Source organism: Acomys minous (assembly GCF_964271855.1).
Source record: "Acomys minous genome assembly, chromosome: 5".
NCBI classification, from domain to species: domain Eukaryota; kingdom Metazoa; phylum Chordata; class Mammalia; order Rodentia; family Muridae; genus Acomys; species Acomys minous.
In genome coordinates, this window is record NC_140494.1 from 24,007,130 (window position 1) to 24,079,218 (window position 72,089).

General features: G+C 41.4%; 1 long non-coding RNA gene and 1 pseudogene across 2 annotated transcripts; one reads left to right on the forward strand and one right to left on the reverse strand.

Moving 5' to 3' along the window:
• Nucleotides 1–2,216: 2,216 nt before the first annotated feature.
• LOC311597624 (proteasome maturation protein-like) lies at nucleotides 2,217–2,915 on the reverse strand (annotated as a pseudogene). Its single transcript has one exon. The product of its transcript is annotated as a proteasome maturation protein-like (transcript).
• Nucleotides 2,916–22,959: 20,044 nt separating this feature from the next.
• Nucleotides 22,960–54,573, forward strand: LOC311597647. The gene is made up of 4 exons (XR_014779300.1): nucleotides 22,960–23,093; nucleotides 24,725–24,845; nucleotides 54,259–54,360; nucleotides 54,443–54,573. It is a non-coding gene; the product is annotated as an uncharacterized lncRNA (long non-coding RNA).
• The last annotated feature ends 17,516 nt before the right edge of the window (nucleotides 54,574–72,089 follow it).

The following is a 72,089-nucleotide window of genomic DNA, read 5'->3' on the forward strand; positions in this document are numbered from 1 at the left end:
TGTAAAAAAAACCATCTTGTTAAACTCAATGACTCTCACTTGAAGATAGACACATTTAAAAAAGGAATATTTCTCCTAATTTATACTAAGTGGTTTAAATCAAACATTGCTACAGTAGATTTTCCAGGAGGATTACAGACTTTTTATTTTGGGCCCTTTTCATGGAATCTGGTGATCTCACTTAAATCTGGGCCTGAAGGCTTATAGGGCATCTGTGTGTGTGTGTGTGTGTGTGTGTGTGTGTGTGTGTGTGTGTGTGTGTTGAAGCATTAATATGTGTAACATTTAATATAAATGTAAATTTATATGTACATAAAAAGAACCTCAGTAGTAACTTTAACCACAGTTCTTAGAAGAAAAATTAACTATCCCTTTGCTTTGTTCTGTTTATAGTTTTTATTTTGGTAGTTCCCATCACGTGAACCTGTTTTTTCTTTCCTTATCGAAACCCTCCATGGTGCATCAGAGCCAGCAAGGAGCATTTTGTGACTTATGTGAACACTGAATGCTTAAAAAAGAAACCACTTCTTTCAAAAAGCAGCTTGAAATCTCAAAAATCATATGAAACCAAAGAGAATGCCCTGCAGGGGAGAGTGACCCTTTGTAGTTATCAGTCAGCCGTGCCTTACCTTGCTGCACAAAGGAGCACCCTCTCGCTGGAACCTGGGGCTGAAGCCCCACAGACGTGGTATGTCAACGAGCCAAAGGGCCTTCACAAATCATCCGCGCCCTCATTTCACGTTGAAAGCACATGCATCTGGCACCGTCATGCTTGGCTGGTGCTAGCTTGTGGCATATGAACAGCTGAAGAATAAATTTAGGGACATTATTAACCATGACCAAAATGTGCTGCTCTATTTCACAAGTTTAAAATAACAGCTCCTGTTTCCCATTTTCATATTCTAGGATGTGCATTTCAGTGTGTTATTAGCAAACTCATAATCAGCTCATAAGGCAGACATTGGTGGGGCATGTGCCTATTTTTCAGCAAACAACAACAAAACAGCCAAAAGAAATTCTAAACTGATAGTTTAAAAGGCATATGACACATTTAAATTTGGGTGAGAAATGGGCCATCTTTGTGTATCAAGAAACAGTATCAAGGTTTTTGTGTACGAGCACCACTTATATCTTGATGCAGCCAGTGACACAAACCCTCGGCTTCGCCTACAAAGAGAGGACATCACAGAAAAGGAACTGTGTGGAGACAGCAAATATAGGACATTGCTAGAAAAAGACCTGGGCATCAATGACTGCAGAATATGGGGGCAACAAGAATAAAATCACAGCCATGTAACGTGTCACTGGAGATACAACACCAGGGAGAGAATAAGGACACAGCAGGTTAAAGGTAGGGAGAAGAGTGTGATGTTTGTCTTTTGACAGTTTATTAGTCAGACATGGGCTGGTAAATCTGTTAATATTGGCTTGTTATACAAAGTTGAGAGGATAGAGGCAATTCCCTTTTGTGCATCTAGCTGCTGCTAACAAAGGAAAGATGCTGCCTTGCCATTAGGTCTGTCCTCCTCAGCCCAGAGCAGAAGGCACATGAGTTGGGAGAGGCACTGCCTCCTACGCTTCCAGGATAGGGTCATTCTGGACTGAATCTTGGACATGAATTTACAGTTTCCCATTATGTTGATGCACATTATAAAATAGATATTGGGAGTGAAAAAAATGTACCTGTGCCCTATATTGGAAATTCATCACCACTACTTGTTACTGGAAATTCATTACAAATACTTATTATTATTCATTATCTGAGGTAACCTATCTCTGTAAAGTGTCTATAAACCCCGAGTCTTTTTTGAACTCTCAGCCTCCTCAATGCTAGGATTACAGTCATAAACCACATGTCTATCTCCAGAAATGCTTATTTTAACAGAGTATATCATATAACAAGATGGGGATGGTTAAAGGTGACTCTGTTCCAAGTCACCATATTGCACCAATTTGTTATACATGGTTCAGAAAGTTATGGGACAATAAAGGCAACTTTTATTATATCTTTGCATAAGAACTATATTTGCATTTGTTTAAAATGGTTATAAAATATGTCAACTACTAATTACTAGAGAACAATGTTTTCTGCACAGAGCTCAGCCTAGAGTGGGGACTTTGAGCACAGATTGATGACTGATAAGTGGGAAATAATTTTTATCTATTCTTTTTTTTCTTTAGTATTTACATTTATAGGAAGAGAGAAAGCTGTGGCGTTTGTAACATTTACAAGAAACACATTTTTAATAGTTGGGCTTTGCTATAACCTCAGAGCTTAAAATCTACCTCTAGGATTTCAACAGACTCACAACCCAAAACCTAAGACCCAAACACTTCACATGACCAAGGGGATCTTGTCAGTACTTTAATGCTGTGTACATCAGCCTGTAGCAGAGGCAGCTACAAAAGGCACTCCTGTCACCCCTGCCCAGCACCGTGTATTACAGCAAGCCCAGCTTGTATTCCACCATCAAGTGTGGCTCGCCCATCAGCTCACTCTGTGATGGATCGTTAAGAATATCCTCAAAACCAATGATCTCATCATTGCCCCTCAAAATGTCCAGTGAGAGGTTTGAGCTCTGAAGAAATGGAAGACGCTGAACCTGCTGCAACCACCTTGAACTCCATCTGTAGCTTCAGGGGAGCAAACAGCCCCTGGATGTTCCTCAGGGTGGAAAAGTTCATCTTGTCTTGGTTGAGCTGGAATTTTTTTCTGATAATTCAAGAGGGTGACTGGGCAAAAGTTCATTCTTCACACAAGAAAACCCTTTCCGGAGAAGATCATGACTCTCGAAAGGCCTGCTCGCTGAGAGCTCTGTGGCTGGAACACTGTCCTTCAGCTGCGACCCAAGGCCTCTGGAGTCCATCTTGGAAACAGCGTTGTGAACGCCTCCTCCAACCCTGCCCCAGTCGGCCAACCATTTTATCCATTCTTTTACTGACAAAACCTAGGTCGTATTCCATTATTAAGTCCTGTGAGCAGTGCCAGCATAAGCCTGATCGTGAGTCTGTATTATATGATGACTTCATTGTCTTTAGGCATACATGTAGGAATGCTATACCTAAGTCATAGAGTACTTCTACTTTTGGTAAAATTGTGTATATGAATAGGGTAGCCTGTGATGTTTTGATGCATGCATTACGATGTAGAATGTTTCAAAATGGATAAATAGATATATATTGAATATGAATTATATATACATACATATATAATTGAAATATTTATTACATTATATTATATACATACATATGTATGTTTCTAGTCACTCTCTATTTCTTTCTACTCACAGTGGTCAGATGCAGCCAGGAGCCCCTTGGGCATGAAGCTAACATCAAGTTTCTCTGTGGAGAAGGGTTTGATAGTCCTCCCCAACCGGCAAATAAGAAGGGGTGAGTATTAATGATGTGATACATTTTCGCCATCAACAGAAACGCTAAATTAACGTTCTGGTTTGAGGATCTTTGTATATGTATAAGTTGCATTTTAGGTTAACTTTAGTGCAACTTGCACAAATTATAACCTGAAACTACAAGCGATTTTTTTTCAGATATCAATATATCTATGGTAGTAGCATATACTAGTTTCATCTAATCTTCCAAGGAGCCGTGACCTATGGTACACACTAGGATTCTGTGATTATTTGTTTGATTGCTTGTTTGTTTCATTTGCGGTTCTGGGACTGGACCCAGGCAAGAGCTCTACCCCTAAGCCATTTAGGAAGGAGGGTGTCAAGCCCTCAATGTTTCTGCTCCAACCTCCACAGTGCTGAGACACAGAGGCCTGCACCACCATGCCTAGCACACTGGACCTTTGCATCTGTAGCGTTATTCATGAGCTTGCTTTTCATTAGGAAATGTGAAAGTAGTAAAAAAAAAATGTAGCAACAGCACTAAGCAATAATTACTTTCTAGTCATTCTGAATTAAGATGGGAAGCTATCCAGATTACACAATCAGCCCTGCTTGTACACTTGGCTCAACTTACATGGCTTATACATGGTTAAGTTTTGAAATAACTACATTTCCAAATATTATTAATCTTTTAAAATCCAATAGTGGGGGAGGGACATTGAAGACACTGGAGAAACTGAATCTTTCCAATAAAGATAACAAGGAGCTGTAAACGGGTAGAACATTCCCAGTCCACTCTGCAGTTATTTGGACACTGACTGTCACTTCTTACACATTGCTCCTGCTTCTCCCATCATACTCAGCGGAGATACAATTTTGTTCCTCTTAATTTTTTTTTTTATTTTTTCTTGACATTAAATACTTACTTTTAAGAATTAAATTATATTGCATCTTCCCTCCTTTTTCCTCCCTCCATCCTCTCTGTTGTGCTCTGGCCAACCAGCTTGCTTCCTGCCAAATTCATGGCCTCCTTTTCTTTGTTATTGCATAATACACAGACACAGCACACAGAGTTCATTTAGTGCTGCTTGTGTGTATGTGACTTCAGGGCCAACCTCTTGTTATCAAACAACCAATTAGCAGGTTCTCCCCTGGGGAAGACTAATTCTTTCCCTCTTAGCACTCTTTAGCTGCCTATTGTTCTTTGCCTAAGGGTGAGGCCCCCCTGAGATTCTCACTTTCCACATTAGTATGTCTATTGGTGGTGCCTTTGTTCAGGTCTTATTTGGGAAAACATATGGAGGTATCATGGCTGCAGATCCCTTGTAATTTCTAGAATAAACCACTCTAATGACCAGAATAGCAAGATATCCCTAAAAATACAAAAGTGGCACTCATGCCTAGTTGGTAACCAATAACTCTCTGACTGGACTCAACAGGACTCAACATTCCCAGCACTGAGGATTTAGCTAACTATTCAGGGCTAGTGAGGGTATCGATCTTAGAGGAAAACCTCCGACAACCATTTTCCTAAACACATGTAATTCCCAACTGCATTCTAAATACTTATCCTTGTGGCCTCAGGTAAGTGTAGCTCTCACCCATCATCAATGGAGCCTCTCTATGGAGAAGACAAAGACTTCCAGAAAATACCACTGATCAGCACGCTCAGAACAACTGACTGTCCCAATGGAGACCTCTGTAACAGAATTCCTGCACCGGAAGCTCAGGGAACATCACAGAAGAGGGAGTGGAAAGGTTATCAAAGCTGGAGGACCAGGAAAACTACTGTGAGATTGTGCCCTCTTAATATCTAATGCTTCTTCAAAAGCTTCTGCAAAGAAAGAATATTTCTGAAGGATTCAGAAAGTGCCTATGAATTTTTCCAGGTATTGTCCCCCCCTTTTGAGAATTTTTCCATAACAGTATCCCAGGTCATTTCATCATTCATTCCATTTTCCTAGAGTATCAGTGACATTTCTCAGGGTGAATACCTAGGAGTGTGGGGTGTATTCATACTTTTACTTTCAACAACATATGAATAAAGAAATTAAAGCATCACAGTAGAGGCAGTACTAGTGAGAGTGGTACCAGCATCAGCATCAGTACTAACTCTCAGTGGGAAAGGACTAGGGAAACATCTGTTACTTCCAAGGATGCTCACAGTATCCCTGACAGATGGCTATTATTGTCATCATCATTTTACCAAGGCACAAAGGGCTCAAGAAAATTATCACAAGTCAGAGATTGTAGGCAGTCTCTATATTGTGATACTATCACCAGATACCATCAGTTCCTCTCTAGCATGGTTTCTTTCTTTCTTGCCTTTAATCCCCTCTTCCCTTTTTGCCTCTCCCCTTCCTTCTCTCTCTTTATTTCATTATTTTCTATTTGTTCTTAATTATGTTCAGCTTGCTGTTCACCACAGCATCATTTGTCTCTTTTGTGCTTTTCACTGGAATATTATTCATTGTTCAGTATTTAGTGTGATGGGCACAAACTGTGTAAGTTGTAGGCAAATAATTTCTAATTATAAAGCTTTTAAAGCTACTTATTTTTTATGTAGTTTCTAGCTAAATGTTTTTTTAAATCTTGTAGAAATTTAATTTAAAAAAATGGCTAAATGATGGGGAAAAACTGACCTTAAATTGAGCTAGGACTATTTATTACCTTTGCTTTTTTTTTTTTTTTTTTTTTGCTTTGAAATAAAAACTAGCTATCTATGTTTATTATAACCTTAAAATATATTGCAACAAATAGAAAATCAGTTTGTGGGATCTTTCCATGGGCACTCAAGATTGTTTATTTCTTTGCTCCAACCCTATCACTCCATTGTGCTTCCAGATAGACTCACAAAAAGGCCTCTTGGGTAATCACAATGGCTCAGAGGCTAAAAGAGCTTGGGGGCACAAGCTGGACACCTGGGTTCAATCCTGGGCACCCCTTGTGGGAAGAGACAACAGACTCCTAAAGGGTATGCTTTAATCTCCACACACACACAGATCACCACGAATAGCAGTAGAAAACAACAATGTTGCATTGTGAATAAAGTGATTTTAGTGACTCTTCCTCAGTGTTTCACTTTCACACCTAGAGATGAAGCTTGACATTGGGCTTGCTGATTCAGCAGCTAAAATTTGTCCTCATCACCAGAATTGGCTTGGAATTCAGACACTTGAGTTGTATGCCCCTCATCTCCCTGTAAATAGTGAAACCCACTTAGATCAGACTTTATGTATCTTAGAAAATGAGAAGCTTCCCCCAGGGCCCTCATCCCTCTACAACAAGGACAGTGGTGCATTGTGAGAGACCTCCACTCCCCAGAACTCTGCGTAATAAATTGTATGACATCAATGGGCCATAAAGAACAAACAAAAGCCCGTTAATGGAATAGGGCACCAACCATTGAAGCATTTGGGGGTTGGAAGCTGCTCCTAATGGCCTGCAGGCTGTGGGCATTCACAGATAAGCAGGCCTCAAGAAAGTGAGACTGGCTCCTGGCCAATAGCCTGGGCCAGGTGTGTTCACATGTGTGGGCTTGTGTGAGGCTGCACGCATGTGCATGTGGAGGCCAGAGGTTGGCATTAGGCATCTTCCTCTATCTCTCCCCAGCTATTGAGATAAGTGTCTTACTGAGCCCAGAGCTCATCTATTTGACTGGTCCAGGCAGCCAGCTTGTTCTGAGGGTCATTTTATTCTGCTCACCACATGTTGGAACTAAAGGTGGGCCACCAAGCCCACTCAGAACTTAGGTGGGTGCTGGGGAATCTGAACTCTGCTGTCCACATTTGGCGTGGCATGCACCTTATCTGCTGAGCCATCTCCCCAGCCAGACTTATTCTAACAATTCTTTTGAGTTGGAAAAGAACAAAATAGTTACCAGGAGCAAACCCAGAATTCTAGATTCCATACTTTAGACAACACCAACCCTCTGTCCCCCAATCCAATGTTCCAAATATCTATCCAAAGGCAGGAGCACCACACTGGTGTTGAGTCAGTTTCCTGTGTGACCTATAAAACACCAATTTGAAAAACTACACAGTAAGTGATGAAGACAGACTAAGACTCATACCACTCATTTTTATCTTAGCCCACTTCCAATAAGAAACATTTGGTGTTATAAGCAACAAAAAAAATACACTAAACGATATTAAAATATATTTAAGTTTTTCATTCTTCAGTGCTAGTGCGGTTAATATTCATTGATTGATGACTTGCTAGGGTTCAGATTCTCCAAGGAGACAAATCTTCCTTTGGGTATGCCTGAGAGAGATTATGTTTTCTTGGTTAACTGAGGTGGGAAGACCGGTCTACTGAGGGTGGAACCATTCCATAGGCTGGGGTCCAAGACAGACTAAAAAGGGAAAAGCTAGCTAAGCACAAGCGCCCAGCATCTGTCTCTCTGTTTTCTGACAGCAACAGCAATGTGACCTCAGGCTCCTCCTGCTAGAACTTCTATACCAAGATGGACACACCCTCAAACTGTAAGCCAGAATAATCTCCTTTTCCATAAGGTTCTTTTGTGAGAGTACAGAAAAAGTAACCCCGACAAGTGCTAATCTAAGATAAAGATGATCATATCACATAAATCATGAACTTAACTGAGTTCACTTAGTTATATTTAAAACTATCTGGGATCATTTTGTTCTCCTTTTGAGACAGGGTCTCACTGTGTAACCCAGACTCACCTTGAGCTGCCAACCCTCCTGCCCTTGGTGCTGAGATTACAGTCATTCACCACCAGGCCTAGCAATGTTCACCAATATAGTAGATAACTAAATAACTTTTCTAATTTGTTTATAGGATGTAGGTGGAGCCTCCCTCATCTGTAAATTCAAGGCTAAGTTAAGCAAGTGTTAGTTACACCGGTGTACTTACACCAAGAACAACAGTCTTCTCTTTGTAAGATTGGAATTTATCCTCACAGAAATATGGTCAGGCAGACCCTGTAGGGTTCATATTTAATACCACCCTTTAGACAGTGTGATGGAGAAGCTAAAACACTTGATGAATTCCTTGGGAGTCAAATAAGCCTGCAATTGGATTTGCCAAAATTCCGGACAAAGTCCTGTTCAGGCCACTAGGTGTGCCAGTGTTTTTACTTATGGCCTGTGCAGCTGAAGGCTGTCTTCTCATAGGATGGGAAAACCTACACATCCTAAACCATGGCTTGTTGAACTCATACTTGGGCTTTTTGAGCTATTCAGGTAATTCTGAACTTGACCTCAGAATAGCATATGCTACTCTTGAACGTCCCTAATGAGGTCCAGGTTCACGTTCACTGAGAACAGGCCTGTTAGCACTGTGCTCACAAGTTCTCAAGCAATCCCAGTGCTCTCCCAGTTGCATTTGGCCTCATAGTCACAATGTATTTGATATTTTTGCAATAGAGAATCTTTGAATTCATTACTCTGAGCCTTCGACTAGACCTTGTCTCTTGTCTTTATCAATGATTAATGATCCACATGAGCGTGTCTTTGACTCCTCTTATTTTTTCACTCATCATATTTTATAATACACATAGCCTTAGGCAATAAAGGCTTATCCAAGGGAAAATTATTGGCTATTCATCTTCTGGCCATCCATAAATCTTCTTCACACTTCCAGATGCTGTTTTGTTTGCTCTTAACTGTCTGCCATACACCTATCCCTTCACCGTGCTGCACCCTCACCCCAGCGTTTTCTTCTCCAGACTCCAAGCGTATAGCCATTTTGCTTATCTTCATTTACCTGGGGATGTTTAAGGCCCTAATCAGGACTTCTTTTAATATCTATAGCATAGGATAAGGTAAGCACACATATGTCCTTTCACTTCTAAGCTTCCTGGCAGGCATGCTTAATGCTTTGAAGTGTTGTAATAGCCTAGGAGTGAAGCTACTTAGCCATTGACATGCTTTCCAGAAATCACGTGTCTCGCATTGGATTTAATTTATGGGCTTATTTCAGATCCACAACACTGTACCAAAAAGTACAAATATGTACATATAAATATAAATGCACAAAGGAAAAGCTAAATAAATGGCAAAAAATAATATGTTTCTGAACCTTTCATGTAAAATGTCTTTTGCTTTTGCACTAGGCAGACACTGAGAACTGCTCTCTTAGTATTTCTGAGGCTGAAACTTGCTATAGACAAACTTTTAGGCATGCCTGTGAGGGCGCTTCTAGACTGGGTTAGCTGACATTGGAAGGCTCACTGTAAACGTGGGCACCACCGTTCCATGGGCTAGAGTCCCTGACTCGATAAAAAGGAGAAAACTGGGCTGGGGAGGCAGCTCAGTGGGTAAAGGGCTTGCTTCATGGGCCTGGAGTTGGAGTTGGAGTCTAGAACCTACTTAATAAGCCCAATGCAGGAGCACAAATGCTTGTACCCCCAGCACTCCTTTTCCAGAAGATGGGGCAGGAGACTCTTGGGAAGCTCTGGCCCAGCTAGCATGGCATTCCTAGCAGTAAACATGATAGAAAGCGAGGACCAACAGCTTTCATCCTCTGATCTCCACCCAGATGTGATGGCTTGCATGAACACACATACATAGGAAAAGAGTCGAATGCCAGCATTCATCTCTAAGTGGCCAGTTCCCCCAACTGCCTAAGCCCATGATTCCCTCTCCATGATGAATGTCAACCCTGTAAAACTGTAAGCCAACAGAAGCTCCTACAGCTTCTTGCCTGGTATTTGATCACAGCAATGGGAAAAGTAGCTAGTATACATGTTAACTATATAAATTTCTGGGCATCTTTTCTTCTCTCCCTGTCCCTCTTCCCACATATAAGACAAAACATGTGATACTTGTCTTTCTGTGTCTGGCTTATTTCACTTAACATTCATTATTATTCCTGGCCAAATAATATTCTTTTATATGGCTCCCATGTCACATAGAGTTTCTGTTACATAGCCTGATTATGCTTTCACATGTTCGTTTGTCTTAAAATGTCATCAGACTTTGTCATGGCTTAACAAAGTATATTACTGTATTCCCCCTACACAATTTAATATCTCTTGAATCTCAATTGTTTTCTTATATTTTTGAGGTTATAATGTAATTATATCCTTTCCCCCTCCAAGCCCTTCCATATAACCCTCCTTGCTCCCTTTCAAATTCATGTCCTTTTTCATCAATTGCCATCAAAATCATGTCTTTTCAATCAATTGTTATTAGATGAATATATATGTATAATGTATGTGTATATATAGATTCATGTATGCATATATCCTCCGATGTCTATATAATTTTTCCGGGCTAACTGTCTGCTATTGGATAACTAATGAGTGTGCTTCCTGCAGAAGACTATCTTTCCCACTCTCAGTGTTCTTTAGCTGTCTGTAGTTCTTTGGGTTGAAGACCCATAGTTTTTCTCTCATTCACTTAGATGCAACAGATGGAGACTCTTAAAGAAAACAACCAATTAAAATGCATAGTTATGGAGCCAAGTCCTAATGGATACATCAACAAAACACTCTGATACCTAAGACACAGGGAACATTTCAGATAAGGGGCAGAAAGAATATAAGAGCCAGAGGATGAGGGAGTTTGCTGTAAGGTTGTGGTGTTTTGTTTTGTTTTGTTTTGTTAATGTCAGAAGATACACCCATAAAGTCTCACCAAACACAATTGCCCAAACATGAGCTGAATCTATGTTTTAAAAATTCCTCTTCTAACCTGACTTTGAAGCTGGATCAGACCTGGCAGGATTCATTCCTCTCAGCCTGCTGGATGCTGGCATCCTGCATCTTTCATGTTCCAGCTCCAAGTGCTTCAGTTGCTCCTCTCCATCAGAACATGACAACTCCCAGAACAGGTTTGAAGAAAGATTCCATTCCCAATTGGTCCAGCATTTCAGACTGTCACACACAGGACTTCTATTAAGCCTGGAATTTCTCAACATTTAGAAACTGGATCACAAATGTTATTCCTAGCTTCTTTAACCATTTCCCCCAATTTATTTGGGCTCCTACAAAGATATTATTCAAATCAACCAGAAGAAACGCTAAGAGAACAATGCCTCATTTCCCTTAAGGGGGGTTGGATAGGATTTAGGTTGCTTTCTTGGGCTATAGATGTTTATTTCATTGGGAGTTGGTTATAAATTACTATTGGTCTTATCCAGAGAGAAAACGAGGTTGGACTCAGAGATGTCTCTCTTTTCCTTTATCTTTCTTTCTTAGGTTTTGGAGATAGAGGCTGAAAAGAAAGAAGGAGGAATATAGAAATATTTTGGGATGATAGGAAAAAAGTTGGATTATTGAGTTGGCTCCTCAACTTAAGTCCTCAATTGTGCTCACAAGATTATTTTTAATTAATTGGTATAGAAATTTGTATATTGATGCAAAATAAGTTTAATTTGATACACTGGTATAGAATTCAAATTTAAGATCATTCTTCACACACACACATACACATACACACACACACACACACACACACACACACATATATATATATATATATATATACATATATATATGTACTTTAATATGATGTATTGTATCCATACCACTCAAGTAGATTACAGGGTCTACCTCCAATATTTTAAAAATGCTATTGCAGGTTTAGGAAAGTAAGTTAGACAAGTTAATTGTCAGTTTATCAAATCATGGTCATGTCAACTACTAGTCCTACTTATATCACAAGAATATACATGCTAGGTGTAATAGATATGTATGATTCTATAGACAGATGATTAAGAAAAAGAGTTAGATAAGGTCTTCTAAAACCTCAGAGTCCTATAGAATATGGCATTTAAAGATGTTTTTATTGTTTTAAGGATTCTTTGGCAATAAGACAGGTTAACTCCTGGCAACATCCAGCCTGCCTCAAAGAAGATGATGAACATCAAAGAACCTCCATATGGAGATGGCCTCAAATGTGGCAAACAAGCCATTGGACAAAATGTCTTCATTTCAACCCCTGACAGAATTCTGCCTAAAAATAGACAAGCTTGGATGCAGGTAGAGTCGATTGCTAAACTCTGTCAAGACAGGGTAAGCAAGTCCTCAATAGTTCCTGCCTCACAAATATGTCTGCCAGATATATTGGGCCAGAAGGCTGAAGATGATGCTCCAACATTAGCGTGAGTTATGGGTGACTGTTCAAGCAGCAAACTGTCTTTGTCTGGAAGCTGCTAATCTGCACTTCCTGTTTACTTGGGTAATTAATTTTATTCCTTCTTAGGTCTCTAATGGGGTTGAAGACCAAATAGCGTAGTTTCACAATTAAGGTTAGTTGTTTAGGGGTTAAGATGTTGTTAGGTCTAGATAGATGTTTGTTGGTAGAGATGAAATATGATAGATATTGATTTACACTCAGAATTTTAGACTCACCAAGATAGGAAAATGCTTTCTTCAAGGTTGCCAAATACAAATAGCCAAAACACTATGAATGTAACATTAATATAATTCCTGGTTGTTTCATGGTTCTTCTTGCTGTATGTAGTTTATTTTATATATGTGTAATAATATAAATCTATGTATAAAAATTCCTCTTCCAATAATTCATGATTTATTCTCACTCATAAAACACTGGTCCATTGTGGATTTTAATTTTGTTTTTAATGTTCCTTCAAGTAGTTTAAGAAACACATTACTGACAGCTTATTAGTGGTAACCCACTTTGTTTATAACATTGGCAGAATCATGTGATTGCATATGATGGTCAACAGCATGAAAAAGTATGATAGAGGGAGACCTGGTAGCCCCATAAAGTGAGGGAGCAAGTTAGGGGGCACAGAGCACTGATGAGCAAAAGTGGATCCAGAGAAGATATAATTGTCATGGTAATGCTGAAGTGGTCTCCACAATCTAAGAGCAAAGTTCTGGAAGACAGAGCCACGGGTACAGAAACATCTTGAGGGCTTGACTGAGGCCCTAGAGCCACTGGATGCTGATTCTGTTTACAGGAACAAAGGTTGTCTGGTTCCAGTGTCCTGACTGTTCTCACCATGTTCCCTTGCAATCACTTTCTCAATCATAGACAATAAAGTCTGTACTCATGGGAGGATCTTTTGTTATTAGAGATGAGACTAGATGCCCAATGTGAGATATGATTTCATGAAGGAGGACAACTCTCATGGGGGCAAAAGTTCTGTAGAGCCCCGTTCTCAGTGTCAGGAGCTTCCATAGTAAAAGGATCACAGAGGCTAGTGAGTCAATGAGGATCTTTTAGCACAAAAGGTAAAGAAAATATGAGAGAGCTTAGTGACTCCATTTGCCTGGAACTGGGTATAAAGCCCACCATGTTATGTCCCATCACTTAATTAAGTATAAAATGTCATCATGTTGACTACAACTTCACGTAGTATCTAAGCGGGCTTTCCCACCTGCAGCCCTGGCCAGGGGAGATACCCAGGGCCCCATTACCCCATGTTCTGAGATAAAAGTGACAGAGACAGAAGACCTAAGCACTATGTTTGAAGGCACAAACGTCAGATTCCGAAGGGGATGGGATGCTCAGGCCATTAGAGTGATTGTCCCTTGATCTGACAACTTAAGAAATGCTTGTCAAGGACAGAAAACAAAACACAACATGAACAAATGGAATTAAGATAACTTCTCCAGAAATGAAGTGGGACAACAGCTGGACAAACGCATGAAATTAGGATGAGTAACGTATGTTTGGGGCCTTGTTTGTGGTAGTGGCTCCTCATGTGTGCCAGGTGAGGTATTCAGATGAGAAACAGAAGCCAGTTCCTGCACAAGAGCCTTATTACATGGCATCATGATGATGGACATGCTGTCCTCAGGAAGGAAAGCCATGTCCCATTGAAATACATCCCTGAATATATCAAGTGTGACTTTGTGGGAGCCGATTTTCCTTTCTACTAAGGATGCATAATTGTCTTGACTTAATTTTACCAGCTGACTCTTCCAGAGGCTTCTAAGATGCCAGCTTAAAAATGACTATTGTTTCTCCTTGTCACAAAAATAGAAATAATTACACTCCACTTGGAAAGTCCAAATAAAGGAGAATGCATTGCAATAATTTATATTTCTATTGGTAGACTAGAAATTTATGGTAGAAAAGCCTCTTAAAATAAGAACACCCCACGTCTTTCAGTTGGCAGGACTCAATAAGCCTGTATTCCTGTGCAAGATATAATTAGATGTCCTGGGCTCTTTCCATCCTTTCTTTAATTTCTTTCTTTCACATTCAAGAAGTGTTCCACCAATGAGCTACATGCCAGCATGGATGGGACATCTTTATTTAGAGTAAGAGCTTTTCCTTAGACCAGTGAAGAGACATGTCAGATACCAAATCACAGGAGATTTTGTGAAACAAGTTTTATTATTTCTTCATGACCTGACAACTTTGTTTCAATTTCTCTTCAGATCGACAGGAACTTTTTCCAGATAAGTGGACAATTCGGATCATATAATTCTTGAGGTTACTATAATAATGAAAAAATGTAATGGAAAAAGTATGTTCTAAAAGGTAAACTATTCCATGTCTATCTTTCTAAGACAAACTGCTTCCTCCCCACCACCACAACCCCCCTTTTTTGAGGGGATGAAAAAACAGGCCTGAACAGAAGGAGTTAGAGGCACTGGAGATACCTCAAGACACGGGGCACCCCAAGAAGACAGATGATCAGTGAGTTCATGTGCATCACTACACTAAAATACTTGAGATAATTTGCCTGAAAGAGAAAAGGGTTAGCTGCTAAAAGTTTTGAGTGTTCCAGTTCACCATCGGGTTGGCCCTCTGCATTCAAGCCTCTGTTCTGGGTGTGGATAACAATGATGAGGAGCATGTGGTGAAGTAAACTGCCAGGCTCATGAAGAGAAAACAAGGCAAGAACAAAGGCCAAGAGTCCACACTCTCCAGAAAGACATGGCCTCGATAACCTACAGACTTCCCATAAGGTCTGGAAAAAAAAACCAAGTAGGTGAAATAACAATTAGGAAGAAAAGAAATGGTCAAAGAAGCAGGGGAAGGAAAAAAATCTCTCACCAGATCTAGATTTCATCAACTGACAAGTATAACCCTAACCGTTGCTTGGATCACATCGGCTCGAGCAATCACTGTGTAGATGGCAGTAGGGAAGCGAAGGCATCTATTCCAGCTCTGTCTAGTTTAGGGTAGTGGTCCAGGAGATTTTAACCTTAGGTGTGGTCTGAAGTGAAAGCCTGGCTGAGTGTCTTCAAGCCTACATCTCACTTCTTCCTTTGACTCAGGGAGAGTATGCATCTGATGAGGCCCAGGACTGGATTCCTGCATGCTGACAGCCACATAGACTGGCTCACCATGCCCTCACAGACTAATCTTTGCTAAACTCTGAGGCAGGAGTGAAGGATGGGGTTAGAACAGTCTGGAAAGCAAAGTTTCAGCAAGACAGGCAATTATCACCCTGGAGACCATGGATACAGCATAGTGGTCCTTTCAGAGGCAATTCACTTGCCAGATAGACTGAACCCACCCTTCTCCCAGCTACAGATGGCTAGAGTTACAAAAGGCACAACATACCAGAAACCGCTTCTAAGCTCCTTTGTGCTCCAGTTTTCTCTATTAGAAAAGAAAAAGCTGCAAATTTTTATCAGATTCCTGAGCCTGAACATAGTCTTCAGCCACATCTTATGACTTCAGAAGAAATAATCCTTAATTCAGTATCCTTCTCAGTTTGGTTTGAAAAAAAAATATCAAAGGCAGGAATGCAAGAAGCACCCACAAAAAGAATCCAGTTTCCTCTAGCATCGTGGTGTGGTCCTGTTTGAGAGCAAGTCTATGCATTTCTGATGAGACGAAAAGTTTCTGTTTTGTTCTCTTACCAGTGGCTGTCTCCAAGTAGGGATGGCCGGTTCAGGTACAGCTCCAGAGTTATTTTTAGATGTTGAAAAAAGGGAAGACAGGAAGTGGCTTGATAAAACTGAGTAGATTGGTCACCATCAAAGATTTATTGCAAGTTTTTGTATCTTCACGACCCTTGAACTAACCTGATTCAAAGGCAGGTTAAGATTTTACTTTACCAGATTCCCAGACTTTTAGGACATCAAGCACCCTATGTAAGAAAACAGTAAATGAGGAATGGAAAGTGGGTTTTGCCTCTGAGGCAAATAAATATAATGAGTCACTGTTTAAATGAATCCGTGGAGCTTTGCAAAGTCTTTAAAAGGACCGTTTAATTGTGCACACTGAGTTCTTAACTTTATGGTGTCTGAGAGAAATGGTTGTTGTGAAATGGCAGGAGGCAAATGCGTTCACGTGGTATTGACAGGAGAACAATAGCTCACAATGTGAGGAGGAAATTGGTGTGTTGGATTCTGCAATAAATTGCAGCCATCAGGGGTACTCGGCTGTGCCTGGGGAGGATCTGTCAAGCAGTGAGAGCAGGAAGTACAACAAAGAGGATGGTGGGCGGATCCTTTTTCACTTTGAGGGATAGATCTTGACCGGAAGATCATCCTGAATGCAGAATCAACAGGAAGGGCCCACCCTCACCTTCCTTCTTCTCTGTATCTTGGTTTCCCCTAAAAAGAACTGTTTTCTCAATTCATTGATGAACTACAGAAAGAAAAAAAAGTGCTATGCTGTGGGTTTATGACTGTGATTTTCTTTCTTTTTTCCCCCCATTTACCAAAAATATTTTTCTCATATAAACATATCCTGACTGCAGTCCCCCCCCCCCCACACACACACCACTCTTCTCAGTTTCGCCCCACCTTCTCTCCCATCCGGATCCAAGCCTTTTTTGACTTTCACAAGAAAACAAACAGGCTTCTAAGGAATCATACAATAAGATACGATGAGAAAAATGAGATAGTACAGACAAGCAAACAAAGCCCCACCATGTCTGAATAGGACAAACAGAAGAAGAGTCCTCCAAAAGGCACAGAAAACAGATACAGACATATAGACCCGCTCAATCACACACTCGTGTCCCATTACAAAACAAAAAACCAACTGGAAACCATATTTAGCCCCCAAGACCTGTAGGTTAAAAGAGATATAAACAAAGTATATATATATATATATATATATATATATATATATTTTTTTTTTTTAAAAGAACTACTTACACAACATTATGAGACAAGGATTCTCCAAAGATGCCTGTGAGTTCATTTTCGATTAGCTGGCATGCAGCCTGACCTTAAGAGTAGTTTGTCACTCATGAGATTCCCTGGGAGAAAACTCAATTTTGATTTGCAAGTGCTTATCAATTGGAGATAGCCTCTGGGTTAGGAATGGAGGGATGTGTCCATCCTGGGTTGTTTGAGGATTACCATGTGACCCCTTTGGCCAACAAGTCAACTAGATAGAACCCATTCCTGGTACTGGAAGATTCATTTGATGTCAAGAAATGTCCAGTTAGAACTCTGTCTACCTCACCATTTGACAAATACCTGCACGCACGCACGCACGCACGCACGCGCACACATACACACACACACACACACACACACACACACACACACACACATTTAGGAAACTTGTACTGTATTAGGTTTCCATACTACTCCTCAAATCTAGCCCTAAATTATAGCTGGCTCTCCTCTCCACACTTGATCATCATTTTCTAACTCCCCCAAACCCATTCATAAATACATATTCTATTTTCCCTTTCTAGAGAGATCCAACTGCCCCCTCCTAGTCCCTTACTCTACACATAGCCTCTATGGTTATAGGGAGTGTAGCTTGGTTATCATTGTCTTAAAGGCTGATATCCACATATAAGTGAACACCTACCGTATTTGCCATGCTGGGTCCAGGTTACCTTACTCAGGATGATTTTTTTTCTAAATCCACCCATTTACCGGAGAGTTTCATGATTTTGTTCTTTTTAGCACATGAGTAATGGCCCATTGTATAAATGTACACATTTTCTTTATCCATTCATCTGTTGACAGACATCTAGGTTATTTCCACTTTCTGGCTGCTATGGAGTGAACATTAGTGAACATGATTGAGCAAGTGACTTTATGATAGGATGAGGCATCCCTTAGATATACACCCAAGAGTGGTACAGCTGGATCTTGAGGTAGATTGATTCCCATCTTCCTGAGGAACCTCACACTGATTTCCATAGTGGCCGTACAACTTTACACTCCCATTAGTAACAGATGAGTGTTTCCCTTACTCCACATCCTTGCTAGCATGAGCTGTCACTTATTTTTTTTTATTGATCTTAGCCATTCTGATTAGTGTGAGATGAAACCTCAAAGTAGTTGTGATTTGCGTTTCCCTGATGACTAAGGATGTTGAATATTTCTTTAAGTGATTCTTAGCTATTTGAGTTTCCTCTTTGGAGAATTCTCTGTTTAGCTTGTTTTTTAATATTTAATTTTTTTAGTTCTTTATATATCTTGGATATTAACCCCCTTTAGGATGTGGAGTTGGTTAAAAAAAAACCTTTGCCCATTCTGAAGGCTTTGTCTAAATGATGATGTCCTTTGTTGTGCAGAATATTCTTTTCATCTCATAAGGTCCCATTTATTAGTTGTTGATCTTAGTACTGGTGCTAAGTGTGTTAGAATGTCTTTTCCTGTACCAATGAGTTCTAGGTTCTTCCCCCACTTTCTCTTCTATCAGGTTTAGTGTCTCTGGTTTTATGTTGAGGACTTTGATCTATTGAAGTTTAGTTTTGTGCATGTGGTAAGTATGGATCTATTTACATCCCTCTACATTCTGCCATACAAGCCATGGCTCTACACTCTTTATCTAAAAATCAAAATGGCAGACAGCCACGTGCTGTTAGAGGCCACTTCCAGTGAATTAAAAATATAGCTATGAGGTGTCGCTGCAGTCAGTACTGCTGCCTCGGCTCAAACATCAATTAAAGACTGGGATTTTAGGCTTTACCACTGTTACATTGGAGCCTTAAATATCATCAACATAGTCCATAAAGAGATTGGAAAGTTACGAAGCAGTAACAGTTTCCTATATAATTTAGTTTATAAAAAGCCCATAGCTTATAAAAGTCTAAGGCTATATTAATAGATTGATAACATTACCATATTTAGAAAATAAGGCTAAACATATTTCTAAGGCAGAGATTTTTAGCCTTTTTGAGAGTGAAGGTGGAGCATAGTAACCAAGTTCTAACACTGTAGATAAATGAATGTCTCTAGAATTGATCTCATTTCCAGAGCTGGCAATACAGTAGAACACTATAGAACAACTTTAGATTACATTTGAATTCATTATACAAAAACCATTGGCCAGAAAGCCTATAGGTGAACCCTGAGCACAGGCCACTAGCAGCAGGAGAAACAGTATTCATTGATTCATGTATCCAAGAACTAGTAAAGACATTAGTGACTAGACATACATTTCAAATTTCAATAGAGCTGTATAGCCTTGAAAGTTCACCATCATAAAAAGAATATTTTGAACCATGGTTGAATCATATATATAGCATGCTATTAGAATAGAATTTTGAATTTCTATAAAAATCCATACCAACTTAATGCAAGACTTGTTGGTGTCTAAAAGGAGATTAAAATAATAAACAGAGTTCATTAGGACTAAGAAGTTTTACAACTGTTGTTTTATACAATGCTGTCATCTTAAGATGGTAGAGTCACATGGTTGTAAGCCATGTGATCAGCAAATTATATAAATCCTTAGATAATAGTTTATGATATAATCTTAAGATTTTTTTGAGAGCAGAAAAAGAAATAGAGGGTTTTGGTTTTTTGGTTTTGTTTGTTTGTTTTAAGAATTGGCAAGTAGAGTCTTAGAGTCAAGAGCAGAGCTTAGGTATTTGGGAACCATCTGTCTGTGAAAAGGCAATTTTGGCCTGTGAAGGTGGCTAGATTTATTGTAACAGAGTACATTGTAGAGAAAGAGGGAGCGCATGCTTGGGAGTCCTGTCTGTCAGCTGCAGGAGGGTGAGGGGCTGGTGGCCATGGATCCATGTGGGAAGAAAGCCACATGGAGGAACTGGACCAAGCAGAATTTAGAATAATTCACAGACAAATGGCTCACACATACCTCAGCAGTGGTCAAATTCAAGGTCTGAGGCAGCAGGGAGTGGGAGCAGGTGTGCAGTGTAGTCTCTGTTCCTGCCTGGTTTTGACCACTGTGTGTTTAAGTCACACTGAGTGCGAGAGCAACCAGCTGGCATTAAACACAGTCTGGAGCAAGGAAAAATGAATAAGCAAAGGAAAGTTTTTAGTGTTCTGAATTGGGATACTATTCGTGTGGGTGGGTGAAGAGAGAAATAAATCAGTCTTAAGCCTGTCTCAATGGTGCCCCAGAGGGCTCCGGGGGGGCTCAGAATGAGCAGGTAAGCACTAGCCAAGTTTGTAGTCACACAGTTGCTGGGACTGGGCCAGATGCCCACCCGAGCTGCACTGTTTTATCTGGTACCAGGATTTTTGAGTCTGAGAAAGAGAGGTGGGGCAGATTGTGCTGGTAGAAGAGAAAGTTTCACCCAGGAAGAGGAGGATCCGAAGAGAGGCAGGTGGAAATAGCCAGGCATGGCTGGTTACACCAACCAGGAAGGGAAAACTTACCAACGTTAGTAACTAGTGGGACAGAAAGCAAATCTGTTGCGGGTGGCATGGAAGGTAATGCGGGTCTCAGTGTACAAAGACAACAAGATTAGGATTGCTCCTCGAGTTTTCATGGCACCAAATGTTGTAATGTGGATAAAGATAGAGACAGCCATGCAGTGTATCTGGTAGGAAAGGAGATTTATTGTGAGGAAGAAAAGAGACAGGAGTGGGGGCTGTGGGGCGGATGGTGGGTAAGAGACCAGGAGAGACAGAAATCAGAAGAGTGAGAGACAAAGAGTGAGAGTGAAGAGACAGAGAGAAGTCAGGGCAGAAACTCAAGGCACAAACCTGGAGGCAGGAGCAGAAGCAGAGATGACGGAGGGGTGCTGCTTATTGGCTTGCTCCCATGGCTTGCTCACCTGCCATTCTTAGACAATGCAGAATCACCTGCCAATGCAAGACATTGATCACAGTAAGCATCAAATATGAAGCAAGAAAACAACCCCACAGACTTGCCTACAGGCTAATCTGATGGAGGCAGTTCCTCAGTTGAGATTTCCTCTTCCTAGATAACCCTAGTTTTCATCAAGTTGACAAAAACCAACCAACACACAAAGAGAGGTGAAGATGCTACAGAAAAGCCTACACTGCATGGGGCAGCTTATCACTTGCACCTCCAAAAAAGAAGCTTGTGGCATCATATGTATATGGTGCTAAGGTTGAAAAACCCTGGTTTCAAATTAATTCTGAATTTTGCTTTTAAAATTGTTTATGGGAGTCCTGTTTGTAATGGCTTCCAATATTAAAACAGATCTGTCAACATGCAGCTAATTGACACCTGCAATACCTATTTCTTGCAAATGTATGAAGAATATATTCACTCCCTTAAATAAAGGGTCACATGTTGCTATTTATTTCAGGTAATTTTCTGAGAAAATCAGCAACTCTATTTAAATAAAGTCATAATAGTGTATCTTTATAGTTAACTACAGCTCCTGTAGAGTAGGAAAGCAAAAAGCAGCCAGAAAAATAGGATCATTTCTGAGCATCTTGGATATGTGTCAAGCTTCAGTGAAATAAATGTATGATCCTGAGACTACTAATGACCACAAAAAATATTGTCAGTCTCGGAGAAAATTGCTTCAATTCATGTAAGATCCTTTGTCAAGATAAAATAAAAATAGTGCTTTCTTGTTTACTGGCTTCTCTCCTCCACATTTTACATGATTTATTTTATTTAATATTTATAAGCATGCTTCAAGATATGGAATTGATACCCTTACTAAGGAAGATGTGTTGCCATTGGCAACCAAACAAGAAAGAATTTCAACCAACAGAGCAAACCCAAATATCATGTACTTTCCTCCCACCCTCTGTGCCCTTTGAACGTCTGATAAGTAATAACTAGGACGTAACTAAAGGGGTTTTGGAGGACTAGAGCTCACAGCACAGCTACCTGCCATAGATAGCTTCAGCAGCCAACTTGACACAAACCTAGAGCTGCCTAGGAAAGAGAATCTCAGCGGAGGAACTGCCTGGATCAGATTTGCCTGTGGGCATCTCTTGAGGCGCGGGGGGGGGGGGGGTTGCGGGGGGGATTTTACTAACTTCTAACTGATGTAAAATGGACCAGCCTACTGTGGGCAGCGCCATCCCTAGGCAGGGAGGTCTGGGCTGCATCTGAAAGGTGAGTGGGCAAAGCAGAGGAATCAAGCCAGGAAGAGTCAGTGTTCCCCCGCAGTCTTCGCTTCAGTTCCTGCCCCCAGGTTTCTTCTGCTTTGAGCTCCCACCCTGGTTTTCTTCGATGACGGACCTTAAGCTAAAGCTGAAACAAACTCTTTCCTCACCAAGTCGGGTTTTTTTGTTTGTCTGTTTGTTTTGGTTTTGGTTTTTGTTGTTGTTGTTGTTTTGGTCATTATATTTATCACAGCAACAACAAAAAATAAAATAAAGTAAAAAATAAATGAAAGGAGAACATCGTCTTATCCGAGAAGATGGCTCTTTTTTTTTTTTTTTCACCAGAGGAGTTTTTAACACTCTCAGCCTAAATGTGCGGAGCCTCTCCTCCTCTGGCCACAAACACAAGCTGAAGTTCATAGAACTAAACAGCCATGACCGCAGTCACCGGGAGCCTACCACAGAGGACAGTGAGAGGTGTGTTCTAGAGGTAGCCAAGGAGACCAAGGATCAAAGTGCCATCAAGAAAGGGTAGCGAGGGACAAGCCTGTCAAGGAAGGCTGCTGGAAAGCTCCCTACCAAATGGGAGAGAAAGGACCACAGTGGCATCATGACAGATAAAATCAAGGACTGTGAGTTCATACGCCCCTTTGCTTTTGACTTGGGAGAGACAATGAGGCAGAATGGTGGGGGGTTCTGAGCTCTGGACCCACCTGCTCAGTGGCATCGTTTAGCCACTCCGTGTCCTTGGGGAGGTACCTGACTCCTTTGTGTCTTGGATCTTCTTCCTTTCCTTGCTTTGCCTTTATCCCTCTTCCTTCATTTCCTTGAGATGCCTAGACTCATGTAGGTCATCCTCAACAGTTATCCAGCCTGTAGGCGATCCAGGAATCAACTCTACGCCTTTTCACGAAACGTCTCGATGTTTATTATTTACCAGGAAAGGTTCCTAACAGAGGCAGGCTTTTCGTTGGTGTTATGAAAAGCAGCAGGAGGGAAAGATGAATGGAAGGAAAAAAGAAGAAAGGAGCGGTGATGCAGTTTTTAGAGGGGAAATGGGGGAAACTAATAAAATGAACATGGACAGAAGAAGTGGTTTGTGGTTAAAGACATAATATTTATGTATCTTAGTGATGGGGGAAATGAACCTTGTGAATTACAGTATTTCTAATTTAAACAACAATTTCCAAGCTATAAATGTTATAATGAGTATAATTTGTTCAATTTATGTTAACAGCACAAAGTAATATACAGTACAAAGCAATGGTGTTGGCCATTAAAAGATCCTTTGTTGATTTACAAATGTGTGATTAGTTTTAACTGGAACATAATCAATTCAAAGACAGATAAATGTTATTGAAGTTATAATTCAGAAAAATATGCTTTCAATAAGCCCAAGGCATAATCCTGTCTATAACTGCATCGTTATCTGCATTTGAACTATAAAACTAGGGTCACTGTTCTAAATTAAAGGAGGCTGAAGGAAAATGACAAATAAATGGAAAATTTGATGTTGCTTTCATCCTAACTAAAAAAAAAAAAAAGCTATAAGTGGTATTAGTGGAACAAAGAATGAATACATATTTTTAAAGTATTTCAAATATCATCAGATAAATTTATCATATTAATAACAGTAATATTTTTGTTTGCTAGGAAATTTACTAGTATACTTTGTGAAGCTACATGCCAAAGAACTTAAAACCTAATGTGCCATGACATCTGCAGCTTCTCCGCTTCTTTCAAATGACCCAGCAAAAGCAAAACATTTCAGACACATAAACACAGAAGGTGCAGATGTGGTAAAATGCCAGGGATTGGTGACTCTATACTGCTGATATGTGCTGGGTATTCATGGAAATTTTAAATTTTTTCCCATAAGCCTTTATATTTTTAATTGAAAGGAGGGAAATATGTGGTTTTAAAGTTAGTATATAGCCAGGATTGCAGGCGGAGCCAGTGGCTTCCCTGCTTAGGATACACAAGGACTCTGGGTTCTATTTCTGGCACTGCACACACAGAAAGGAGATAGGAACTGAAAAATGAAGATGAACATGACTAGATCACTGAAAAATTCACAAGTGGATAGTGTAGCTGCTGTAGATGCAAAACATCTGGATCTTTACCAGCACGGAAGAGGGCAGTGTGCATGCTCTGGCACTGGCCAAGCCATTGGATGACTCTATTGGAACCGAGCTGATAGTTTCTGAAATGATCAGACAACAGCAGAGGGAAAAATAAAGAAAACTTTCTTATCGTTGTACAGACCTATTTTACAGACTTGGAAGTTAAAAAAAAAATAGTTACAGGTGTGGGAGATACTATCATTAAGTGCACGTTGTATGTTCTAAGAGAGAAGCATCCTGCAGCACCAGCCACTCTGGAAGGTAAGAAGCCTTGATTTACCCTATCAGCCCCCCACAAATATGGAATGTCAGGATGCTCTACTGACACACCCATCCTCAACTAAAGATTCCTTCCAACCAGTCACTTCTCTTCTGAATTTCACTTTTTCCCTTTTCTCTTATGTCATGTGTTCCTTCCATTGACTTTCCATGGAGGCAAGAGTGTCCTAAAGTGCCCGGTAGCCCACCAAAAGACATCAATAGGTAGGCGGAGAAAAGGGTCTGACAGTGAAGAGAGTTGAGAAGGAACACGTGTGAGTAACATAAACACTGTGGTGTTTAAACTGCGATGGTAACTTGCTCTTCAGAGCTGAAGCAACTAAGACAAGCTACAGATAAAGCACAGAATGGGGTCTGGATATTTACTTGGGTGTGGTGTGACTGAGGTTATAGTGCCTCAACAGCACAGTGTGGAACAGGAAAGATCCTAAATAAATGCAGCCACTAGCAAATACGAAGGTTGGAATTTCCAGAAGGATTGCGCAAAGGAGACGGCTCTTCAAAAAGCGGTGCAAATGGGGAGAGATGGATGAGAAGAGGAAAGGAAAACAAAGTAGCATTTTATTAAGACTGTAGCGATGTAAAAGCATAGATGGTAACCACTGTTTATAGCTGCTTTCAGAGACTCGGGCTTCAGTGTGTAGATCTCTAAGTTATATCTAGTCCACATCATTCTTGGCAAAATGAAAGTACTCATTCAGTCTTTGTGGATGGAAAAGACAAGCGAGTGAACACAGTAACTACAAGTTGGAGGAATAAGTAAAACAAAGATTCAGCGTAAAAATTCTGCCACTAAACAGGTTTCATGTGTTCACAGCTGTTCTAAAAGACAATGGGAAAAGGTTTTGATAATGAGCCAGTGCACTGCCTAGTTTTTTTGTCTGCTTGATGCAAGTTAGGGTCATCTGGGAAAATGCTGTCATCAGACTATCCTATGGGTAAACCCTGTGCAGGTAGATGGTTAGGGGCAGTATAAAAAAGCAAGATGAGCAAGCAAAGCAGAGTGAGCCAGTAAGCAGCACTGTCCCGTGGCCCCTGCTTCAGTTCCTGCCTCCAGCTTCCTGCCTTGAGTTCCTGTCATGACTCCTTTTCATAATGCGCTATAGTCATAAGCTGAAAGAAACCCTTTCCTCCTCCAGTTATTTCTGACCTTCTGATCAAGGAGTTTATTACAGCAATAGAAAGCAAATTAAGAAAAAGATACCTTTAAAGCAATGAAGAATCTTAGGTTTTGTGTAAAAATACTATTTACATAGTCTCTCATTTTTAGCTTTTATAGACACATACATTTGCACTCTTATATATCATTTGGACAAAGCAGCAGTCTATAGAATGGGTAAAAGTTTTAACAACTATACATCCAATAGAGGGCTAATGCCCCAAATACATAAAGAACTCAAAATATTGACTATCAAGAAAACAAATAACACAATTAAAAATGGGACATAGATCTAAACGGAGAGTCTCAAATGAGGAAGGTCAAATGGCTGAGAATCATAAAGAGAATATTTAATATCCTTAGCCATCAGAGAAATACAAATGAAAACTACTTTGTGATTTCATGTTAAACCATCAGAGTGGCTAACATCAATAGTGCCTTATGCCATGAAATAAAGGAAACACTCACCGATTGCTAGTTTGAGTGCACAGCCACCACGGAAATCTGTGTGTTGGTTCCTCAGGAGGGTGAGAATTGATCTACCTCTAGCTCTAGCTATACCATTTATCCAAAGGACAATCATCTTACCACAGAGACACTTGCTCAACCATGTTGATCGCTACTCTATTTACAATAGCCAGAAATTGGAAACAATTTAGGTGTCCCTCAACAGAATGGATAAAGAAAGTGTGGTACATTTACACAATGGAGCATGACTTAGCTGCTAAGAAAAAAAAAAAGAAATCATGATATTCATAAGTAAATGGATGGAACAAGAAAAAGTCAACCTAAGTAACCCAGACCCAGAAAGACAAATATGGTACAAATTCACTTACATGTGGATATTTGCTGGGAAGTCCATTATAACCAAGCTATAGTCTGTAGAACCACAGAGGTTAAGTACCTAGTTAAGAAAAACTGGGGAGAGGGAGTAGTTAGATATCCCTAGGAAAGGAAAATAAAATAGATAGTTATGGATGATTGGGGGGAGCTGGAATAGGAGGATCAAGTTGGGAGACAAAGGGAAGAGGAGGGTGAAGGACAGAATTTGTGGAAGCACAGCTAAAACCAAGGGCCATTTGAGGAGTAGTTTATAACCCTAAGACAGTAGAAAGTGTGTGTGTGTGTGTGTGTGTGTGTGTGTGTGTGTGTGTGTGTGTGTACCTAATGAGGTAGATACAGCCCCAACTGGACATCTCTTGTCCCCAAATGTAGCTTCCAATACCAGGAATGGGTTACATCTAATTGAGTTGTTAGCCAAAGGGGTCCCATGGAAACCCCCAAATAACCCAGTCTGTTGCCAAGACTGTAGATTGCTCTTCACAAACTGACAGCTGAACACAACACCTACACAACCTATTGAAGATGGAGAGGTCCAAGCTGACGTGTACATTAGAGACTGGCTCGTGTTTCTGGCGCCAGAAAGTACTCTTTATGCTACCAAAGGACAAATGTAAGCATCAACCCAGCTACAAATCCTTTCTTCTAACGTGCTGTTTTGTCTGCAAGATATGCTAGGGCTAAAGTGTCATAAAGGTTGTGGAAGTAACCAACTAATACCTAATTTGACTTAAAGTCCATTATGCAAGATGGAACACATACCTGACACTGTTTGGGAAATTGACTACCTAAGACTAGACAGCCCAGAGACCTAAAGTAAAACCAAATGTTACTGTTCTGCCAAAAGAAAGCAGTAATGAAATGACTTCTTGTGACATTCTGCTTGACTGATAGAGCAGTGCCTTTCCCAACCATCGTCATAGGAGCCCGTGGAAACAGATACAGAGACCCACAGCTAGACATTATGCAGAGTGAGAAGCCTTGAAAAGCTCAGCCTGAAAAGGTCTGACCCCATCCAACCTCTCAGAGTCTGAGGTAGTGTGCGCAGGCCTACACGGGTCCTTTTGGTATATGACTGTCAGTTTAGTGCACTTATCGGTTTCTTGATTTGTGGGAATGAGTGAGTCTCTGCATCCGTATCCTTTTCTTGTACCTTTTCTTAGGCTTTTTCCCCTTATGTTTGCACATTTTGCCCTATTCTGATGGGTTAATTTTTTATTTTATTTTGTTGTTGTCTGTTTTCTAATGAAAGACAGATCCAGAATGGTTCTATACGGGAGAAGAGATGAGGAGGAGCTAGGAGGAGTAGAGGAAGAGAAAATACTAATAGAGACATATTATGTGAGAAAAATCTACTTTCAATAAAAGGGGGAAGTATCCTTAACTAATAATTTTCTTCGTTGGTTTTCCTTTTTCAGGAGGCTTATTTCCAAGCAATCTTATGAGTTATTAAAGCAGAGGTCAGGGGTCAGTCTTCTCCCAAATATACTTCCGAGTTACTTGTACACCAGGTGCTTCTCATGTTGCTCCTCGCTATGTATCTTAGAGACATCACTAAATCTCAAGTAAAGGTATTGAAACCTGATGGGAAAACATAAACATAGTAAAGTGAGTCCAAGTGTGAGAAGAGATATGCATTTTTATTATCAAACATACGCAGTTAATGCGGAGTAGGATAGTATTTTTTTTAAATAGCTATGTAAAAGTTTGCATTTGAAATGCCCACACAGGTACATACATACGCAAGTACCTACTGGCAGGTGCTGGCACTATATTTGGAAGATGTTGTACCTTTGAGTCCAAGAGGAAGTAGCCACTAGGGGTGGACTTGCAAGTTTATACCAGGTTTGGCTTCTCTCTGACCATCAGCCATTTACAGCCCACCCACCACAGACCTCTGCTCCCATTGAACCATATCACCACTGCCCTGATGGACTGTAGCCTCTGCACCCATGCACCAGCACAAACCCCCTTTCCTCTCTTACATTTCTTGGAGGTTTTGCTCACAGCATTGAAAAACAATACAGCCTGTATTTAGAATCATTTTTTATGAGAAAAAAAATTTACTGAAAGTTCCAGAAAACTGTGAACCAAGAAATAAAGGCCATTCTGACTTCATATCTCCTCATCCATAAGATCTGAGCTGGAGGTCGGGGAAGAATGCCTTGGTCTGCTGAGGGAATAGCTGTGAGTCACTTACAATCAAATGCAAGGTCCAAATATAGACACTTTCTGACACATAGGACTGGAAGGGTTGGAACCGAATGTATTTGGGAGTGCAATGAAAATAAGCTCTAGGGTTCTGTTAAAAGAAATAGTATCTTATACATTTTCTCTCTGCCAAGGTAAATTAAAAGTATGGACATTTAAAATAGAAAAATCATCATGATGAGAATAAGAGATTACCCATGGAAAATACATTTTAACCTTTTCTAAAGAACCTTTAGGAAAGTGGGGAAATAGTTGTTGGAGAGCAGGAAACAGAGCAGAATAAGGCATGCTGTTTAGAAACTGAGTTCAAAGCCCTTACCCACCCTGCAGAGGGCAGGGGAATAAGAACCCCCATAGCAGTACGGAAGTAGTAAATTCAAGGTTCAGGAAACAGATGAAACACACACAGACACAGACACGGAGGTGGATGGAGAGGGAGTGGAGAGAGAGAGAGAGAGAGAGAGAGAGAGAGAGAGAGACAGAGAGACAGAGAGAGACAGAGACAGAGAGACAGAGACAGAGAGAGACAGAGACAGAGAGAGACAGAGAGAAAGAGACAGAGACAGAGAGAGACAGATACAGACACAGAGACACAGAGAGAGACAAAGAGACAAAGAGAGAGACAGAGAGACAGAAAGACAGAGAGAGAAACAGAGAGAGAGAGAGAGAGAGAGAGAGAGAGAGAGAGAGAGAGAGAGAGAGAGAGAGACTGTCCATGTGAATGGAACACAAATGCCCACAGAGCTCTAGGTAAAACTTAAGTTCAGAGGCCTCAGGGACGCATAGCTCAGTTGATCACCCCTAAGAAATCATAGTCCGAAAAAAAAATGCTCAAGAATTACCAACAGAGAATTCCCAGTCAGCTTCTCGGTGCTTGGCCTTTAACATCACCAGAGCCATGAAGAGGCCCTTTATTAATTTTCCATGCAGGCAGGTGTTTTGTCTGCATGTGTTTTTGTGTACCACTTGCATGCCCGAGGTCAGAAGAGGGCATCAGGTTCCCTAGAATTGACATTACAGACAGTTGTGAGCTGCCATATGGGCGTGGGAAATGGAACCTGAGTCCTCTGGAAGAGTAGCCAGTGCTCTTAACTACTGACCCATCTCTCCAGTCCCCAAAGAGACTTGGTCTGTAACTGGGTCTCACTATGTAGCCTTGGCTGGCTTGGGATTTGCTGTGTAGACAAGCCTTAAGGTTTCTTTTTCTTTTTTATTTATTTTATATCCTGTTCACCGATTCCTCTTTCTCCTGTCCTCCCAGTGTCCCCTCTTCCTGTGCCCCTCTCCCTTTCTCCTCAGAGAAGAGAAAAACTCATATCAACCCGCTTTAGCATATCAAGCTGTAGTAAGACTAAGCGCATTTTTTTCTCACTGTGGCTGGGCAAAGCAGTTCCCTTAGGTGAAAGGGACACAGAGGCGGGGGCAACAGAGTCAGCTACAGCTCCCAGTTCTGCTTTTAGGAGTCCCACATGAGGACCAAGCTGCACCAATGTCATAAATGAACAGAGAGCCTAGGCCTGTCCCAAGCGTGCTCTCTGTTTGACAGTTCAATCTCTGTGAACCCCTGTGGACCCAGGTTAGCTGATTCTGTGGGCTTTCTGTGGTGTCCTTGACCTCTCTGTCTCCTACAATCCTTCCTCCCCCTCTTCCATGGGATTCCTCAAGCTCCACCTAATGTTTGATTATGGGTCTCTGCATCTGTTTATGTCCTTGCTGGGGAAAACCTCTCAGATGACACTTATGCTAGGCACCTGTCTGTAAGTATAACAGAGTATCATTAATAGTGTCAGGGATGGACTTTCTCTCATGGCATGGGCCTCAAGTTGTACTAGTCATTAGTTGGCCACTCCCTCAATGTTTTCTCCATTTTACCCTGCATATCTTGTTAACAAGAGAAATTATGGGCCTAAGGTTTTGTGGCTGAGTTAGAGTCCCAGTCCCTGCATTAGAAGTCTTTTTGTGGTTACAGGAAATGGCCATTTCAGACTCCAGACCCCCAATTGCTAGTAGTCTTTGCTAGGGTCACCTTTATAGTTTCCTGGGAGTTTTCATTGTCCAAGATTTCTAGCTCTCCCCAGAGATGCTCTCCCCACCTCGCAACTGGTTCCTGTTCTCTTTCCCAGTACTCTCCATCCTTCCTTCCCCAACTTGATCCATCCTGCACTCTTCCTATCCCAGATCCCTCCCTCTATCCACACCCTATGTCTATTCTATTTCCTCTTCTCAGTGAGATTCACCACACACACACACACACACACACACACACACACACACACACACACCTTGGGCCTTTGTTATCCTGTACTTTCTGGCTACTATTCACTTATAGGTGAGTAAATACTATGTTTATAGTTTGGGGTCTGGGTTACCTCACTAAGGGTGACCTTTATCTTTTCTTTTTTCTGTTTTCTTTATTCACTTTACATTCCTATCGTAGCCTCCTTCTTCCTCTCCTCCTAGTCTCGCCCTCCCTGTCTCTTCCCCCTATACACCCTCCCAAACCACTCAGAAAAGGGAAACTCCCACTCCCCCACAAACACCAACAACAACAACCACCGAATAACAAGTCACCTCAGGACTGAGCATCCTCTTCCTCCATGGCCTGGCAAAGCAGCCCTCCTACTCTATGGGGAAGCGATTGAAAAACATGCAACAGAGTCCTTGTCAGAGACAGCCCTTGCTCCACTTACTAGGCTATGCACATGAAGACCAGGCTACCTATTGGGTACATATTTGTAGGGAGCCTAGGTCCAGTTCATGCCCAGTCCTTGGTTTGTGCTTGAGACTCCACAAGCCCTTCTGAGCACAGGCTCGTTGGCTCTGTTGGTTTTCTTGTGGAGTTCCTGTCCCCTCTGGGTCCTTCTATTCTTCTCCCCACTCTTCCACAAGGCTCCCTACTCTACCCAATGTTTGCCAGTGAGTCCCAGCATCTGTTTCACTCACTTGCTGGGTGGAGCCTCCTGGAGGACAGCTATGCTAGGCTCCCATCTGCAAGTATAGCAGAGTTTCATTAATAGTGTCAGGGGGTGACACTCTCCCTTGGTGTGGGTCTCAGGTCAGACACTGACTGACTATCCCCTCAATCTCTGCTCTGACTTTGTCCCTGAACATCTTGTAGGAGGATAAATTTTTGGTTGAAGTTTTTGTGTGTGAGTTGGTATTCCTATCCCTTCACCAGTAGTCCTGGCTGGATAGAGGGTGGGCTCTTTTGTTTTTATGACTCTTGCTACTAGGGGTCTCAGCTAAAGTCACCCCCATGTCCTCCCAAGAGCCTACCCTGTTGTAGGTCTCCGGCTGGTCTGAGAGATGTCCCTGCCTGCAGTATCTCTTCTCTCTACAAACCTTCTCTCCTCCGGCCCCAGCTCTCCCCACATCTGATCCCCACCCTCATTTCCCTCAACACTCCCTCTCCTATCCTGTCCCCTCTCTTCAACCACTTCCGCTGTCTGTTCTATTTCCCCTTCTGCACGAGATACAAATATCTTCCTTTGGGTCTTCCTTGTTACTTAGTTTCTTTGGGTCTGTGAATTATAGTATGGTTATCCTGTACTAGATGGCTAATATCCACTTATAAGTGAGTATATACCATTTGTGTCTTTCTGAGTCCAGCTTACCTCACTCAGAATGATCTTTTCTAGTTCCACCCATTGCCTGGATTTTTCATGATTCAGGTGCTATGAACATAGTTGCGTGAATGTCCCTGGTGTATGATAGAGCGTCCTTTGGGTACATGCCAAGGAATTGTGAAGCTGGGCATTGAGGTAGAGCTATTCTCAATTTTTTGAGAAACATCCAGATTGATTTCCAAAGTGGTTGTACCAGTTTGCACTCCCACCAGCCATGGAGGAGTGTTCCCCTTGCTCATATAGTTGCCAGCATGTGCTGTCACTTGTGTTTTTGAACTTGGTCATTCTGACAGGTTAAGATGGAATCTTAGGGCCATTTTGATTTGCATTTCTTTGATGACAAAGGACAACAAACATTCCTTTAAGTGCTTTTCAGTCATTAGCTATTTCTCTATTGAGAATTCTCTGTACCTCATTTTTAATTGGCTTATTTGGTTTGCTAATGTCTAGTTTCTTGAGTTCTTTATATATTTTGGATATCAGCCCTCTGTTGGATGTAGGGTTGATGAAGATTGTCTCCCAATATGGAGGCTGCCATTTTATCCTAGGGACAGTGTCCTTTGCTTTACAGAAGCTTTTCCGTTTCATGAGGCCTCATTTATTAATTGTTGATCTTAGAGCCTGAGCTATTGGTGTTCTGTTCAGAAAGTTGTCTCCTGTACCAATGAGTTCAAGGCTCTTACCCTCTTTCTCTTCTTCTAGATTTAATGTATCCAGTTTTATGTTGAGGTCTTTGATCCAGTTGGACTTGAGTCTTGTGCAGGGTGATAAATATATATTTTTCTACACGCAGACATCCAATTTAGACCAGTACCATTTGTTGAAAATGCTTTATGTTTTTCATTGTATGGTTTTGGCTTCTTTGTCAAAAATAAAATGTCAATAGGTGTGTGGGTTTATTTCTGGGACTTCTGTTCTATTCCATTGATTAACGTCTCTGCTTTTATACCATTACCATGCAGTTTTTATTACTATTGCTCTGTAGTACAGCTTAAAATCAGGGATGGTGATTTTAAGTTCTATTATTGTACAGAATTTTTAGCTATCCTGGGGTTTTTGTTTTTCCACAGGAAATTGAGAATTGTCCTTTCAAGGTCTGTAAAGAATTGTGTTGGTATTTTGATGAGAATTGCATTGAATCCATAGATTGCTTTTGGATAGATGGCCATTTTTACTATTTAAATCCTACCTACCCATTAGCATGGGAGATCATTCCATCTTCTGATATCTTCTTCAATTTCTTTTTTCAAAGGCTTGAAGCTCTTATCATACAGATCTTTCACTTGTTTGGTTAGAGTTACATAAAAATTTTTTATATTATTTGTGGCTATTGTGAAGGGTATTGTTTTCCTAATTTCTTTCTCAGCCCATTTATTGTCTGTATGTAGGAGGGCTACTGATTTTTTTTAAAGTTATTTTTGTATCTAGACACTTTGTTGAAAGTGTTTATCAGCTGTAGGAGTTTCCTGGGAGAATATTTGGAGTCACTTATGTATACTATCATATCATCTGCAAATAATGATACATTGAGTTTTTCCTTTGCAAATTGTATCCCCTTGAGCTACTTCAGTTGTTGTATTGCTCTATCTAGAACTTCAAGTATTATAATGAATAGATAAGAAGAGATTCAATAGCCTTGTCTTGTCCTTGGTTTTAGTGGAATTTCTTTAAGATTCCATTTAATTTGATGCTGGCTATTGGCTTGTTATATACTGCCTTTATACTGTTTAGGTATGGGCCTTCTCTCCCTGTTATCTCCAAAACTTTTAACATGAAGGGTTATTGGATTTTGTCAATGGCCTTTTCAGTATCTAATATGATGATCATGTGAGTTTTTTTCTTTCATTTTATTTATGTTGTGGATTATATTGATGGATTTTCATATGTTGAAGCATTCCTGTATCTCTGGTATGAATCCTACTTGATCATGGTGGATGATTTTTTTGCCTTGTTCTTGGATTTGATTTGTGAGGATTTTATTGAGTATTCCTGCAAATTCTTTTTCTTCAAGATCTGCACAAGATCAAGCCAGCTTAAATTTGAGTATGAGTAAAGAAGGAGCTCCTGTGCTCCACGCATACTGAGGAACTACTGGCAGCTGGTGGCTGCTTAGGGAAATAAAATCATTGTTTTTTGGAATGTGGCCACTAGTAGGTTGTCCATGTTCTAGAGGGTGGCTCTGTACCCTTGAAAACAGGAGCAGCCTTTGCTAATTGGATTTAGTGCATTATCCTTTAAAAAAAAGAGGAGGCAAATGAGGAAGAGGAGTAGTAGTCATGAAGTGGATGTGTCAGAGTTATCTTGGGGGGTAGGAAAGAAAGAGGGAGAAGAGGAGGAAAAGTCACGAAGCTGAAAAGTGGACATTTAGGAGTAGAGAAATGGCAAGTAGATACGATCAAAGGTCATTATATACGTGTATGAAATTTTCAAAGAATTAATTTTAAAAGTCATATAACTTATTTTTTTCTAAAAATTATTTCAAACATAATCTATAGTCTTAATGCAATCTCCATCAAAATCCCAATAACATTCACCACAGAACTAAGAAAAAATAATTCATATAAAAACACAAAGGAGCATGGGTAGCTAAATCAATCTTAAGTAGAAAGCACACTGCAGGACTTATAAAACCTCAATCTACATTACAGAGCCATAGTGACAAAGACAGCATGGTGCTAGCATAAAAAATAGACTTGTAGACTGAAGCAACAGTATATGGCATCGAAACATATTAGAAAAAAGCCTATTCAGCAAGTGGTGGTGGCAGAACTGTACATGCACCTTCAAAAGAATAACCTTGGATCTATATGTCTTGTCTTGCACAAAACGATCCCTTGAAAGTGGACATTACTTTAAGAAAGACAAGGAATACAACTAAAGGCAAGAACTCTCTGAACAGGTCTCTAATAATGCAGGAAATACTCCTAAGGAAACAAATGGGAAAATATGAGATTTAAAACTTTCTGCACAGCCAAGGCAACTATCAGCAGCATCAACATTCAACCCATAGAATGGAAGAAAAATATTTACCAATTCTACTTCAGACATAGGTTAATATCTAGACTATAAAAATATAATGACCTCAAATCAAAACTGCCAATCAATGAAAAGGCTAATGAGATGAACACAAGAAATACAAATTTGGGGCAATAAATATTTTAAGAAAGTTTGACATCCTCGCCACAAGGAAATGCAAATTAGAAACATTTTGAGCTGCTATGTCACTTTAGTCAGAATGGTGGCTGTCATAAAAAATGGTGATAAGGATGTGGGAATAAGGATCCTTATTGACAGCTGGTGGAAGTATAAACCAGCACAGTCAATATGGAGGACAATGTGGAGGTTTCTCAAAACAATTAAAAGTAGAACAACCATATTACCCAGTGACACCTACCACTCCTGGGCATATACTCAAAAGGCTCTGTATTTACCACAGAGATTCTTGAATATCCATGGCTGGATTAGTCATAACAGCAAGAATATGAAACAATCCTAGATGGCTCATCAATAGATAAATGGATTTAAAATATGGTATAGACAGCAGAATTTTATTCAACAGTAAAGAAAATCAATATTTTTTCAAGAAAACAGATACATTTGGAAAGAATATAAGACTCAGACAAAGACTGAATGTTCTCTCTCCTATGCATACCATAACTTTTAGTGCTTGTATGTGTGTACACAAGTAGGTATGAGAGTTATTATAGGGTGTGAAACTAGATATGGAGGCCATGAGCAGGGAAGAAGAAGTGTTGAGAAAGTCCAAGGTGAGCAAAAGGACTCACATTGCATGAAAGTAGGAAAGACAGTTCTGAATGTGGAAACCTACAGGGCAGGGAAAGGCAGAGAAACAGAAGAAGAATGGAGAAACAACAAAAACAAGTTGCACTTGAAAACTGCCCCAATTAAATAAAATACCATGCATGCTCAGAAGAATATTTTAAAACTCTATATCAATTTAATAAAGTAATTTAAGTGACTTCCTTTCATTAAAAAACCACAATCCTAAAGTAAAGTCTATCAAAAACAAACAAACAAACAAACAAGAGCGACACACTCTTATAGTGTCAGCTACTCAGGAGACTGAGGCAGGGAGATTGTTTGAATCCAGGGGTTCTGGGCCATAATGTGCCATGTGATCCTGAAACCTCAGCATTAATCATTCTGAAGACCTCTGGGGGGAAAGGGACCACAAGGGTGCCTAAGGGAAGGTGGACCAGCCCAGGTCAGAACACAAGAAAGTAATTGGTCTGTGGAGAATGTAAGTGCTTATGGCTAAGAAAGAATATGTATTTTCAAAGAGACAGTAGGCTTAGTGCAACAGACATGAGAAGAGTGGGGCAGTGTGCAACTGGAGGACTTGAAAGAAGAAAAGCAGCCAAGACATGTAAACATTGAACAAAAAAATGTGATCTAAAATTACTTAAACTAAAATATGAGTTGTGGAACTGAGGCAGAATCGAAAAATTAAAAGAAATGTGACATTGAACTTGATATATATATATATGAGGCATTTCCTCTTGACAGACTTTGGTTTTTAGGGACGAAATCATATTATTCTTTCTTATGAGATCAGGTATCTGCTTTGGAATGAAGCTGATGTGAGAATTAATCATCAATTTCTTGATGCAGTCTTTAGATGTAGAACGATAATGTTTAAAAGAATGGATTTTTATTAAGGACTGTCTTTAAAATTCTTTGTGGTGAAATGAGTCCTTTTCTCCTGACCCTGGTAGAATTCTTGCACCATTATCTCTTTAGTGGATAGTGTGAACATATAAAAGGATCAAGGTGAGAGAAGTAAGGAATTGGGATCAGAAACATGTCCCCCAAAATGTTGGAAGAAAATGGCAAGAAAAAATTAAGAGCAATGTGGATTCTCCATTAGAGAAGAATTAGATTAAAAATGGAGTAATATGGGGCTGGAGAGATGGCTCAGTGGTCAAGAGTACTGACTCTTCTTCCAAAGGACCAGAGTTCAGTTCCCAGCACCCACATGGAAGCTCACAGCTGTCTCTAACTCCAAGACTAGACACTCTCACACAGACATGCCTGCAGGAAAAACACCAATGCACAGAAAATAAAAATAAATTATAAAACAAATGGAGTGCATAGGTAGGCGTGGTGACATAGACCTTTAATCCTGGTACTCAGGGAAATAGAAGCAGGTGGATTGCTGTGAGTTCGAGGCCAGCCTGGTCTACAAAGTGGATCCAGGACAGCCAACATAAACCACATCAATAATTAATAGTAATAACAGCAGCAAAAGTAGCTTCTCATAACCCTGCTATGAATGTTTTTTTGTGTGTTGGGTTATTTTGTTCTAACCATAATAAATCATTATAACAGTTTGATGAAAGAAAATTTTGAGGCACTGTTAGGGATGCTCAGAGCCAGCTGAGTCACTGAGTCACTGAGGAAGTCTGGCTCCACACTTTTCCTTTTTATTACTCACTGTGAAGTTGCAGAGACTTCGGGAAAGTTGAAGTGCCATTGAGTCTGCTGTTCAGGCGGACTGCTCTTCTCTGATCTGCCATGGTATAGAGATTTGGGAAATAAGAGTCACTGAGCTACACAAGGACAAGGTGACTGGGTTATGGAATTATAGGCAGATGGATGGAATCCAGAGCTATTTTGCAATTACATAGGATTTCATGGTGGCTCAAATCAGATTGAAAAAAAAGAAATGAGTCAATGGTGACTCAAAAAAAAAAAAAAGGCTTTTCTGTGCAGAAAATGATGGTGTCATTGACAGCTAGTGGAAATGAATCAGTAAGTGAGTTGGTGGGCGGAAAGTGATGATGAATGCCATCCAAGGAGAAAGCTCTATAAACATTTAGAAATGCCGCAGCACTATCACAAAGACTGACAACGAGGAGCAGGGAATTTTGGGAAATAGCAGCATAGATGAGGCTATTGGATTGCTTTTTACCTTGTTCTCAGTGAGTGACATATTTAGTAAGTGCTTAAACCCTGCTTCATTCCACAGTCAGAAGTGAGTTTACAACAATAGAGAATTAAGTGACTATTATTAGAATTTTAATCTTATGTTTAAGCAAATTTGTTTCATTTTTAAAAATAAAATGGTCCCGTCTTTTCTTCACTCTAAATGCAGGGTCCAATCTTTGGACCAAATGATAATCATTTTAATGGTCTGTTGCTATTTCACTTTGTTTTTACAGTTCTCAGAATTGGAGTGGTCACCAGTGGTTATGTCTTGTCTTCTCTTGCTTTGTTTGAGAGTTCACATGATAAAAAAAATGTAATGGCTTATGATACCCATGTTTCAAATTATGTATGAACATATATTTCCCGAGAATGGAATGTGTTTCATTCTTTTTCTTTTCCTATTAGAATATATCAACAATGGTTATTTTTAAATATATATATATATATATATATATATATATATATATATATATATGTATATATATTTAATCATGTGTTTGGAAATAAGTTTTTCTCCTCCAGCATCTAGGAAACTAAATAAATAGGCATAGTTAAAGCTTTGACTTAATTAATAATAATTATAGTGTTTAAATGAAGTAAGAAAACAGTAGATAAAAGTAAACAATATTTTTTACTGTTTTTCTGTTAACACTTGGTTTAAGCACATTTTAATTTGACTTTTTTTTTTGTCATTTTCTAAGACAGTATTGAGCTGCTAGTAGGTCTTTTGGGGGCGGTTGTCCTGTGACTTCACTGGCACCTATAGCTCCCTCAGCAAATCTGCCTTCATCTTCAGCACTCTCAATGGTGTATATCAGCTCTGGCGTTCTCATCCTTGAGGGTTCATTACTCTGGTGCATACAGAGTGGAGTCTGAGGTGTGGGAGGTTATACAACCTGGGGAATTAAAAGAGGAAGGGCTAGAAGCTAATAAGTGCAGTATCATCACCTGGTAAGATCTTAACAATGGGGAAAGCTAAGTATAGGCCAAGTAAGTGCTCTCTTCTCGCTTTTCAACAGCTCAAATGTAAGACTGTTGTAAATGAAAAGACCTATGAACTTCTGTTTTGCTTTGTGTCTTCTGCTCAATCCTGATATTCTCCCAGCTTCTAGTCTAGTCTATCTCTCCCTACAAAATGAGGTTTCTCTGGCCAAAGCTGACAGCACTAGTGTACGGGTGTTTAGCATATAAACATTTAGAAGTAAGTTTGACTACATGTCCATTTAGCAAATCTTCAGTAATAGATTCCCCTCCCCCCAAGGGCCTGTGACCTTCCCAGCCATAGGCTTTTGTGCATGTTTACAGTACCAAGTATGACTTCTTTCCCACACAGCAAACCCCAAAAGAAAGCAGTTGGTTATCCCCCAAAACAGTCATGTCACTATTGAGCATCTTGCCCCGCAGGTCAGTATGACAGCATTCAGAATCTATATCTAGGTAAGGGTGTTGATGACTTTTCTCTTCTAGTAGCCTGCAAGCATGCGCTGGCACTTTGAATGCTAGGCAGCAGGGAAGAAGCCCTCAAATCAGGTTCAGCCTAATTTCTCCTTGTCCTGCCATGGTGTCATCAGCAACAGTGTCTGCATACCAAGTTCTGGTGGAACCAAGCACAGCAACAACAGCCTGTGTTGCTTTGAAAGCCCCTGGAGTCTTCCTGGTTAATAACTCTCCAAAGCTGTAGGGACTCCTGCTCCTGGCACTGGGATTTTCGCTTAAAACCCTATGGCTTCTGGTGACAAAGAAAATAGGCAGTTTCTATATGGCTTTTCATAAAACCTCAGTTTAGTTTTCCCTCCTCCCCCCTCTCCCATCCGAGACTAAAACTTTGCACTTCTTGTGTTTGCCCTCTGTACCCCGCCTCCTCTCTGTCACATGTGTTTTCACTATGCCCCCCACCCCCAAGGCCTCTACTCTGCCCTAGTCCCCCCCTTTCTTCTTGACCTCTACAGATACTCTGCCTCGGGTTAAACACAGAAACCTAGAATGAGACTGTACAGCCTTTGATGTCATAAGGCCGGGTTGCACGCTCAGGAAAATACTTTCCCGTTTCTCGACTCACCTGTAAATTTATGATTTCAGTCTTCTACTACACGATTTCATTGTGCATACAGTTTAAACTATATATTCTTTATTTTGTGGCAATCGAGGGAAATTCTTGTCTTTCGCAGAATTAAAGGCCTGAGATGTTACATTTGTGGTGTTCTTTTTGTGTTTGTTTGTTGTTGTTGTTTTTATAATTTATTAATTTATTCTTATTACATCTCAATTGTTATCCCATCCCTTGTATCCTCCCATTCCGCCCTCCCTCGTGCTTTCCCCCTACTCCCCTCCCCTATGACTGTGACTGAGGGGGACCTCCTCCCCCTGTATATGCTCATAGGGTATCAAGTCTCTTCTTGGTGGCCTGCTATCCTTCCTCTTGTTTTTTTATATTTCAGAGCGCTATGAATCAAAGTGGGCGTTGTCTTCGCACCACACCCGCTTCCTCTTGCCACACAGATGACTAGACCCCACCCTGCCTTGCAAGGGATGCCCCAAGGCTGCCTCAGGCCAGTGAAAATGAGTTAGGACCTACAAGCCCAGGGCAGTCACTTGCTAGGGCAAGCACCCTCAAAGGCCTCTCCATCACAGTGGCAGGCAGTGTTATCACGGAACCCACACGGAAAGCTGAAATCTGAAACCCAAAGAAGAAATTCAGCGTTGTGCTAGGTTCTGAGATTTTAAAATGGTATTTTTACCACTGCTTATCATGGTCTACTACAATCAATGTTAGTGTGTATGGCAAAGTACACGGCCCGTCCGTGTAAGAATGCTCTGCGATCTAATTTCTTGGTCAAGTTTGGCTCCTCATGGTTCTCCTTTCATCGCTCAACAGTCTGATAATTCCAATTTTTTCGTATTTCATGCATTCTTATGAGGCTTTAGAAAATAGATGAGAAGTGTGGCGAAACAATGGACTTGTATGAATAATGAGAAAATGCGTATGTAAGAGTTTGCCGTGCTGGATAAAGTGAAATTATCTTTTGATGAGACAGAACGCTTACGTAAGCGGGCTAGCAGCTGCAGTTCCAGAGAGAGTCGCCAGAGGGCGCATGGAGTTTAACGTACAATGAGGATACCCTTTGGCCATTGAATATGGGGGGAAGGAGGGGATTTTTATTGTCCAAATATTTCGCTCAGAGTTTTTATTTGCCTATTTTTTCATATTTAAGACGTTTAAAATTCATTCTTATAGTCTCCCTATTTATTCAAGTTCTATTCTCTGAAATTATTTTTAAATTTTTTGTTGGTCTGTAACATTATTTCATGCTAAAATCTCAAAATTCAAGGTCATCCTAATAGGGCTTTATGGGATCTCACACTAGAGATTTGTTTGGTTGGTTTTGTTTATTTTTTAAGGTGCTGGGGACCACAGGGACACATATACTACACATCCTCAGCCTGTAGAATCACCTCAGTCCTGATTCCTATCCACACTTGCTCAGTGATTTTCCATTTGTATGACCACTTTTCTCAAAAGTAACATTCCTTGACTTCCAGTTCCTGGGTAACGGCACAAATTAAAGGGATATAGCGCTCTCCCTCTCCATGTCCTCCATTCGGATAAGAGGCTTGGGTGTAAATAGAGGGCAGAGGGCTTTCATAATTAACCAGAACTCCTCAAAGTGTGGCTCTGCCTATCACTGATACATCATTATCTTGGGTCCTGTCCATCTTGCACGTGTGTGTGTGTGTGTGTGTGTGTGTGTGTGTGTGTGTGTGTTAATGGGGATGTGAACACTCATATGCATGAGGATGACCTTGCATATGTGTATCTGTGCTTGTGGAGGCTGAAGGTCATTGTCAGGTGTCCTTGATCTTGTTGCAGCTTATTATTTAGAATCAGGGCCTCTACCTGAACCTGCAGCCCAGAGATCCAGCTAAGCTGGCTGTGGAGCCCCAGCCATCTGCCCATCCCCGCTCCACCGCCCCTGGAGTTACAGATGCTCACTACTCTGACAGGTGTGTTTCCATGGATGCTGATGTTCCAAATTCAGGTCCTCGGGCTCATGAAGGAGTCACTTCCTTCCCAGGCCCCATTGTAGAGCATCTCCTCTCCTGACAGGATGGTGACAGGGGCAGCTGGGCATGAAATGGATTCCAGGTCACAATTCTAAAAGCAGCTCTTTACCTGAAGCCTGTGTTGGCTAGCTTTATGTCAGCTTGACACAAGCTAGAGTCATCTGAAAAGATGGAACCTCAGCTGAGAAAGTGCCTCCATAAGATCTGGCTGCAGGCAAGCCTGTAGGGCATCATTAAAATAAGTAATTGATGGGGGAGTGTCCAGCCCATTGTGGGTGGTGCTATCACTGGGCTGGTGGTCCTGGGTTGGTTTTTGTTTTTGTTTTTGTTTTTGTTTTTGTTTTTTAAGAAAGCAGGCTGAGGAAGCCATGAAGAGCAAGCCAGTCAGCAGCTCCCATCCATGGCCTCTGAATCAGGTCCTGCCTCCAGGTTCCTGCCCTGTTTGAGGTCCTATCCTCACCTCCTTCAATTATGAATAGTAATACACAAGCATAAGCCAAATAAACCCTCTCCTCCCCAACATGCTTTTTGGTCATGGTGTTTCATTACAATAATAAAAACCCTAAGACAAGTTGGTGCCAAGCTTGTGGGCATTACTGTGACAAACTTGGCTTCTAGACGGACTTTGGAACCCTGTGTGAGAAAAGCCATTGAATGTTCAATGGTTAGTGAGCGATTTTGTAGGAGCTTGGAAGATAAAAATGTTGAGGGCAAGAAAGAATAAGCAAGCTACCAAGATGAGACTTGATAGCCTATGACCATATAGTGGGGGAGGAGGTCCCCCTCGGTCTTAGACCTAGGGGTGGGGAATGGGGTGAAAGCAGGAAGGAGGGAGGAACAGGAGGATACAAGTGATAGGATAACAATTAAGTTATAATCTGAATAAAGTAGTAAAATTAAAATAAAAAAAAAGAATGTTGAGGGCAATGCAGAAGATGGAGGCATGGCTTGTGAAGTTTCATAAAGAAGCTTAAAGATTCTATAGGAGCCATTTGTTGTTTTGAATTAAGATTTTGTGGTTCTGGTTAGCTGAGGCTGAAGAATCAGCTATGATTAACAAGCTACCAGAACTACTAAAAGGAAAGCGTTGTTTTGCTGGGGTACCTGATGCTGGTCAGCTGGAGCTGAGAAATTAGCAGTGATTAAGAAGAGACCAGTGTCATTGGGTGAAATCTTCTGGGAAGTGTTACTTCAGGGTCACCACACAGAAGCTGCGTTCCAGAGGTGGCCGAGGTTATACCTTGTGCTGGCAGCTGAACTTGGTAGTTAAAGAGTCATCTAAGTGGTACTGGTTTTAAAGACATGAAGGCATCATGGGGACTAGCCAATGGTTGGCCCCATGCGAGGCCAGGAGAGGCTATCAGTGAAGGTACAGAGCCTTAGTAGCAGTTGAAGGCCCAAGACTGAAGAAGTCATACAGAGAAGTTGAGGCTTGGCACCAGGAAGAAAGCCTATGAGAGGCTATTGGTGAAAGTGCAGCCCAGTTATAGCAGAAGACCCCAGCATTTTGGAGATGCCAGTACCATGGAATGACAGGCAGGAGTAACAGCAAGTATGGAGTGGAGCTGGCCTGGGCCTAGAAGACAAGCTGGTGGCCTGCAGAGGGCAGAGCCAGAGAAGTGACCCAAGCCCAACAGAGGAGCCCAGAAGATTGTGGGTAAATACCAAACATTGGATGTAGAGGCAAAAACTTTTAGAGTTTGGTTTTGCTTTGATTTTATTGAGACTGTCCCCTTATTTTATTTACCTATGATTGTCACAGAACCCCACAGTTGAGAGATGTTGCATTTGAAAGGATTTTGAATTTTTAAGTGACTGATTTTTGTTATTGTTGTTTTGTTTTTTGAGACAGAGTTTCTCTGTGTAGTCTTAGCTGTCCTAGACTCACTTTGTAGACTAGGCTGGCCTCAAACTCATAGAGATCCGCCTGCATCTGCCTTCCCAAATGCTGGGATTACAGGTGCGCGTCACCGTCCCTGGCCAAGACTGACTTATAATCTTAAGTGTTTGAATTTGTAAAGTCTGTGGGACTTTAAAATTTTGGGATGTTTATATTGTAACTTTGACATTAGTGTGCTATCTTAGGGGAGGAACAATAAATGAAATGTTATGTCTTAACAGGGTTGTGTTTGTGTGTTAAGTTGACAAGGGGTCAGTGGTGCTGGCTAATTTTATATCAACTTGACACAGCTAGACTCATCTGAAAGGATGGAAATTTAATTGAGAAAAGGCTTTTTATAAGATTCTGCTATGGGTATTTCTTAATTTAGTGATTTCTGGGAGAGGGCCCAGCCCATCGTGAGTGGAGCAACTTCTGGGCTGGTGGTCCTGCGTTCCAAACAAAGCCATCGAGGCATGACGTCATGCGTGAGTCAGAGTCACTCAGCAAGCAGAAAACATCCAGGATTTTTATCCCAGTTCCTGCTGTTGAGTTCCCTCAGAGGTGGACTGTGACCTGAAAGGGTAAGCCAAATAAACCCTTTCCTTCCATTAGTTGCTTTTATCTTAATCACAGCCACAGAAAGCAAACCAGAATCAAGGTTAATAACGCCTCACTCCAGGCTTGATGGTAAACCTAGTGAGGCCATAGGCATGTAGCTACACAGCATCCTGGTGGGGCAGCATCCCTGAACAAGAACACTTCACTTCAGCAGGGAACACTTCACTGATGGTCTCTAGCACCTTGCATAAGCCTCCCTCCCTATCTCAAGGGATATAATCTTATAACCCACATGAGTGGAGAGAAAAGGAAGGTGGTGTTAGATCCTGCTTGTGCTGTTAAGACGGCACCTATAGATTTGTTCTTGTGCTCTTCAGTTGGTTTTCACAGTGTTGAGGATGGGACCCAGAGCCTCATGCATGTTAGGAAAGTACTCTGCCACCAAGCTGCAGCCCTAGCCTTTTCAATACAATAATGAGATCTTTTGGAAAAAAAAAAAAAGGTTTTCCCTCAGGTCCTATATTACCTTAGTGTTTGTCCAAATAACTGTATAAATTCACTGCCTGTGACTTTCATTTGCAAAGTAACCAATTATGTGCCTGTTATTTTTAAACCAGTTAAAATACAAATCCAGACCAGCCCTATAAAAAAGATATGTGGATATGTGTGTACGTATGAAGAGCCATGTGCCTTTTAAAAGCTTTTGTTTCAAAGAGAAGGAAATGATTATTGAAATATTAGTGATTACAGTAGCAGCTCTTTTGTGGCATGGTGTGTGTGTGTGTGTGTGTGTGTGTGTGTGTGTGTGTGTACTTGTGCATGGGGAGGATACATGCATACCTGTTGTACACACATTGGCCATTGGAATGCTGAGGTCTTCTACTATTGCTGTCTCTTGCTTTCTTGAGACAGGTCTCTCACTGAAGCCAAAGCTCACTGGCTCAACGAGGTGAGTGGCCAGACAGCTGCTGGGATCTGTCTGTCTCTGGCCCCCCAGTTCTGGGGTTATATACGCCTGAGTGGCAATGCCCAGCCTTTCTGTGGGTGCCGTGGATTCGACCCAGGTGCTCATGATGGGACAGCAAGCACCTTCACCCACTGAACCACCTCCTGGTCCCCAGTAACAACTCTTACTTGCAAAGCGAACAAAGAGGGAAGCACATGATTCCACAGAATGCAGGACAATTACTTTTGATGCAGAATGCTATGTCACCTAGGCTGACTTCAAACTCATAATCCTCCTGCCTCAGCCTCCTGGGTGCCAGGATTATAAGTGTGCACATCTGTGTCCGTTTTATGCTTGGTCTGTGTTGGGCCTTGACTTGATCCTTGATACTCTTTACTGCAAGTCTCTCGTATTTCCATTCAATTCCTGAGCCTGCGGTAGTTAGACTGCAGGGTTGGGGGTGCTTGGTAGTTTCTGCTGAGTCTCAAGATCCCCCTGAGAAATGAGCTCTTGCATATTCCTCTCCTAGAGGGACAGGTAGCCCCAAGCAAAGGATAAAGTTCCATGACCATCTGATTATGGCGTTTCATTTGAACCAGGGAGAGTGGTCAGGACTGATGGGTCTATGACAATCAACTTGTGCTCCCTGGGACTTCACTGTAATGTATAATTTTGTGCATTTCAAATCTCCTTAGTTAAGATTTTATAGCTAAATTCTGAGCCCTTGTCTGCCCCTTTGTATTAGTCTGAATCATGGATATTGTTAAATAAAGTTAGATGGAATTGCTTCAGAGGATGACTGCACTGTTTTGAGTTCCTCTCCTCATTCCCCAAAGGAAATGAAACCTGGATCGCTCTACTCCAGTGGCCCAGCCTCATTCCCACCCAGTCTGACCTTTAACCGTGGGGAAATAATTAGAAATGTCCTGAAGGCTTTTCCTTCTTTACCTTTTCACCATGTTTCCTTCTTCCTATTGGGTTGGTTTTGTGTATGTGTGTATGTGTGTAAGTGTGTGTGTGAGTGTGTGTATGTATGTATTATGAATGTGTGTATGTGGGGGGGAGTGTATGTATGTGTGTGCATATGTGTGAGTGTACATATGTAAGTGTATATGTGTAAGTGTGTATGTGTGTGTGTCTGTGTGTGTGTGCACACACTTTATTGGGTGGGTGAGAACTGTTTATGTGTAATTGTTTTTGAGACAAAGACTGGCTATGTGGCCCAAGGGGAGGCTGGGAATCACTACTCTCCTGCCTGAGCTCCTTAAACACTGGGGGCAGGTGTGGCTGTGTTCCTATCCTTGTTACTTTAAATAAATTATACAGGTAAACCATGTGGTATAAGAATAAGAGGGAGGGAGAGAGAGAGGGGGGGAAGAGGGAGAGAGGGAGGGAGAAAGGGAAGAGGGAGAGAGGGAGAAGGAGAACCTTGTAGAAAATTGGAGAAAGAGACAAAGTTTGAGCTGGAGATGGAGGAAAGGAAAACCCAGAAGGCTGCTCTTATCACTAAGCACAGGGCTGAGGACTCTGGACTTTAGGAGTTAGGGTGATTCTGAGAGAGGGTTGTATCTGCTCAGTCTTCTCAAGACATCAGCTGGTTTTGTTATTGTGAAACACAAGAAATTATATATAACTTTTCAAAATCCAGAAATGTCCCTGAGGCTGGCTCTGAGACACTTGGAATCCTTCAGTACTTGCTGGGACATGGCTCATCCCTCTATAGACTCGTGTGTTTTAGGAGAAGGCATCAGAGATGGCTAAGCAATGAGTTTAAAATTCTGACTTTGAGTAAAGTCCAAGCAAAGACTGTTCTGTGAACATGTTCTGGCAATGGGATTAGGGATAACAAGGGCATCTAGTGGGTAGTCAGTGTGCTGAGGTGGCAGGGAAAAGGAGCATGGAGAAATCCCTGGTGACTATGTCTATATTGCTTCTGTTAAGGAAGAATCAGGGCCATCACTGAGAATTAAGCACAAGATGCCAGAGGGCTTGAAAAGACTAATGATCATCTGTAATTACCAACGTGGACAGAGATGAAATCTGCACACACTTTAACTAAATGCCAGTCTTTTACTTTGTACTGGACTGATGGGAAAAAAAGGAAAACTCTATTCGACAAATTATCCAAGCTGAGAGACTCCTGTGACCACACTGGCACTGTCCACTCAGAAGGCGAACGGAAGGAGGCACACTACATGTTCAGGAAGGCAATCAAGGCTACAGTATGATCTATATTGTGGGGCCAACTGCTAGAAAAATCAAAGAGATCACTAGATTTTCCAAACTCAAAAAAAAAAAAAAAAAAAAAAGAGTGAGGCGTGGCAACAAGACCACAACACATACTTCTAGAGATGTGCATTTGCTTCTGTGGTTTTCCACAAGCAATGGCAGACTGAGCAAGGGACTTTGGACAGATAGTTTTAGTACACTTTGCCCCTGCCTTGTGGAAAGATTTTCCAGTTGATCCAGTCAGTCCACATTGGCTTAAGAGAATAGAAAAATAAAAGAAGGCACAAACTACCATATTGCTATCAACTCTCTCAGTCAGAGCTTCCCACGTTTTTTTTTAACTTGTTATGATGCAAAGTACCCCAGGATGTGATCCAGGACCCTAGGAGCCAAAATCTGGGCACAGGATCTTGAGCCAGCAGCCTAGACTGCTTATATGTGAATCCTCATTAACAAGAGTAAGAAAGAGTGCTATTTCTACTCTTTCTAGGGTACTAGAATGTCCCTTTTCAGGGGACTTCATTTTCATAAATGGCATGGGTAATGTTATAAAACTGACCTTTGTTCCTAAGACACACCCTCAAATTCCTGGACGTTCTAGAATTAAGACTTCTGGGGATAGGCCCTGAGGGACTGCAGTTGATGTTCTAGGGAAATTTGGGAAAATCAGAATATTAAAGGGTTACTACTACTGTAGTAACCCTAGCCAAGACAGGATCATATTCCTGCTGTGAACAACAGCTCAGAGACAAAACCTCAGACTGGGTCTCCAGCACCTAGCGAACAGTCTGCTCCCGTTGACAACAGTGGTTAGAGTAAACGAAGGAAGATCTGCTCAAACTATGGCACCAGCCAAGGACAACACGTGCAGTAAACATCGAACCCCTGCCCAGATCTAGCCAGTGGACAGGACATTCTCCACAGTTGAGTGGAGAGTGGGGTCTGACTTTCACATGAACTCTGGTGCCCCATATTTGACCACATCCCCTGGATGGGGAGGCCTGGTGGCACTCAGAGGAAGGATAGCAGGCTACCAAGAAGAGACTTGATACCCTATGAGCATAGACAGGGGGAGGAAGTCCCCCTCCGTCACAGTCATAGAGGAGGGGAGTAAGGGGAAAATGAGAGGGAGGGAGGAATGGGAGGATACAAGGGATGGGATAACAACTGAGATGTAATATGAATAAATTGATAAAATATATTTTTCTAAAAAAAAAAAAAAGAATATTAAAGGGAGTTAACAGTGTAACTCAGTGGTACTGTGCAGAAGGCCTAAGGATCTGATTATATTACATGTATGTATTTACATATTTATATAATTTTATGTTTTTGTATTATAAAAGCCATATTATTTTACCCTTAGTTATCCTACACTGGAGAGATGTCTCATTACATGGCATAGATACAAGAGTGAGGAAGTGACTAAGTAGGCATCTTGTATCACTTGCTTGTATGGATAATCCTGAGGCAATGTGCAGAGGGAATAGGATCAAGACCAGAGCACGAAAGAGCCAGGTGAAAAGCTATTAATATAGCCCATTGGCTGGAGTTTCTGAAATATATGTTTGGTTTTTCTGAGACTGGGTTTCTCTGTGTAGCCTTGGCTGTCCTGGACTCACTTTGTAGACCAGGCTGGCCTCAGAGTTAAAGAGATCGCCTGCCTCTGCCTCCCCGAGTGCTGGGATTACAGGTGTGTGCCCCCATGCCCAGCTTCTGGTATATTCTTAAGTACCAATATTTAGTGATTTTTAAAATCATTTTCCTGAAAGTGCCCATGACACCAGGCAAGTTGGTGGTGTATGCTCCCCAAGGCAGTGATGATGAGAGTCTAGAAAGAAGCCAAGGATTACAGGAACAAGTTCTATCAAATGAAGTCTGGTTTTCAGTATGGCCCCTTTACTTCCCTGGGAGCTCCCCAGTGCAGTCTCACTTAGTCATGGCAGACAAGTGGGGGAGGGTTAACTTCCTCCAACTACAGGCAAGAACACTTATCTGTATTCCTGTTTGCTTTTCACCTCAAACAGTCAGATATCTGACTGCTCACCAAGGAGAACAAATTTTATTCTAGTCAATTACACACAATGTATTTTTTTTTAATTATATACCTCGTTTGGAGAGATGGCTCAGTGGATAAGAACACCCAGATTCAACTCCCCAAACCCACATGGTGACTTACAGCCAACCATAAGTTCAGTTACAGGAGCTCTGATGCCCACTTCTGGACTCTGTGAACTCCAGGAGCACACCCAGTACACATACATACATGCAGACAAAATTGGTCACACATAAAAATTTTAAAGTAAATAAATATTTTTAAATTATGTATCACAGAGAACACACTTTTCCATTTTCTAAAAGAAAGAAAACCACTTCGCTTTGACTCATCCACAGACAATGAACACCATAAGCATCCATGCAGAGTCCATATAAGCACTGACCCTGGCCAAAGCCCCACAGCTTACAACCATCTCCTTCCACTAAGAAAATCCTCCCAACACTGTGACTGCGATGCTGCTGGGGGAGGGGGGCGGGTCCAGACGCTTTGCTGTCTCTATCAGTTGTGATTTCATGCTAAATTACCTTAGTCACAAGGGCAGACTTCCCACGTCTTCAGCTTCATTGTCTAGGTCAGGCCCCTCCATGTACAAACCTGCCTGCCAGAATGCTCAGGATGCTCGAGTTCACTGAGCTGAGCATGTTTGTGAGCAAAGGTCAAAGGGCAGGGTGCTGGCTTGCAGGCAGAGCTCTCCAGGCTCCTGATGAAAGGCTTCTGCGGGGGTTCAGGGTTTACTTCTGCACTGAAGCTCCTTGCAATGGCTTGGCACGTGAACCGCAAGTTCAAAGCTACACAATGACTCAATCCACCTTCCTCTGGTTTCCAGGGGAGCACCACAGGCATGCAGCTGCCTCAGCGCCTCAGCTTTCAGAAGTGTGAAACTGTTTCTTTTTCAAGCATCATCTGCCAGATCATTTCTGATATAAATGTATTGATTACTTTTTATGATGCTAAGCACACCAAGAAGACAGCAGTGCGGGCTTTTCCTATTTAGTTCATCTAAGAAGAGTCACTTGATGTGCCAGTCGCAGATGTTATGTAAAGTGTCAATTGCTCCTTTTAAACAGGTGTCAAAGGAAGTGGAGCTGGGGTTGGAGTTCAGTGATAGAGCACTTGCTATACAAGGCCTGGGGATCCAACCCCAGTACCACCATCACCACAGAGGGTGGGAGAGAGAGAGAGAGAGAGAGAGAGAGAGAGAGAGAGAGAGAGAGAGAGAGAGAGAGAGAGAGAAATAGAGAGAGAGAGAAATAGAGAGAGAGAGAAATAGAGAGAGGAGGTTATGACTTTAAATACTCATGTGCTCCATAAGAAGCAGTGGTTTTCATGTAAACCTTTTCATCAAAAATAAGAAATAATTTTCCTAATACCTTTATTCTCATGCCCACAGAAGACTGACATCCTTTGATATAAAGTCTCCACTTTGTGTTTAGCTGCACTGAAGCTTTCCTGTGCTTCTTGATTCATCTCTTCCATAGACAGTTTCTCCATGGTCCAGATTCCTTCATCCGGCTGTCCTGAAAGCTTTAGACCTCCGCCTGCTCTGTCAACAATCTGGGCCTCATCTTTTCTGGGGCAAAACAAAAGTTCCTTCTCCTTTTAAAAATATTACTTTTTGCCTAATACTTAAAAGGCATAAAATCATGCATATAAATATTGTACCGTGTGTCATTGAATGTGTGTGTACATTGTATAATGCCTATACAAGGTTAAACTATACAAGGTTAAATGCATTAATATCCTCAGATGTTTATTATTCCCTGGTGGTGATGGTGCTGGTGCTGGTCAAACAAATCCCTTTCCCAACTCTTTGAACTAAGCAGTGTGTTGCTGTCATCCATAGTCACCCTACTCCATGATGTACACCAGAGGCTATAATTTGTACCAAGTTGGTCAACCTTTCTTTTCCCCTCCCCCACCCATTCTTTTTTCCTCAATGGTAATTTTCTCCCTCCATAGCTACAGAATTGCTTGAAAAATGCATATGAGTGGAAGTGTTCAAGTTATACTAAGAAAATACAGTAGACTGACAGGCTTGTGAACAATAGAAATTGTTTCTGTTGATTCAAACAGCTGGGATATCCAAGATCAAGGTATCTGATGATACTCACTTCCTGGCTCACAGGTGGCTCCTTATGTCATGTCCTCACATCATGGAACACAGATGTCTCTTTAAAATAGACAGCAGTTCCATTCAGAAGGGCTCAATCACTCAGGACTGGCCTCTGAATATTATACCATTGTGGGCTGGCTCAGACATCCATGTTGGCTGAGGACACCCAAATGTTCAGTCTCTAACAGCAACTATGACCTATCTTCTTAACACTCACTCTGTAAAAAAAAAGCAACATTTTATTTCTGAGCATGTACATATGAAAACACACAACCATATAAGTCTGCAGCTCAGTAAATTTTCACAAAGTAAGCAAGCCACCTGCCTCCAGATTAAGACACAGAATACCTATACCCGTACACAGCTTTCCTTCACATTTTTCCCTGTCTTGCCTCTTTAAAATAAATGATTGCCTTAAATTCTATTACTGTTGCTTAGTTGTTCCTATTTTTGAACATTATAAAATAAAATCAGGGTAGTATCTATACTTTTCTGTTCGATCACTACTTCAACACTAAGTTGGAGGATTCAGCCCTGCTCATGGGTGTGGAAATAGTTCATTTATTATTATTACTATGTAATTGCTATAGTTGAGGACAAAGAAAGAACTCTGCTATGATTTCAGTCCATAATCAGTTGGCTCTACCATTTGGGAGCCTGTGGCCAAGTAAAGACACACAACAAAGAGTCCATATTTACAGCAAAGCCACTCACCTCATGGTGGGTGACCAGGAAGCAGAGAGGACATACCCCCAAAGACCTAACTTTCTTTCACTAGGCTCTACCTTAAAGGTTCTACCACCTTATAATGGAACCACAGGTTGGTGCCCAAGCCTTTAGCACATGGGCCTTAGGGGGATACAGAATTCCTGAATCATAACAGGCCATACACTTTTGTTTGGCTAAATGACTAAAACCAGACCAAATCATATCCACAGTAAAGGAAACTACAGTGCCCAAACTCTCTGGTTTGCTCCAGATTACAAAGCTTGAGAAAGGGGAATGATGAAGTGGATTTATGATTTTAGATCTGCTATCCCGCTCAGAACACTGCTTACCATTCCATGCAAATGGAATGAGAGTCTGTTCCAAGTGAGCCTTAGCGTCCTTTAAGGACGATATGGCTACTCTTCTCCAGAGCCAAGGACATGTAGTGGGAGGAGCAAGCACTGCATTGGAATTTTTCCTCTCTATATATAATTGCATTGCATTCTGCATTGTGCAGTGTACTGGAGTTCTCTAAAGAAACATAACTAATATAATATGGTCTGAGAAGTCCAAAAAGGGCCCTTTCATGATGGAAAGGACAAGAATCCAGAAACTATCCAGTCTACAAGGCTGGATCTCTCCGCAGTCCCAATATGATGCTAGAGTCCTGGAGGATTCCTGGAGTGCTAGTGACCTTCAGTCTGTGTTGGAATCCTGAAGAAGTTGGTTTAAATACTAGGTGAGGACCGCCTCAGCAATGGGATGGACAGATGAACTTTCCATTGAGAACAAGAGTGAGCAGACAACGAGCAAAGCTTCCTTCTTCCATGTCCTTGTCTGTGGGCAGCTACCAGAAGGTGTAGACAGGTTTAGAATGGTTCTTCCTGCCTAAAATAATTTGATTAAGAAAATTCCACATCGGCGTACTAAGCATCTTGGGTTCCAGATGTAGTTCAGTTGACAAGATTAGCCATCAGAGCTGTTATTAATGCTACTTTTGTGTTGCTTCTTTTATGTTTATTGACTATATTTTAGCTACCATTTACTTTGTTTTAGGTGGAAGGCAGCACTGTATTTTCAGGCATGTCTCCTGCAGACCATAAAGTTGGACTTACAGAATTATCACTCCAGCATCAAGCCCTTGATTATATGAGTAAAGTAAATGAAAAGAAAATTATCCACAGTCACCAGAGCTTCCAAACTTCCTTCTCTCAACTAACCAAAACCTTTATCCTCACAGAAACTTCCTTACCATCAGTGGTCAGGGGAGAAATTTCAAATTGGATCTAAAGATGGTCTTACAGCATACAGAGATGCTTTCCAGAAGTGGATAGATATAGCTCAAAAGCTATTTTCTATAATGTTCCTGAAGTAAAAATAAAGAGAATTTCTTTATATTGTAATTTCTTTCTTGTAACAGTCCACTGGATTTTTGTATATACAGTTACTAAGCCAGCTCAGTAACAATATTTGTAGGGATCTCTTGGTTGTTTCCAGACTCTGTCTATTACAAATAGAGCTGCTACAAGCATAGTTGAGCCAGTGGTAATTGTGGTATTTTTGCACAATGGAATACTACTCAGAATTAAAAACAAGGAAATAATGAGATTTGCAGGCAAATGGATGGAACTAAGAAAGGTCATCCTGAGTAAGGTAATCCAGACCCAGAAAGACACACGTGGTATGTACTCATTTATAAGCAGATTTTAGCAATATAGAATAGGATAAACATATTACAACTCACAGACCCAAAGAAGAGAAGTAACAAGGAGGACTCAGGGAAAGATGCTTAAATCTCACTCGGAAGTAGAAATAGAATAGACAGTGGAAGTGGTTGAAGAGAAAGAACAAAATAGGAAAGGGATTACAGGGAGAAATGAGGGTGGAGATCAGACCTGGGAAGAGCGGAGTGGAAGGATAGAAGGCCTGCAGAGAAAAGGGAAACTGTATGTGGAGGCATCTCTTTGGCAAGCTGGAGACCTAGGTCAGAATAGGCCTCTGGGAAGATATGAAGGGGACTCAAGCTCAGACTCAGTAGCAGGGGCTACGATGACTGAAAAGGACACCCTCTAACTAGACAAGACTCCTAGTGGAAGGAGGGAAACACCAACTCACCCACAGAAACTTCAACCCAAAATTTACCCTGCCTACAAGATGTGCAGGGATAAAGATAGAGCAGAGATTGAGGGAACGTTGAACCAATGCCTGACCCAACCTGTGACCCACCCCATGGCAAAGAGTCAACCCCTGGCATTATTAATGATACTCTGCTATGCTCACAGACAGAAGCCTAGCATAGCTGTCCTCTGAGAGGCTACACTGAGCAGCAGATCCAAACAATAAGGAGACTATAGCCAAACATTGGGCAAAGTGTAGGGAATCTTCTGGAAAAGTGGGGGGTGGGGAGGATGGATAGAATGATCTGGAGGAGACAAGAGCTCCACAAGCAGACAGAACCAACTAACCAGGGCTCAGACTGGACCTGGGCTCCCTAAACAGATGTAGCTGATGGGCAACTTGATATTCACACGGGTCCTCCTAGTAAAGGAAGCAGGGACTGTCTCCGACATGGACCCTGTTGCCTGTTTTTTTATTGCTCCCTCTGGCGGGGCTGCCTTACCAGGCCACAGGGGAAGAGGATGTGCTCAGTCCTGATGCAATTTGATGTGCTGGGGTGGGCTCCCCTTTTCTGAGGAGTAGAGGAGTGAAGAAGGCAAAGCAGGGAGGGAGGGTGGGACTGGGAGGAGAGGAGGGAAAAGGCTATGGTTGGGATATAAAGTGAATAAATCAATAAAAATTTAAAAATTAATATATATATTTTTTTAGGACAAGAAAACAATACATTTTCGGCATTCATGAACAATACATGGTATTTCCAGTTCTAGAAATCTTGAGGTAGAGTTAAAATTTAGTTCCTGTGACCACATCACTTCTTGAGAACAGATCATGCTAGCTTCCTTTTCTTTGCACTTCCACTGTTTTTCAAGCAGTGCCCCTCAAGTACTACATACAAACATTGGAGCATGAATTGAATTAATTTTACCGGGTATCCCATTTCATCAATAAGAAAAAATAATTTTTATCATGGGCTTTTTAGACTATCAAACATTCATTAAAAAGCTTACTAAAATAAATCATGCTTGTGGTTAATTTTTGTTATTAAAATACACTGATGTCCTTTTCCCATCTTGTCATTTTTATATTAGAAACATCAAGGAAGGCATTAAAAGCACTTGTGACCTGCTCTTCATTTATAGACATTAGTCCTATCAGATACTTCTTAAACAATGCTATCTGCACTGTGCACACATGCTTAATCTCTTGCAGAGAGCCCTACAGTGACACAAATTTTTATTTATCACAACACTGCCTGCTAATCATTCACGCTGCTCAACCCCATCAGAGGTCTTTCCATCAAAGTGTATCTCCATGGTAACACAAACCAGATTTGGCCATTTGGTAACTGCTTGGAACACAAAGGTCACTTGAAGGTTTATGACATTTGGATCCTGGAGCACATTTCCAAAACTACAGATTCTGCATGGTTTTGACATTTGGACCTACTCTATCAATAGTACTTTTCCCTTGGCGTCCATATATGTTTCCATTTGGGTGGTGTTTATTTATTGGAAATGAAAGCAGTCAATGTGATCACTGTTAATAAAACTTGCTTTCTTGCCTTGCATTTCTTTCCAGAAAATAATAGTTAGTGCTTAAAAGACTTCTGTGTTTGGAAGTTATTATGCTGAGGTTGCTAAAATGCTCTTCAGTAATCACAACTGGAAGTTTGATTATTGGCCTCTTCATAAATAATTACATTTTAAAATATGATTGAAGTATGATAAAATAATTAAGTTAGTTTGAGCGTTACATTTTTGTGTCTAATCTATGGAGGGTGGAAAGAACAATTGTGTTTCACTGAAATACACATTTACATCAACCTGAAGATTATAAGAAGCTTAAGTCTTTAAGAAAATGGTTAAAAATGCTAGACTCTGACAAAAAAATTTAAATAAGTGAAGTAAGGCAATCCTAGGAGTAAACACTCAAGTGTTGGGGTGGGTTTTTTGGTTTTTTGTTTGTTTGTTGTTGTTGTTTTGTTTTGTTCTCAGCTAAATCTTTGTAAAGAGAGCTGAGAAGACCAGTGACAACCCTAAATGCTGTCTTTCTAATTAATTAATTAACTAATTAATTAACTAACTAATTAATTAATTTTATGTGTACAGATATTTTTTCTACAGGCATGTCTGGGTGCCCACAGAGGCCAGAAGAGACCATCAGATTCCAAGACACTAGAATTACAGACAGTTGTGAGCTGCCCTGTGGGTGCTGGGAATCAAACCATCTCCTTTGGAAGATCAGCCAGGGCTCTGAACCACTGGGCCATCTCTCCAGTCCCTAGTTGCCAACTTTATGATGTTTGGTGCTTGGTCGGTGAGCATCCCCCACAGTATCCCTGGTCTGTATTTTAACCTTTCAAACTCCATGACCTTAGGCTAAGCAACCCCACACAATGTGTCAGCCATCCTTCCTTCTTAAACAATAACCTTACACTGAGAATGTTCAAGAAGGTCTTCCTAAGCATGCTCAAAAATGTGTCCACTCCTGAAGTGCTTTCCAATATGAATGTACATTGAACAACATCTCTAAACTTCCTATGTTCAAAGGACACATTGCTCTGCATCCCCATTTTCATAACCTGCTGCCAGCAATTCAGCTTCCCTCCACTTTTATTTCTTGACTGTGCTTTTTTTTGGCTTTGCACTCTGTAAGCTGTGAAGCCACCGTAAAAACCGAGCCGGCACAAAAGACGCGAAGCTCCCCGGCATGCGACTGAAATGGTGGCAGAGGAGGGTGGGGCATTCTAGGAAGGTAAGTAGAAAAGAAAGTCAATGCCAGCCTTGTGCAATCCTTGAACAGAGGGAGCTGGTACTGGGAGTTTCACCAGAGCACAGCAGGAAACCTGTAGGATTGAAGGATTCAGAGCAACAGTGAAGATGGCGATCTCTGAGGCAAGACTTGAAGCGCAACATGGCTGGTAGTCCGGAAAGACCATGGTTTCTGGGTCAAGGACAAGAGAACATTCAAGATCCAAGTGGACTGGTCACTGGGGCCCTATTCACAGTCTCAGACTGTCAGATTGATGCCTGGACTGTGTGGTCTCCCGCATTGGTTGATGTTGAGGATGAAAATCAAAAGAGATGGAAATCCTTGCAGGACCCAGGACTACTGGCCTCCGTGCCCTGTGCCCCAATAGTTCATCTTTAGGACAAATGTTTGGGGACTCTAAAGAACCCTTTAAGATGGCAAATCTTATAAGAGTGGCAACACATTAAGCCCCCCAAAGTGACCCACCATTAGCAGGGTCTAGATTAGCTGCGAGTTTCAAATAGAGACAGTAAGGTCCCAAGAGATGAAATGCAGACTCTTAGATTAAAAGGTGACTTGAACAGCAAACAGAGTTCCTGTGTAGGAAGCCTCCTACACACTGGTAATTAGGGAGAGATTTATCTTGTGATCCTCGTTTCTCATTACCCTCCAGCCAACACGCATGCGCTTCTGAAACATGCTAGGCATATTTATTCATTTTATACTCCGGTTAGTACAGATGCTTTTTCTCATTTCCATTTTAGAAATATGAAGACGAATGATCAAAACACTCGGTAAGGTAAGATATCTGGCAAAGGACAGACCCACCTGCAGACTCAGGGCTGTGGTTGGAGCTGGACCCTGAGTGCCGGCAGCCCTAATAAGCTAGACTCGGCACCCTATCCTTAATAGGGCATTAATCAGACAAATAATAGTGGAGAACAGAAAACAGGAAGAGAATTCATCCATAGGAAGAGGAATGAAAGGTCCAGTGACTGCCCTACCATGCCTACACACACACCAAGTCCATCCTCAGGTCCTGACATGAGGTTTGGGTCTAAATAGACGGTAAGGCACATGCATAAATAAGCAGTCCCGGTCAAGGAGTGGACCCACACACCCCTGACCCACCACTGCCTCAACTCCAGTGTCTACTGCAAAAAGTCTGACACAGGTCAGAATCCTGTGAAATCTCTTCCTCAGAGGCAAGCTCCTCCTCAGCCTGGCACCAAGCTTCAATATTTTGTATCTTTTCCAGAAAGCTTCCTGGAGGAATTCCAATTTGTGTCAGACTATTGTTTTAATACTGTAATAACCAAAGGGAGGATGCAAGTGTCTCTTTGGAATATCTACATTCCTGTTAGGATGGAACATTCATCTGATAACCCAAATATCCTTATTGGAAAGAATTTTAAAATCCAAGAGACAGCTTTTGGTAATTTCCTTAGGATGGGCATTGTTGGGAATCACAGGATAGGAGTGGGACAAAAACTACTTATCTTGCAGAACATATTAATAGCTATTTGGATTGTCATTCATGTCACGTCATCTGTTGGGTACTAAGGACACAGAGGGAGTTAGAGATGTGCCATCTTGAAGTATACCAATTTGGGCATGATTGTTTCATACCAAAATTACTTGACCTTGGGTTTTGGAAAGGGCCATTCAGACTGACTTTTCCTGCATGTACAAGCCATAGAGTCTACTTTGAAGGAATTGTCCTTCAATACCAATACTGCACAATGGCCTTGGTCATCCAGACTGGTAATGGGGTCCTTAATGAACCTGAATGAGCAAATTCCAGCTAACCCCCAATTTTTTGGCCAGTTTCCTGGCTCTATATTTCTAAGTGGTATCCCTGTAATTTTCTACCTCTGCTCACGGAGCCACTATTTCTATCAATATTTTTTTGCAAATTTATCATTCTTTGTCCAAAAGTATTAAAGCATAATGCTTTGGTTATGTATCAAGATTTACTCTCCCAAGATGGCCCCCATATACGTGCAGAGCTAAGGAGCTCTCTTAGGTGTTTTACTCTTCTTAGTTTCTATATTAGCCAGATTCCTAGAATAAGATCACTTGAGAACTTGGGGCTCTACAGGGCTGTTTCTCCCCACACACAGATATGACTCTAACTTCATGAACTAACATTGCTATAGGGAATAGACTATGAATCCAAAAATGATTAACAGGAAACTGCAAAAAAAATATTGAGTTTATATTTAACTGTTCAAAGGGTTGAAAATAGAGGTCCCAGGTGCGGGCTAACGGGAGAACTAGGAATTCTATTTATTTAACTATCATGATTATGCAAATATTTCTAATGGTAAGAAATAGAATTAGGTCAATTTGGAAGAAGAAGGGTTGGAAGTGGTGAGGCAAAATGCACTGAGGTGATTTTAAGGTCACATGAATTTGGAGTGGGTTCACTTACCCACAGAGAGCATCTTTCCAACAACTGAAGATTCAAGGGCACAAGACAAAGCCATAGCCCTGGAGAATTGCTTTATAAGCAACCACACTGCATCCATTGAAGAAAGACTCTCAAGGTGGTCCCTAACTTGGTCTTCAAGGTGCACTCACTTCTTGAGCTGCCTTGTGGGAGAAAGAGAAGGAGAGGTCATGGGTCAAATGAGCACAAGGGGAAGCAGTATCTGGCAACTGGCACTGAAGCCCAGTTTTTAAGACCATAGTTCCTCCCCTTTCCTCCTCCTCCTCCTCCTCCTCCTCCTCCTCCTCCTCCTCCTTCTCCTCCTATTCTTATTATTATTCCTATTATTATTCCTATTGTTCTAGAACTCTCTGCATAGACAAGGCATCTGGCTTCAGACTCACAGAAATCCACTTGCCTCTGTCTCCCAAATTGTGGAATTAAAGGCATCATGATCAGTTAAGTCTATCTTTTTAAGGAACAAGACTGAGTTAGTTTTGTGGTTGGATTTACCTATCGCAATCCTTCCATCACTACCGTGAAGCACCATTGTTATCCATGTGAACACTGAGACAAAGGACGTTAGATGAGGATAGTTCCCCGATGACATCACTGTGAAGGCTGTTGTTTCTAAGATCCAAATGGCTACAGAAGGGTGAGGTGTCCTCATGGCTGTTTGCTGTTGTTGTTTTTCACATCTTGAAGAGATGAAGAGAATCAACATCTTTGTTTTTTCCTTGCAAAACCAAAATGCTTAGCTGTGTGTGGTGCTGCTGTTAGTGGACACACACGCTACTCTGCACCTCTCAAGATTGAGAAGTATTTTAAATACATGTCACCAGACCCTGATCCTCGCCTTACCCATGTAATGGGCAGTGGGATGCTGCAGTGAGGGTTCACAATGAAGCTCTCTTTCTAGCTGCTGCCAGAAGAGATTTGAAGATGGAAAGGACTACATCAGGACAGAGAAGCACTAGAGGATACCTAATCCTGGAAAAATTGGCTTATCAAGAAACTCCCACAGTGGCCTTTGAAATGTATGGGAAGCTGCCAAGACAGCCAACGTAGCAGGAAGACTGACTCTTCTTGACAAACGCCTGGCATAACTGTGGGGATATTTCCTAGCCAACTTGACCTCTTTTCTCTCTCCACAGGCCAACCAAAAAACCTTTCTGTGTGTCTGTTGGAAGAATTTAATAAAACAACGCTATGACAATAAGTGTATGACACTAAATAAGGCCCCAGCCAACGTCTACCTCTTAAAATATGAGGTAATAAATATGAAAACATTTTATTATTTCAAAGTGCTATGTGAGTTTGACTAATTTCTTAAACATGTGGAGAGGAAGGAAAGACAATGTATTGTGACTCTTTATGCTCCTGAAGCCTTGTTCTTACTGAAATACTGATAGAGATTTTCTGTATTCCTTTTCTATTCAGTTAACTTAATCTATTACTACCTAGAGGCCACTTACCATCTTCTAGGTGATGGTACCTTTACAGGACTGAATAATAACAGCACCTACGAAAGCAATATGAAACACTGAAGCGTCAATGACCCAGCATCCTCATCTAACTCTATGACTGCTATCTCCCAACATCAGTGTGTCCATTGTAATGTTGCTGTTTCAGATAACAGTGCTTTCTGGACATTTGCCTGATGACCATTTAAGAGATTAGGGGCCTTTTCCCCCATTAGTCTACCACTGTGTTGATCTCAGCTCTACAGTTACCATTTGTAAATCAGTGGAGCATGAAATTAAGTAGGCACTGGCACCCTGACTGTGAATGGCAATAAAGATGAAGGTGAGGTGCCGCCGTGCTGCCTGCTACATAGCAACTGAAACACCAGTAAGCACAGCTCTCTTCAACCACTGGGAAAGTAAACAACAAACAAACAATAACAATAAACAAGCACATTAGAGGTCAGAAGACAGACATCTCATGGATTTTATCAGATGAAAATAAAGACCTATGTTTCATATTTTAAGTCTAAGGCTAATTTAGACATACTTTTCTCCTACCCATGGTACTTACTACGGTTAGATTTGAAATACAAATTTATTCTTCCAAATGTCACCTAGCAACCAAAAAAAACAAAAGAAGGTGTAATAAAGTCATTAAATGGCATCACATTTAAGTAGTTCAGATTTCCCTTTGTGTTTTAAGAGAGCAAAATTTGCCCACCTTGACTCTTTATCTATATTTTTCCTGTTCATGTGAGCTATAGAAACCAGAAAATTAAAAAAAAACATGATTTCTTTTCAGGAGAGATGTGCTACACATCACTTCTCTATAACCTTCGAAAGAGCCAGGATTCTAAAAATCGAGGGAATATGATGAACTATTGGCTGTTGTCGATTCACACACACCACAGAAACACAACAACTGGACACAAGGTAATTTAGGATCACATTTTTTATATAAATGTTATTCATAGAACAAATGTGAAACTGGAATGGAGTCAAAAGATTATTGAGATAGTCTCTCTACTGAGAATCCTACATTTAATTTTTTACACATGTACAAATATTTGTAGCAGTGGATAAGTTGTGAAACTAGGAAGAGGGCTATGAGAAAGGGTAAGAGGAGTCTTAAGAAAGGCTGTTGTTTAAAAGCTTCGTCTCAACTGAAGCTTCTTCTTGGAGGAGGGCAGACATTGATGAGATTGTGAACAAACTGGAAAGCTCATAAAAGCACTTGCCACACAAGCCTGATGACCTGTGCTCCCTCCTTCGATTCCATGGTAGCAGGAGAAGGGGAGAATACCAAAAGCTGTCTTCCAACCTAATCATGTGCACTATGCCGGGCTTATACCCACACTCACACACATCCATATTCAATCAATCAATCAATCAATCATCAGTCAATAGAAAAGTAATAAATTAAAGAGTATATAAAAATGTAAGGATTCTGTCCATAAACACATGACCTACCATCAATACGTTTTGATACTGGATAGCTATGTATAATGTCAAGATGGATGACTTTTTTTGTTATATTGAGACATAATTTGTCTCAATTCTCAGAATAACGTTAATAATAAGAGATTAAAATTACAACAGTAGTTAATATAAAATAATATGCAGGGGAAGAAGAGGAAAGCATATGAGCGGAAAGATGTCTCAAGATGAGAAAGCCGCTGGCTATGCTAAAGCAGCCATCATGGTAAAGGATGCACTGGCCACCCAGCCTTTGCCCTAGGAAGAGCCCCTCCCTCGGCTGTGATTCGGCAGTCTATTTCTGTGGCTTTTTAGTACAGAGCTAGCCGAGCTGCTGGGCTGTTCCTATGCCATGGTTACACATGACCCTATTTGAGTGGCTGGTGCAAAGTGCCACCTAACCTTGTGCTTGCCTAGGTCACATCTCTGCAGATACAGGGGAACCTGAATTGCTCAACATGTCCAGAGAAGACTAACAAAGACTACTTACTGGGAGAGAATGCCCATGGTACACACCCCAGCAGACATCAAATCCTTTTTTTTTTTTTTTTAAATCTAACGAGCCTGTTCAATAGCGCAGAACATCAGTGTAGCTAGCATCCTTTTAGATCCAAAGCTCAGTGTAGACGCCTTCCAGGAAAGCATTCTACTTGGCTCGGCTATAGCATATCTGAAGTCAGCCGGGAAGCTTCTGTTGATGTAAACTATTTGCAGACTTTCATCTACTAACGCTAAACTAGACACATGACATATGGCAAGGACGTATGAGCTGAAACTACCATATGACACTGAAGGAAATAAGTTTCTACTCAGAAATACTTGCAAGTGTCATGAAAACAGCAAAACAAATTAACACTGCAGAAGGCTTAAACACAGCAAGGAGAAAAACGGCTATAGGCTTTGACGCTGGGTGGGCTACTATTCCAAAGACAGATACGTACATAACATGTGACTTGAGCTTCGTAGTCTTTGCTTTCTTTTCATGACACGTACCTTTAGTCCCAGCGCTTAAGAGGCAGAGGTAGGCAGATCTCTGAGTTTGGGGCTATAGAGTGAGTTCCAGTACAGCAAGTGAAGGACACTGCACCCCCACCTCCCAGACCTGAATGAGGCACAAACCACACCCAAACATCTGTTTTCACAGAAAGATCATTTATTAAGCAAGGAAGACAAGGTAAAGTGGCTGCTTTCTGACTCTGGCCAGAAAACAGAGGCAAAAAGATCTTGCAGATATAAATTTTAAGAAGAGAAAAAGGGGAAGGCTAGGTTAGAACGGGCTAGGATGTGGTGCTATATTTTTATTGGGCATGTTAACTAGGTGATCCAAAGGGGGCTTTTGATTGCTGGACTTCAATATTTTGATAGGCAGACCTTGGTAGTCAGTCTTAGGAGGAGAAAGTAACTAAATAAGGGAACAGACCTTGTGGCTAGATTTAGGAACCATTAGATTTAATGGTTTTTAACAAGGCAGAGGGAATGGGGGAAAAAGGGCAGGGCGCGCAAGAGCCATGCCTACCACTCTTGACCTGGCCAAAGTCCCTTCATTCCTACCTTTTTGTTTTATTACTGGGTCTCTGGGTCTTGGGTAAACAGGTGTTTTGTTTTATCTGAGTACTTCCTGCTGACATTGGGGTATCATTTTAGGGGACTCAAGGAAGCTGAGTTGCTGGTCAAAGTTGGGAAACAGCAGGCTGTGTCAGTCAATGTCCAGATTCTGCTGGACCATCTGAGGCTAGGGAAGTGTGGGCTGTGAGGCTGGATGACGACATAGATTCTGAGGAAGCAGCTGGCCCTGGCATTGCTGGAGCAGTGTCTGTAGCTGACTTGAAATCTTTGGGTCACATAAAACTGAGGACAGAGGTAAAGTTACAGAGGTAGGAAAAACATTTTTTTTCTGTCTTACATGTACATTTGAAACTGTTAGGTCCATGGTCCTGATAGCTGGGAAAAGGAGTCCCAAGGTCAGGAAAAGGGGGAGAAAGCCCACCCCTAGAAACAAGCAATAGGTGGGAACCCTTAGGTTGTTGGTTGACAGGAGTACTTATCTGGGGTCTGTTTGAGAGTTCTTGAGAGGAGCCAGGAAAATTCACATTGGCTGTATGAGGTTGGTGAGGAGAACAATTGTTAGGTGGGTTTTGATACAAATGTTTTAGGAACATGGATGATTAAGGAGGCTCTTGACAAACAGTGAGAGAGACGGACTGTACCAGGTTTTGGGTTTTGGTATGTGAAGGTTGAGAGAATTTAACTTTGGTTCCCAAAGTGGACTTGGATGGTTAAGGGGACAAGCAGTCAGTAGTGGGAGTGAGGCATTAGCAACCGGGGTACGTAACAGTAACTTTTATTTGCTTGATTTAATTGTCATCTCCAAAGCTTGCTGCCTCTACCTGGTAACATAGGCCTAGTCCTGGAAGCTTCTAGCCTCTGTACAATCTAATCTAGGCCCAGAATGTTTTCAGCATCTGAGACTTACTGCTGAATAATTTCACTCTTCCTAGTTCTTTCTGGACTCTAGATGGCTGGTTCAACTCAGCTGTTCTGGCTCAAACTTCTTTCCAAGCTGGGTGATTCAAACCAGCTCTTCTAAGCTTCTGATTCAGTTGTGTAGCTTGGCCTCATACTAACTTTGGCAATATGCTCCAATCTTCTGGCTCATTCTCATTCTTTGGCTCATTTTGTCTTCACCTGTGTCGACCTTCTCTCTTCAACCTCTCTCTGGAAAACTGACTTCTCTTTTCTTCATTGTCTGTGCTGCTCCCTTAACTAGCTTCCTCTCTCTTCTTATGAGAGTTGGGCATATCCTAGTTTGTCAAATCTTTCTCTGATTCATCACTTTGTCTGCCACTCAATTAGATATCACTTTCAAACATGGGTGCTTCCTTCTACAAACTAACTTTACCGTCATTGTTTGGGATTAAGGGCATGTACCACCATGCCTGGGCCTACGCTTTTCTCTACCTGAAACTTGCTCTATACCAGGCTAGCCTTGAACTCAGAGATCTACTTGCCTCTGTCTCCTGGGATTAAAGACAAGTGCCACCACTGCCCAGCATGTCTGCATTCCAGCTGGATCACATGAACAAAAGGCCTTTAGATGGGATCTTTTGCCCTGCTTTGAATTAAAATTCCTCTACAGGGGTATAAACAGTAGCGAGACTGCAACTAACCAATGCAGAGTACTAAGGAGAGGCAAAAAGAAAACAGTGGGTGGTATTGAAAGAGATATCAGTGGAATTTAGGAGTCTGTTGGATAACCTTGACCCAAATGAGGGTTTGGACATGTGAGTATCAGAAAGGGGATTGCTTGGGTTTAGTTATATCCTGTAATTTGGAGTGTAGGATTTGTTCAGAGTGTTTGAGGTCTGATATGTCTGGCAGTTAATGAACTTAGAAGAGTCAGTTGGTGGTGGATGTCTGACAATCACTTGGGCAGAAGAAAAGTAGGTGTGTGAGAGAAGAGATGAGATTTCAGTGGAATAGGTGATCATGAGGGAACAGGAACCTGAGGATGAGGATGAATTTTGATAACAGAGGGGTCGGGCTGATGTGGCCATCTGACAGGAAGGAGGTGTGATCCGTATGAAAAGTGTAGGCAGATCCAAAGCTAGAGGAGCCTCTTGTGTGTGAGAGAACAGTAGGAATGGAGGGTAAGAGGGGATCCACAGGTTGTGAGAGAGGGTCCCAGAGTTCATTTGTTAGATTCAGAGGTGTGCAGAGGGGCTGTGGCAAGAGTGCATAGACAAGGAGGTCAGCCGTGGATGGTGTTGTACAGAGTTCGGGAGAGGTGGGTAACAGGGGCAAAGGTAAGTCTTAGGAAATGTTTATGCATTTTGGGAGTGTAAAGATAGGAAGGTTTTGTATAGATATGGGAGGCAGAGGGCTACAGTAGAAAAGAGAACTTTTAAGTTTAAGAAGTTGTTTGTGGGTAGAAGGAAGGAGGAAGTCCAGAAGGGGCTTGGTATACAGAGTGCATCAGAGTGAGTAGCTAGGAATCCATGAGTGGAGGAAATGGGCCACAAACACAGAGATAAGGAGAGGAGATGGGCAAAGGGGTTTAAAGTAGAGTGTTTATGGGTTGACTTAAGAGAGACACCAAGACAGGTGACTTGGGGAGAGGAGAGTTGAGCTGTCATCTGTATATGTCGTTCTGTAGCAGACAGAAGAGAAAGCAGAGACACATTCAGGTGATGAAGTGATTCTTGGTGCTGAAATACACTATCAGTTCGAGTTTTTTTTCCAGATGGATGAGAACGTTTTCATCACCAGTTGAGGCCAGTGACCAAAGTCAAAAGATGAGTGTCCTCATGTCTCTCAAGAGGTCAAAAAGTGGAGATCTCTGGGACAGAAGAGTCATCACCCAGACTCTGTCACCAAGAAAGGGACTCCAGTGGGTCCAAGAAAGAATTGGGGACCCATAGACAGGATTATTTGGAGGGGGGAAGGGCTCCAGATTCCGTCAGTACAACCCCTAAAAATGAAAAGAAAATTTGCCAACCAAACCTAATTAAACATACTGTGCTTTGTAGGTGGAGGAATAGTTTTAAGAGAAAAATTTCACCAATTTGACACTGTTGGGTGGAGAAGGTGAATGCCTGAAAGCCCAAATGAACAAGAATTGGGCTAAGAGTAGGTCCCTTCAGCAAGGGCTACACAGAGAAACCCTGTCTCAATGCCCCCCCCACACACACACACGGAAAAATAAAATGGACACAGCCTCTTGGGGTTATGGTGAAGTTTCTGTGTGATATTCATAGATAGCAATAAAGAAGTTGCTATGAATAATGCTTAATAAAGGTTGTCATAATGATGGACTGGGGCTAAATCTGGTGCTAGAATCCTAGCTTCACATGGCTAAAACTCTAGATCCAAGCCCCAGTACAACAGAAATAGAAACAGAGAGTTAGTATATCATTACTATCTTTAGATTATTAGTGTACTTGTATTGCATGTAATTAACACCTACTTGGTTTGAAAGTATGCATGAGCTTGCAGAGAGAGAGAGACAGAGACAGAGACAGAGACAGAGACAGAGACAGAGACAGAGAATGAGAGAGAGGATGAGAAAGAGAACATGAAAGAATAAATATAAAGTGTTTACTTCACCCCCGCCACATACACACCCTACTCTCACTGTTCCCCAAATTACTAATGGACAGCTACCTACCCGGTTAGTGGAGGCAAGTACTTAGGATCCACTCACTGTTCATAGCTCTGCTCCCTCACTGGATGGCCACCCTTTTATGTGACTCCAGCCTTTATAATTCTCCCAGTATCCATCTCTAGATGCTTATAACAACTTCTAAGCTCTCCCAGCTTTCATATGGAATCCTTACTTGTTCTTTGCAAACATAAAACTGCATCCATCTTCTGAAAATGCAAGGGAAACCACCTTTGCCTCCTCACCTGGAAGCCCTTCCAGGACTCCCCACTGTGTTTCAAAAGACTTGTGAAACACAGTGAGTTCTTTGACTGTCACTCAGGGCACCCTCTGGACACCGTTTCCCATCATTCATCCTTCAGTACAATTGGAGAAGCCATTTTCCTGCCAGGTATAACGGTGCAAACCTGTGAGTGAGGCTAGCATGCAGGAGTTTGATGCCACAGGACAGGGAGTCCCAGGACAGCCTGAACTAAACAGCCAGCCCTTGTCTCCAAACCTAAAGACAAATAAAATAAAAGGAGAGACATGTTCTTTCCTACTCCTTACCTATGCTGTTCTCTTGGCCCAAGGCCACTCCCCATTTGTTTCATAAATATATGAAAGGATTTTCAAGTCAGAATTTCAAGGTCTTTTTTTAGAGGATCGTTGTCAGTACTACAGGCAAAGCGGGCAACCCACTCAGGTCTGCTCATCCTTCAGCAGCCTGTCCTCTGAACAACAGAAAAGGATCTTTCTCTCTCTGTTTGCTTGTTTTTAATGTCTACTTTTTCACTTTCTCCTTACCTGCCTCTCCAAGCAGTTTCACAAAGACAGGGAATACTTCCTTTTAGTTTTTGCCTTCATGGTGTTCAGCATTACCCACAGTGCTGGGCATAGTGAAAGTATTGAATAGACGTTTGTTGAAAATATAGAAACTTAAATAGTTCACTTAGGAATTTCTATGCTAAAATGCCTTCCAGGAAAAATAATTTAATTTCACTCTTGATTGAAACATCTGAGTGGACAAAAAGGCCAAGACAACATTTATGTGTCTAGCTACACTAAAAAGGTTAGGAGTATCTGACTTTATATGGACCAGTTTTTAAGAGTTCATTACTGCCTACAGGAGGTCATGGCAAAGAGGCCAATGCGGGTTTTGTTGATTGCAGTTAATGGATGCTTTCAGGACCATTGGGGTGCTTGGGTCATCTCTAAAGTTCTCCTACCAACTCTACATGACACATTGTTTGGAAGCTAACATTGCAGCCAGGTGCTTCAGAGGACTCACCGTCCTTCTGTCAAGGGCAAGCAGAGGTAATTTGTTGTTTTAGATGAATGTTTCTTATTTGATGTCTTTCTATGTCATAAGGCACAAACAGATTGTTTTCTTTGTGTTTTGTCCGATATAAAAGGTGACTACAGTGAATTCTTTAGTAGTTACCTGAACTAGCCTTTGGGTCTGAGGACCCTCTCTCCCAGATGCTAGAATATTGTTGAAAAGAGATGCATTGGGTCATGGCCCAAGAAATGGTCTTCATTTGTTGCCAACATTGGCCATCAGTGGATAGGGGAGGTCTAGCTCTCTTATTTAGTGGGAAGTGTCGGACAATCCTAAGGAGTATTCCAGCCCCTGAGTGCTGTGGGACATCTGTAGCCTGTGTGCCTCAACCTTTGTTGAACTAATATTGGCCCCATTGAGTTTAGCTGTTCCTTCTGCCCCAATTCTACTTTCCCTATTTTCTACTCTTATAAATCGTGAAAACATATTTTTCTACCCTTATCCTTGTTTTTCTCTTTTAAAAAATCCCTCTGGGCTACAGAAAATGGCTTAGTTGTTAAAAGCACTGACTGCTCTCCTGGAGAACCTCAGCTCAATCCCCAGCCCACAGAGGAACTGGCAATCTCATGAAGCTCCAGTTAAGGGAGCCAGTGCTCTCTCCTGCTTTCCTGGGGCATTTCGTACATGTAGTGCACAGACATACATGTAGATAAAACACCCCTACACATAAACAAAATAAAAATTAAAACATGGGGCTGGAAGGTGGCTCAGGAGCTAAGAGCACTGGTTGCTCTTGCAGAGGACATAGGTTCAATCCTAACACCAACAGAACAGCTTACAACTGTCTGTAACTCCAGTTCCTGGAATTATACCCTTGCACCGACATGTACATAAAATATGTACATACATTTAGGTACATATAATGTACATAAAATAAGAAGAAATAATTCATTTAAAAAATTAAAACATAAAAAAAGAATTGCTCTGGAAAAGGGGTTGATAAAGTGCCTATGGCACATTTCCTTCCTGGAAATGAAGCTGATGGCAGATTAGAAGTTATGCTGCCCAGTCTCTCGACGGTCCACTGCCAAGCGTGAACACCAATCACTTCCTTCCTCTATGTCATGGTGCCTCCCAACTACAAAGAATAATGCAAGAGGGCCGCTCACTAATTACTGATTCATGAGACTGACTGTGAATAATATACAATTTGACAGGAGCTGTCAATCTCTGTCTGTCTGTCTGTCTCTGTCTGTCTGTCTGTCTCTTTCTCTCTCTCTGTCTCTGTCTCTCTGTCTCTTTCTCTGTCTCTCTCTGTCTCTGTCTCTCTGTCTCTCTCTCTGTCTCTGTCTCTGTCTCTCTCTCTATCTCTCTCTCTGTGTGTGTGTGTGTGTGTGTGTGTGTGTGTGTGTGTGTGTGTCCTCACTACCAAGTTCCTATGTTGGAGTCCTAACTCCCAGCTCTTCAGAATTTAGGATATCTTCTAATTAACTCAGGAGACACAGACCTCCCTTGCTCTTGAACATCTAGACTCTAGAACTGTAAGAAAACAAATTTCTGTTGTTTAAGGGGTCGAGTTCTCCAGTACTCTACTATATCGGTCCCAGGGGTCTGTCATTAAGTCTGAGGATTTTGTCTGATGTGCTGTAAATGCCCTGAGCATGTCTGAGGATGTGAGCCAGGGGCATTCCTAGGAAGGATCTGGAATGTTTCCAGCTTGCAGATTCTTCAGCCCATGACCTGTTTTTTCCAGACCATCTTTTGCTCTCATTTCTTTGTTTCAGCTCAGTGATGATTTGCTTTTAGTATCTCCTCCAGCCTCACCCTTTCTGGCCCACGAACACCCTCCTTTTGTCTTTATGCTGCTCTTGGGTTGAGTCTTTATTCTGACCCTTGAACCTACTCAGGAACCTATCCTGACTGGACTGTCACTAATCTAGGCTTTCCTGAGACAGAAAATGCTCTCAGTACACCAAGAGACACACATGGCTTAGAAAACCTGAATTACTGACTGAGTACTAATCAATGCACTCAGCTCTAGGACAGGCATAGCTACACGTGGATAATCACTTGGGAAACAGAGGCAGAAGGATCAGGAGTTCAGGCTTACCCCCAGCTACATATCACCTTTGACATTAGCCTGGGCTACAAGAGACACTATCAAAAAATAAAGGAAAAAAAAAACCTATTCATTCTTTCCCAATTCCCATTTAGGAATTTAGAAGG